The sequence below is a fragment of the Nicotiana tabacum genome, chromosome 7 (genome assembly GCF_000715075.1).
Source record: "Nicotiana tabacum cultivar K326 chromosome 7, ASM71507v2, whole genome shotgun sequence".
Classification (NCBI taxonomy): Eukaryota; Viridiplantae; Streptophyta; class Magnoliopsida; order Solanales; family Solanaceae; genus Nicotiana; species Nicotiana tabacum.
The window spans coordinates 150424461-150496549 of record NC_134086.1 but is presented as its reverse complement, the minus strand read 5'-3'; the positions used below and the strand labels follow the sequence as shown (position 1 = coordinate 150496549).

General features: G+C 38.9%; 2 protein-coding genes across 2 annotated transcripts; both read left to right on the top strand.

Moving 5' to 3' along the window:
* The first annotated feature begins 28435 nt into the window (after window positions 1-28435).
* Window positions 28436-31073, top strand: LOC107781281 (uncharacterized). The gene is made up of 3 exons (XM_016601968.2): window positions 28436-28844; window positions 28933-29126; window positions 30884-31073. The coding sequence occupies exons 1-2, from the start codon at window positions 28491-28493 to the stop codon at window positions 29113-29115; spliced, it is 537 nt and encodes a 178-aa protein (XP_016457454.1). The 5' UTR covers window positions 28436-28490; the 3' UTR covers window positions 29116-29126; window positions 30884-31073.
* Window positions 31074-51113: 20040 nt separating this feature from the next.
* LOC107805871 (uncharacterized) lies at window positions 51114-55389 on the top strand. The gene is made up of 8 exons (XM_075217855.1): window positions 51114-51322; window positions 51443-51464; window positions 53066-53122; window positions 53206-53287; window positions 53453-53548; window positions 53840-53964; window positions 54052-54070; window positions 54758-55389. The coding sequence occupies exons 1-8, from the start codon at window positions 51229-51231 to the stop codon at window positions 55124-55126; spliced, it is 864 nt and encodes a 287-aa protein (XP_075073956.1). The 5' UTR covers window positions 51114-51228; the 3' UTR covers window positions 55127-55389.
* Window positions 55390-72089: the final 16700 nt, after the last annotated feature.

The following is a 72089-nucleotide window of genomic DNA, read 5'->3' as shown; positions in this document are numbered from 1 at the left end:
TGCACTAATTGTGTGTTTTATGTCTTGTAGGAGTGATTCCGAGCTATGTAGATGTTATGAAATGAAATAAAGTGATTTGGAGCTTTGAAATCTGAGTAAAAGCTCAAGGAATTAAGTCGGGATCGTGTTAGGGGGTCAACGGATGATAGTTAGAGCGAACAAAGAATCGAGTAGGCATATTGTGCACTGTCTAGTAAAATATATATAACTTTTTTCTCAGAATTCCAGTTGGGCTCCACAATATATTTTTGGAAAGCTAGCTCAAAGGTCTACAATTTCAATGTTTTACGTTTTTCCAAATTCTAAGCAAAACAAGATAAAAAGTGCACGTCAATAGCGCAGTCGCGCTCGTCAGGCAGAATACTAGGCAATCTGTGCGGCCGCGCTAGTCAAACCCAGGAAAAGTGTTTTTTTTTGTCTAGGAGAAGGTATAAGTGTTTGGTCCCGGCCCTACTTGGTATATATACATGGAAAAATGGTATTTTGAGGAGGTTGGACATACTTTTGACATAGATTCGACCTAAAGAGGTAGAGACACAATAGGAGTAAGGCGGGAAGTTCTTCTACGAGTTTTTCCTTCCTCTTCCTATTTTTCATTGTTGGTTATGACTTTTAATATTGTAATTTTACATACTATTATGAATAGCTAATTTGTTATCTAGGGCTTTGATGGAACCTTTTGTAGGATAAATTCTTGTTATATTTTTATATAATTGAGCCGTAATATTTTCTCTATTTGTTCAACTATATTATTCTTTTGGTTGATTGAAGGGCCCTCAATTAGCTATGCCTATTTAGTATGTATTACTCGGGAGAGTGCATATTTAGGTAGTTGTTCAACAACATCACTCCCGACGTATGTGAGGAATCAATAACCAAGGGTTTAAAGGTGGGATTAGGGATAACGAAACCTTGGGTGTGATCTAAGTAAGCTGTAATTAAAGCCAGCTAGCGTAACTCGGGAGAGTATGTCTAGTAAATTGTCGTAATTACTCGGGAGAGAATTATAACACGCAGAGCGTTCATGATCGGTAGAGAATACTTAGGCGAAATTATAGAAGACATAGCGGGGAGGATTCCGATAATTAGGGAAATTATAACTTTAGACCTCCTTAATCTTTTATCCAACCTGCAGTATCTTTAGTGTTAATTTATTATTTTAATTTATTAGTTAGTTAGTTAGTTAGTTAAACACAACAATCTTAATATCTATAAGTTAGAAATTGTTCAATCTTGTCTTCTTGGTAATAATGAACAGCTGTTGTAGGATTGCGTATAGATGTTTATAACATGCAGCGGAAGACAATAACAATCCTAGGCAGATCTTTTTATGTTTAAAATTTATTTACATGTCAATAGATCGGATCTAAGACGTACCTGGTGAAGAAAGTCTCGTTTCAAATTCTTCGATAGTGCGAAGACTCTCTACGTATCCACACTGAGACCGATCCTTGCTATCAACTCTTTGATCAATGAAACCCGCGAACAAAATGAACGAAAAATATTGTGTTGAAATTTTTCTCAAAAATCTCAACTCAATGTTAGAAGAACAAGAAACACTTTTCTTGTAATTGTATTTTCTCTCTTGGCTTTGTATTGTACTCTCATTTTCACAAAGTGTTTTTCTTCTCAAGAATTTATAATGGCAAATTTTCTCAATCACCCTTTATATAGCATCACCTACAAACCCTTTTCCTATTTGGTTGAGGTAATGATTTACTTAGGGTAAAAATTTATTCTAAAAATAAACTTTATGGAATATTGCGTGAAAAATTCGTAATCCCATTCTCAATGGGTTTTTCCGTGGCCGCCGATCATAGACTTTCCATGACGTCCAATTCCAAGCATTGGAATTTTCCTATTAAAACATGAAACCGAAGTTTAGTTGTCAGGCGTGGACTTTTATTTTATGTCCCAATGAAACCATAGAAATCCCTTTATGGGATTTCATGTCCAATTCAAACTTGGATTGTAAGAATAAACTAATATTAAATATATAACTTTTATATATAAATATCAATTACTAGTACTAGATATATATATTTCAATCAAGAGATACAATTTAATTTTTTATTCCAAATAGAAAACTTCAATTTATTTACAATATTAATTATATCCTCTATGCTAGCAAAGAATATAACAATATTTCATTTCGACTAATAACTAAATATATTTGACTAATTAAATTTCTTAATTTAATTATCAAATAATAAATTAATTAATCCTTTAGCAAAGATCAAAACACTCGTTAGTGTGCGAACCCATAGGTAAAATACTAAACCGGTAGTAAATTGATCACATTAATATACTAATCAAGGGTGGAGTCTAGCAACACTTCTTAATGACCGGATAACATGAAGTATACAATTTACTCTCAAGAACCAGTTGAAGAATTGTGACGACCCAAAGGGGTCATCACCGGATTCCTTCCTTTTCCATGCTTCCTAGGCTTTGAAAGCCTTGCTTTTAGTTGCCTCGATTGCGTGCGCAGTCCGGGCGCGTAGCCGAAAAGCTTTTATGTTGAAATATGAGAATTATGTGAAAAATTTGATGAATTTTGATATTAATATTGTTAAAGTTGACTTCGGTCAACATTTTAGGTAAACGGACCCGGACCCGTGATGTGATGGTCCCGGAGGGTCCGTAGGAAAATATGGGACTCGGGCGTATTCCCGGAATCGAAATCCGAGGTCCCGAGCCCGAGTAAAGAATTTTTGAAAGAAATTATTTTTCTGAAAGTGATATGAAAACTTGAAATGAAAATGAGTTAGAAAATATAGGTATCGGGTCCGTATTTTGGTTCCGGTGCCCGGTACAGGTCTTAAATATGCTCTAAGCGCTTTCTGTGAAGTTTGGTCGAAATCAGACGTCGTTTGACGTGTTTCGAACCTAAATATCTAAAGTTAGAAGTTTGAGAAGTTTGAATTGGAAACGATGATTTTGAGGCTTGATTCATTGATTACGATATTATTTTGGCAATTTGATCGCACAAGTAAGTCCGTAAGGTATTTTAGAGATCATATGTATGTTTGGTTTGGAGCCCCGAGGGCTCGGGAAAGTTTTGAGTGGGGCCCGGGAGGTCTTAGACTTAAAAAAATAGCAGGTTCAGGTGTTGCAGGCCCCAGTGCGGCCACGGCCATTTCCGCGTGGTCCGCGCTGGCAGCCATGCGGTTGCAGTGCTTTTCTGTGCGGTCCGCGTGGTGGGGTTCAGAGGGTCGGTAGCCAGGTCGACCAGCGCAGCCGCGCACCAAATCAATGCGGTCCGCGCTGGATGGGTTCAGAGAGCCCACTTCTTCCCTCCCTCGGCGTGGCCGTGGTACGTTTCTGTGCGGTCCGCGCTAGCCCCCCAACAAAGTATATAAACTCGGGATTTTCGGTCATTTTTCCACTTTTCAAAAACCCAAAACCTAAGAGGCGATTTTCCAAACAACTTTTCTTCTCCAAAACGATTGGTAAGTGATTTCTAACTTAATTTCTTTATTCCTTGACATCTTTTAACATGATTTCAACTTGAATCAAAGATTTTCATAAATGGGAATTGGGGGTTTTGGTTAGAACTTAGGTTTTTCTTAAATTTGGGGAGTTGGACCTCAAATTGAGGTCCTATTTCAACACTAAGCATATATTTGGATTCATGGGGGAATGGGTAACCGAGTTTTGGTCCGAACCTCGAGTTTCGACCATGTGGGTCCGGGGGCATTTTCGACCTTTTTTTGGAAAAAACCTTGTAAAAACTATTTTTATGCGTTAGGGTTAGTTCCAATAGTATTTATTAATGCATTCAAGTAATTTGTGACTAGATTCGAGCGGTTGGGGGGGGGGTGAATTCGAGGGGTAAAGCTATTCTAGAAGAGTGAGTTGAGTTTAGAGCATTCGAGGTAAGTGACTTGTCTAACCTTGTGTGAGGGACCTTTTCCCCTTAGGATGTGCTATATTTGATAATTGAAATGCCCTGTACGTAAGGTGATGAGCGCGTACTTGAGCTAATTGTTGGAAATGCGGTTTTTCCTTAAGTATTTCAATTGAGTTCTTTTTTTCCTGTTTTATTCTACTTGTGAATTTAGCATGTTGCTAGTCTAGAAAGGCATGTTTAGTTGACTTAATTGCCTATTTGCTTAAATTGCCTGAATTGCATTACGTGAAGCATGTTAGGCTAGAAGTAAATGTTTACTTGGTACGGAATTAGCGTTTAATTTAATATTCTTGTGTTGCTGCTCTGTGTTTTAAATTGGGACTACGGGACGATATACCGGGAGATTCCCCCTGCACATTTACTTTGGGATTACAGGTTAGATTCCCGGGAGATCCCCCCTACACATTTACTTTGGGACTACGGGCTAGATTACTGGGAGATCCCTTCGCATATATATTGAGGATACCAAGAGATCCTCGAGATACTAAGAGATCCCTGGCATATATATTGAGGATACCGAGAGATCCTCGGGATACCAAGAGATCCCTAGCACGTAAATTGAGGATACCGAGAGATCCTCGGGATACCAAGAGATCCCTGGCATATATTGAGGATACTAAGAGATCCTCGGGATACCAAGAGATCCTCGGGATACCAAGAGATCCCTAGCATATGTTGAGGATACTAAGAGATCCTCGGGATACTTAGAAATCCCCGGTTACTTCCCTTATGATTTGCTTTCACCTCTGTTTCCGTTATTGTACTCTTATTATCCTGTATAGATTCTTATTGTAGATTCTCAATTGCACTGCTTATCTTATCCTGTCATCTTTATATTTTATTTAACCTCAGTAGGGCCCTGACCTTCCTCGTCACTACCCAACCGAGGTTAGGCTTGGCACTTACTGAGTACCGTTGTGGTGTACTCACACCTCTTCTGCGCATGTTTTCATGTGCAGATCCAGGTACCTCTACTCAGGCGCACTATCAGTGATGCAGGAGGACTACGGAGACTTCGAGGTAGATCTGCTGCGTCCGCAGACCGACGAGTCTCCCTCTTTATTCCATCTTTAGTACTTAGTTCTCTTTCCTTCCGTTTGTTAGATATTCTGGAGTTTGGAGCCTCACTATACATATTCTGTAGCCTGTGTTTCCCGTGAGTTTCCGGGTTTTGGGATTGTTTTAGTCTTGGGATATTGAGTTGTATATGCCGAGCGACATTCAGTATAATTTCCTTTTTCCTTTTTAGATAATTAAATATGGTATTCTATTTTTCCGCAATTATTATGTTTCCGCAAGTGTTAGGCTTACCTGGTCACGGAGACTAGGTGCCGTCATGACATGTTCACGGTTGGTGAACTAGGGTCGTGACAAGTTGGTATCAGAGCTCTAGGTTCATAGGAGTCACGGAACACAGGCCGGTTTATTAGAGTCTCGCTGATCGGTACGGAGATGTCTGTACTTATCTACGAGAGGCTATGTAACTGTTTAGGAAAAATTCTTCACTTCATTGATTTCCTTGTCGTGCGATATTTTTGACTTCAATTCTAAACTTCTGTCTTCTATTCTCTCACAGATGGTGAGGACACGTGTTACTCGGGACGATCAGGCACCCACACCCTCTCCTGCAACCGTCAGAGGCAGGGGTCGGGGCAGAGGCCGTGGATGCGCACGGGGTATAGCCAGAGCACTTGCGCGAGCTGCCGCTGAGGTACCGCCAGCAGATCCAGCCAGAGTTCAGGCACCTAACACGCCTACAACCACTACTACTCCAGCCCTTTAGGAGACATTGGCACAGTTTATGAGTATGTACACCACGCTGGCTCAGGCAGGGTTGCTTCCCCTTATTGTAGCCACATCCCAGGCCGGGGGAGGGGCACAGAATCCTACCGCCTGCACTCCTGAGCAGCGAGTGCAGGTTGAGTAGGTCCCAGAGATCATTCCTGTACAGACTGCAGTTCCAGTTCAGCCGAGGATAGGGCAGCTGCTTCTGAGGATGAGCAGCGGAGACTCGAGAGGTTCAAGAAGTATGATCCTTAGGTTTTCAGTGGACTAGCGACAGATGATGCCTTGGGATTTCTGGAGGATTAACACCATATTCTTCATACTATGGGTATTACCGGATCGAGCAGGATTTCTTTCACTGCTTTCTAACTTTGGGAAGCCTCCTATGAGTAGTGGTGCACCTATGAGTTAGACAGTCTAGACGAGGCTGCTTCACTGACTTGGACCCAGTTCTCAGACATGTTTTTGAGAGAGTTCGTCCCTCAGAGCCTCAGGGACGCATGGCGTGTAAAGTTTGAGCATTTGCGCCAGGGTGCTATGACTATTTAGAGTATGCTATCTGTTACACCAGATTTGCTAGGCATGCACCAGCCTTGGTTGCTACTGTCCGCGAGAGGGTTCACCGGTTTATTGAGGGGATTATTCCTTCCATCAGATCTAGCATGGCTCGTGAGTTGGAGATGGATATTTCTTATCAGCAGGTAGTGAGCATTGCTAGGAGGGTTGAGGGTATGCATGCTAGGGAGAGAGAGGAGAGGGAGGCCAAGAGGTCTCGTGAGTCGGGCCATTTTTCTGGTGCCCGTACCCCAGCTGCAGGTCGTCATGGTAGGGGCTATATGAGTCGCCCCGTTCATTTAGCTCTTCCAGCAGCCACCAATGCTCCAGCTCCTCCCAGATCTCAGGAGCCATATTATGCACCTCCAGTTTCTAGCGCGCCTCCTGCGCGGGGTGCTTTTAGAGGTCAGTCTAGCAGACCTATCCCTAGCCAGTCACAGCCACCACATCCTCCCAGAGCTTGTTTTGAGTGTGGTGACACATTCCACGTGGTGAGGGATTGCCCTAGACTTGGGAGGGGTGCACCTCCACAGACTTCTCAGCCACAGCGTGCCCCGTAGAGTTCTCAGGCTATGGTTACAACTCCAGTTGCTACCCCACCTGCTCATCCAGCTAGAGCTGGAGGTCGGGGAGGTAGAGGTCGCCCTAGAGGAGGAGGCCAGGCCAGATACTATACCCTTCCTACCCGTACCGAGGCTGTTGCCTCCGATTCCGTCATCACAGGTATTATACTGGTTTGACACAGAGATGCATCGGTTCTATTCCATCCATGTTCCACTTATTCTTATGTGTCTTCTTATTTTGCTCCGCATTTGGGTGTAGCCCGAGATTCGTTGAGTTCTCCTGTTTATGTATCTACTCTTGTGGGAGATTCTATTGTTGTGGACCGCGTTTATCGGTCGTGTTTGGTCACTATTCGTGGTTTTAAGACCAAAGCAGACCTATTGTTGCTCAACATGGTTGATTTTGATATTATTCTGGGCATGGACTGGTTGTCGCCCCATTATGCTACTCTTGATTGTCACGCCAAGATCGTGACGCTGGCTATGCCAGGTATTCCGCGTGTTGAGTGGAGTGGTACTTTAGATCACACCCCCAGTAGAGTTATCTCTTTTCCTAAAGCTCAGCATATGGTTGAAAAGGGGTGTGCCGCATACTTAGCTTATGTGAGAGACGTCAGTATTGATACTCCTTCAGTTGATTCAGTTCCAGTAGTACGAGATTTTCCTGATGTGTTTCCAGCTGATCTTCCAGGCATGCCGCCTGATAGAGATATTGATTTTGGCATTGATCTGTTGCGGGCACTCAGCCCATTTCTATTCCCCCATATCATATGGCTCCTCCTAATTTGAAGGATCAGTTGCAAGAATTGCTTGATAAGAGTTTTATTCGGCCCAATGTATCGCCTTGGGGTGCTCATGTCTTGTTTGTAAAAAAAAGGATGGTTCTATGCGTATGTGTATTGATTATCGTCAGTTGAACAAAGTTACAGTTAAGAACCGTTATCCTTTGCCTTGTATTGATGATCTATTTGACCAGCTTCAGGGCGCACAGGTGTTTTCTAAGATTGATTTACGCTCAGGTTACTATCAGTTGAAGATTCGAGAACCAGATATCCCGAAGACTGCTTTCAGGACTCGGTATGGCCATTACGAGTTCCTTGTTATGTCATTTGGGCTGAACAATGCCCCAGCAGCCTTTATGCATTTGATGCACAGTGTGTTCCGGTTATATCTTGACTCGTTCGTCGTTGTCTTTATTGATGATATTCTGGTGTATTCCCGGAGTCGGAAAGATCATGAGCAACACCTGGGAACTGTGCTTCAGACTCTGAGAGAGAAGAACTTATATGTTAAGTTCTCGAAATACGAGTTTTGGTTAGATTCAGTGGCATTCTTAGGCCACGTGATATCGAGTGAAGGTATTTAGGTGGATCCGAAGAAGATAGAGGCCATGCAGAGTTGGCCCAGACCATCCTCAGCTACCAAGATCCGCAGTTTCCTTGGTTTGGCTGGCTACTACCGTTGTTTTGTGGAGGGGTTTTCATCGATTGCATCCCCTATGACCAGGTTGACCCAGAAGGGTGCTCCATTTCAGTGGATGGAAGAGTGTGAGGTGAGCTTTCAGAAGCTCAAGACAGCCTTGACCACAACCCCAATTTTGTTACTGCCTACAGGTTCGGGGTCTTATACAGTCTATTGTGATGCCTCGGGGGTTGGCCTTGGAGCGGTGTTGATGCAGGATGGTAGGGTGATTGCCTACGCGTCCAGGCAGTGGAAAATACATGAGAAGAACTAGCATGTTCACGACCTTGAGTTAGTCACCATTGTTCACGCCCTAAAGATTTGGCGCCATTACTTATACGGTGTGCCTTGTGAGATTTATACTGACCACCGGAGCTTGTAGTACTTGTTCAAGCAAAAGGATCTAAATTTGCGCCAGAGGATGTGGTTAGAGTTGCTAAAGGACTATGACATCACTATCTTGTATCACCCGGGCAAGGCTAATATGGTGGCCGATGCTTTAAGTTGTCGGGCAGAGAGTTTGGGGAGTTTGGCATATCTACTAGCATCAGAGAGGCCTATGGCAATGGATGTTCAGGCCTTAGCCAGCCAGTTTGTGAGATTGGACCTTTCAAAGCCCAGTCGAGTCCTAGCTTGTGTGGTTTCTCGATCTTCCTTGTTTGACTGTATCAGGGAGCGGCAGTATGATGACCCTCATTTGCTTGTCCTCAAGGACAAGGTTCAGCACGGTGATGCCAGAGATATGACTATTGGTGATGATGGGGTATTGAGGAAGCAGGGTCGGGTCTGTGTACCCAATGTTGATGGTATTCAGGAGTTGATATTGGAGGAGGCTCATAGTTCGCGGTATTCTATTCACCCAGGTGCCGCGAAGATGTATCAGGATTTGAGGCAGTACTATTGGTGGAGGCGGATGAAGAAGGATATAGTTGAATTTGTAGCTCAGTGCCTCAACTGTCAGCAGGTGAAGTGTGAGCACCAGAAATCAGGTGGGTTACTTCAGCAGATAGAGATTCCGGAGTGGAAGTGGGAGCGGATCACCATGGATTTTGTAGTTGGGCTCCCACGGACTTTGAGAAAGTTCGATGCTATTTGGGTGATTGTGGATCGGCTGACCAAGTCTGCTCACTTTATTCCTGTGTGTACTACTTATTCCTCAGAGCGGTTGGTAGAGATCTATATCCGGGAGATTGTTCGTCTGCATGGTATCCCGATTTCCATCATTTCAGATAGAGGTACTCAGTTTACATCACGGTTTTGGAGGGCCGTTCAACACGAGTTAGGTACTCGGGTAGAGTTGAGTACAACATTTCACCCTCAGATGGATGGACAGTCCGAGCGCACTATTCAGATTCTTGAGGATATGCTCCGCGCGTGTGTGATTGAGTTTGAAGGGTCTTGGGATTAGTTCTTGCCATTGGCAGAGTTTGCTTACAACAACAGCTATCAGTCTAGTATTCAGATGGCACCGTATGAGGCTTTATATGGGAGACGGTGTAGATCTCCGGTGGGTTGGTTTGAGCCAGGCGAGGCTAGATTATTGGGCACGGACTTAGTTCAGGGTGCCTTGGAAAAGGTTAAGGTGATTCAAGACAGACTCCGTACAGCCCAGTCCAGACAGAAGAGTTACACAGACCGAAAAGTTCGTGATATTTCCTATATGGTAGGTGAGCGGGTTATGCTTTAGATTTCGCCTATGAAGGGCTTCATGAGATTTGGGAAGAAAGGGAAGTTGAGTCCGAGGTTTATTGGCCCTTTTGAGATATGGAGGCGAGTTGGGGAGGTTGCTTATGAGCTTGCCTTACCCTACCTCCCAGCTTGGCAGGAGTGCATCCAGTATTTCATGTTTCGATGCTCCGGAGGTATCACGGTGACCCGTCGCACGTGTTGGATTTCAGTTCAGTCCGGCTAGACAAGGATCTATCCTATGTTGAGGAGCTAGTGGCAATATTGGACAGGCAAGTTAGAAAGCTGAGGTCAAAGAACATTTCTTAGGTAAAAGTTCGGTGGCGTGGCCAGCCGGTCGAGGAGGCGACCTGGGATTCCGAGTCTAATATGTGGAGCCGTTATCCTTATCTATTTCCCGACTCAGGTACTTCTTTCTTTTGTCCGTTCGAGGACGAACGATTGTTTTAGAGGTGGAGGATGTGACGACCCAAAGGGGTCATCACCGGATTCCTTCCTTTTCCATGCTTCCTAGGCTTTGAAAGCCTTGCTTTTAGTTGCCTCGATTACGTGCGCAGTCCGGGCGCGTAGCCGGAAAGCTTTTATGTTGAAATATGTGAATTATGTGAAAAATTTGATGAATTTTGATATTAATATTGTTAAAGTTGACTTCGGTCAACATTTTGGGTAAATGGACCCGGACCCGTGATGTGACGATCCCGGAGGGTTCGTAGGAAAATATGGGACTCGGGCGTATTCCCGGAATCGAAATCCGATGTCCCGATCCCGAGTAAAGAATTTTTGAAAGAAATTATTTTTCTGAAAATGATATGAAAACTTGAAATGAAAATGAGTTAGAAAATATAGGTATCGGGCCAGTATTTTGGTTCTGCTGCCTGGTACAGGTCTTAAATATGCGCTAAGCGCTTTCTATGAAGTTTGGTCGAAATCAGACGTCATTTGGCATGTTTCGTACCTAAATATCTAAAGTTAGAAGTTTGAGAAGTTTGAATTGGAAACGATGATTTTGAGGCTTGATTCATTGATTAAGATATTATTTTGGCGATTTGATCGCACAAGTAAGTCCGTAAGGTGTTTTCGAGATCATATGTATGTTTGGTTTGGAGCTCCGGGGGCTCGGACGAGTTTTGAGTGGGTCCCGGGAGGTCTTAGACTTAAAAAAATAGAAGGTTCAGGTGTTGCAGGCCCCAGTGCGGCCGCGGCCATTTCCGCGCGGTCCGCGCTGGCAGTCACACGGCCGCAGTGCTTTTTTGTGCGGTCCGTGTGGTGGGGTTCAGAGGGTCGGTAGCCAGGTCGACCAGCGTGGTCGTGCACCAAATCAGTGCGGTCCGTGCTGGGTGGGTTCAGAGAGCCCACTTCTTCCCTCCCTCGGCGTGGCCGTGGTACGTTTCTGTGCGGTCCGCGCTAGCCCCCCAACAAAGTATATAAACTCGGGATTTTCGGTCATTTTTCCACTTTTCAAAAACCCAAAACCTAAGAGGCGATTTTCCAAACAACTTTTCTTCTCCAAAACGATTGGTAAGTGATTTCTAACTTAATTTCTTTATTCCTTGACATCTTTTAACATGATTTCAACTTGAATCAAGGATTTTCATAAATGGGAATTGGGGGTTTTGGTTAGAACTTAGGTTTTTCTTAAATTTGGGGAGTTGGACCTCAAATTGAGGTCCGATTTCAACACTAAGCATATATTTGGATTCATGGGGGGATGGGTTACCGGGTTTTGGTCCGAACCTCGAGTTTCGATCATGTGGGCCAGGGGACATTTTCGACCTTTTTTGGGAAAAACATTGTAACTATTTTTATGCATTGAGGTTAGTTCCAATAGTATTTATTAATGCATTCAAGTAATTTGTGACTAGATTCGAGCGGTTGGGTGGTGAATTCGAGGGGTAAAGCTATTCTAGAAGCGTGAGTTGAGTTTGGAGCATTCGAGGTAAGTGGCTTGTCTAACCTTGTGTGGGGGACCTTTCCCCTTAGGATGTGCTATATTTGATAATTGAAATGCCCTGTACGTGAGGTGACGAGCGCGTACTTGAGCTAATTGTTGAAAATCCGGTTTTTCCTTAAGTATTTCAATTGAGTTCTTTTTCTTGTTTTATTCTACTTATGAATTTAGCATGTTGCTAGTCTAGAAAGGCATGTTTAGTTGACTTAATTGCCTATTTGCTTAAATTGCCTGAATTGCATTACGTGAAGCATGTTAGGCTAGAAGTAAATGTTTACTTGGTACGGAATTAGCGTTTAATTTAATATTCTTGTGTTGTTGCTCTGTGTTTTAAATTGGGACTATGGGACGATATCCTGGGAGATTCCCCCTGCACATTTACTTTGGGACTACGGGTTAGATTCCCGGGAGATCCCCCCGGCACATTTACTTTGGGACTACGGGATAGATTCCCGGGAGATCCCCTCGCATATATATTGAGGATACCAAGAGATCCTCGGGATACCAAGAGATCCCTAGCACGTAAATTGAGGATACCGAGAGATCTTCGGGATACCAAAAGATCCCTGGCATATATTGAGGATACCAAGAGATCCTCGAGATACCAAGAGATCCCTAGCACATGTTGAGGATACTAAGAGATCCTCGGGATACTTAGAAATCCCCGGTTACTTCCCTTATGGTTTGCTTTTACCTCTGTTTCCGTTATTGTACTCGTATTATCCTGTATAGATTCTTATTGTAGATTCTCAATTGCACTGTTTATCTTATCCTGTCATCTTTATATTTTATTTAACCTCAGTAGGACCCTAACCTTCCTCGTCACTACCCAACCGAGGTTAGGCTTGGCACTTACTGAGTACCGTTGTGGTGTACTCACGCCTCTTCTGCGCATGTTTTCATATGCAGATCCAGGTACCTCTACTCAGGTGCACTATCAGTGAGGCAGGAGGACTACGGAGACTTCGAGGTAGATCTGCTACGTCCGCAGACCAACGAGTCTCCCTCTTTATTCCATCTTTAGTACTTAGTTCTCTTTCCTTCCGTTTGTTAGATATTCTGGAGTTTGGAGCCTCACTATACATATTCTGTAGCCTGTGTTTCCCGTGAGTTTCCGGGTATTGGGATTGTTTTAGTCTTGGGATATTGAGTTGTATATGCCGAGCAGCATTCAGTACAATTTTCTTTTTCTTTTTTTATTTATTTATTTAGATATGTATTCTATTTTTTTGCAATTATTATGTTTCCGCAAGTGTTAGGCTTACCTGGTCATAGAGACTAGGTGCCATCATGACATATTCACGGTTGGTGAACTAGGGTCGTGACAAGAATAATGTAGTAATTCCTTCTGTCCTTATAGCTCTGGATCACCCTAGGATATGGTTCAACTGTCAAATCCTAATAGGCGACCAACTATATGTTTATGTCAAATATAATCGACCATTGAATGACCTAAGAAACTCTTTTCTTCTTTAATTCAATTGCTCTGACCAAGGTCTTAATTTGGTCGTTTATAATTCATGACAACATGGAGCTTAAACTCATTATCAAGAGTTGACAGATTCCATCTTGATCAATCACTAATTCTACAAGCATTTAATCGTACCCAATATCCTTTCAACTATCGCCCTAGGGCCATAGGAGTTTGATATCAAAGCACAATAAATAACTTGTCAATTACTATGACAATCTCAGGTCAAAGGAAACTCTTAAATCACATTCTTCAAGAGAATATCCTATTGACAGTTTATGGTAATTCTAACCATTAGGAATTATCCAATGAGTCGGTTCAATGATCATATCTCTATATGCATCATCTATCTATGTGATTTAGTTAATGAGATCAACTAATCTTTTTCCAATAAAGACGATCACATAAATATTGATCTAACCGGATTATTAATGTCCAAATTAATAATCCTATGATCAAGAACAAATTTAGATTAAATTATAAGAAACTTCACTCTCGTTATCATGATCTCCATCACAATATCAAGTCTCAAAATTTAATCAAGGACCTTATCAAATTAATCAAACAATTAGTAATAATGATAAAAGAATATCAAATGTCATATATTTTAATATCAAATAACGTTCACAAAACTATGTTCAAATCATCAAATATGAGATTGGATCTAGGGCATATCTACTATATCCCTAACAATCTCCCACTTGCACTAGAGTCAATCGCTCTTGTACTTCATTCCCAATTTCTACTTGTGCTTGTCAAACTCTTTTGCACCAAGAGCTTTAGTGAATGGGTCTAGAGCATTTTTCTTTCTATAAACCTTTTGAATCTAGACGTCTCCACGTTTAGTGATCTCTCTTATCAAGTTACACATTCGCAGAATGTGTTTGGATTTTTGGTGTGATCTTGGTTCTTTTGCTTGAGCAATGGCTCCAGTGTTGTCATACAACAGTGGAATTGTAACTTCTATTGAAGGAACCACACCAAGTTTAGTTAAGAACACAGCTTTCTTAGCAGCTTCACTAGCTACTATATATTCTGTTTCAGTCACTGAATCAACTACTGTAGCTTGTTTGGAACTTTTCCAACTCACTATACCACCATTTAAGGTAAATACATAACCAGAAATAGATTTGCTATCATCTTTATCTGAAGAGAAACTTGTATCACTTTAACCTTCAAGTTTCAACTCAGAATATCCATAAATGAGGAATTGGTCTTTAGTCCTTCTAATGTTCCTCACCGGGATTTGCATGATATCGGCTAGTCACTCTAAGTGCATAAGCCATATCAGGGCGTGTACATGTCATAATATACATGATAGCTCCCACTGCACTAGCGTATGGGATCCTACTCATGCGTTCTCTCTCTTCAGGTGTTTTAGGACAATCCTCCATGCTGAGAGTAATTCCAGTGCCTCTTGGTAGATATGCTCTTTTGGAATTATCCATATTATACCTCTTTAAGATGATATCAATGTACAAAAATTGGGCAAGTCCAAGCTGCTTCCTAGATCTATCTCTATAGATCTTTATTCCTAATATATCAGTTGTTTCTCCTAAGTCTTTCATGGAGAATTGTTCAGATAGCCAAATTTTGGTACTTTGCAATACCGGTATATCATTCCCTATGAGCAATATATCATCAAAATACAACACTACGAATATAATTGTGCTCCCACTAACCTTTTTGTACACACAAGGTTCTTCTTCGCATCTAACAAAATTGAACTTTTCAATTGTCTTGTTAAGGCGAATATTCCAACTTCGAGAAGCTTGCTTTAGTCCATAAATGGATCTTTGTAGCTTGCAAATTTTATTATGATCAGACGAAGATGTGAAACCTTCAGGTTGTGTCATGTACACATCCTCTTCTAGCTCACCATCAAGGAAAATTATTTTCACACATATTTACCATATTTCATTGTCAGAACCTTATGTCGCCTCTCCATAGGTCACAGGGTCATCATCATTATGATCAACCTCATTTGATACATCATCTTTTACTATTAGATTTAATTAAGTTGGTACATGATGTTCTCGTGTAGACCTTCTAAGAGGTGCTTGTACAACTTGTTTACCTTGTGTTGGATTTGGTTGTTGTTCATTTTGGTTTGGAACTGGTTCATTAACCTGTTCTTGAACTACGTTTAGTTCTTGAACTTCAACCATTGAAGATGGCAACTTCCTTGTCAACTTCAAAACATCCAATAAAGGTTCTTCAACTTGGGTCTCATGATCTTTACATTATGTTGATTCATTAGTATCTTGAACTTCATCAAGTTCTATTTCTCCATTATAATTTCTTTCTAAAAGAATTTCCCTTTCCAAAAAGGTTGCTCCTCTAGCCACAAACACTTTATGGTCAGAAGGGTGATAGAAATAATATCTCACTGTTTCCTTGGGATACCCAATGAACCTACACTTATCAGATCTTGAGTCAAGTTTATCAGACTGTAGTCTCTTAACATAAGTCGGACAACCCCAAACTTTAATATATTTAAGGTTAGGCTTACACCCTTTCCATATCTCATATGGTGTTGTAGAGGCTGACTTAGTGGGAACTTTATTAAGTAAGTATGTTGCTGATTCCAAAGCATATCCCCATAAATTTATTGGAAGATCAGTGAAGCCCATCATAGATCTCACCATATCTAATAAGGTTCGATTTCTCATTTCAGACACACCATTGTGTTGTGGTATTTCTGGAGGTGTCCACTGTGAGAGAATCCCATTCTCTTTGAGATATCTGGTAAAATCTTCACTAAGATATTCTCCACCTCTATCAGACCTTAGTACTTTGATATTTTTACCAGTTTGCTTCTCAACTTCACTACAGAACCTTTTGAACATTTCAAAAGACTCAGACTTGTGTTTTATAAGATACACAAATCCATATCTTGACATGTCATCAGTGAAGGTGATGAAGTAAGAATATCCACCTCTAGCTTGAATTTTTATGGGCCCACAAACATCTGTATGAATTAGTCCCAATAATACAGAAGCTCTTTCTCCACTTCCAGTAAATGGAGATTTGGTCATTTTTCCTCTGAGATAAGATTCACAAGTTGGATATGATTCAAAATCATACTTGTCAAGGTACCCTTCCTTGTACAACTTGTTAAATCTTTTCTCTCCAATATGACCAAGACTACAATGCCAAAGGTATGTATAATTTACAAGATCATCTCTTTTCCTCTTAAGACTTGAAACATGCATAATCGAATTAGCATTCACATTAGGTAAGACATAAACATCATGTTGGAGATAGCCATTCACATATAAATTATCACCATAATTATAGAGCAAATACCATTCCCTATAATAATGCGAAAACCATGTTTGTCTAACATAGAAGCTGAAATTATGTTCGAAACAAATTTAGGAACGTAATAACAATCATCCAACATAAGTACTTTTCCCGTAGGCATTATTAAAGAAATTGATCCTACAGCTATGGCCGCAACTTTTGCACCATTTCCAACTTGTAGATTAACTTCTCATTTCTTTAGTTTCCAACTTATCTTGAACCCTTACAACATATTGCAGATGTTATAACCACTGCCAGTATCTAATACCCACAGTGAAGAATTAGTAGTAAGTAGCTAAAGAAACCTTGAAAATATTTTTCATTAATGTCTCACCTTGTTACTTGTCCTTTAGAGTTGCAAGATACTCCTTGCAGTTTCTCTTCCAATGCCCTTTCTTCTTACAGTGAAAACATTCAGCATCATATACTGACTGCAAGATCAAATCTTCAGAAATCTCTTCACCAAGCTTGTACCCCATTTTCTCATGTTCTTCGGTAAGAACAATCATATGATTGACAAGGGGTCCTGTAAGCACGTGATTTTTGCCCTATATGAGAATTACTCCCAAAAAATTCAAAAATAAAATAATTTTTCTTGGTGTGCAATTTTTGTGATATTTTGTGTAACTATTTGTATGTTTGTCTATGCATGTTTATTTGTTAAATTATTAAAAATACAAAAATATGTCGCATTTTGCATGTAGGATTTAATTATACAATTGTTAGTAATTAAATTTGTTTTACAAAAATTAAAAAATTACAAAAATAGGCATCGTTTGCATTTTTAGCATTTAATGTCCAAATATAAAATTTTATGCTTAATTATTACTTAATTATGCGTTAATTGTTATTGGGAGTTAATTGGCGCTTTTATAACTTAATTTAGTTCTTAATAATAGTTTAAGTATTTTTATAATTTAGTTTTAGAAAAATAAAAGAAGAAAAGAGAGCGAAAATATAAAGAAAGTCAGAACTGGGCCTCTTCTTCGATTTCAAGCAACAGGCCCAAAAATGGCCCAATCTTCCCAAACGACCCAGTCCATTTCGAACTGGGTCGACCCAGTCCATTTCGAACTGGGTCGACCCAGTCCAAATACCCAACACCCTTCTTCATTTTCAAAACACAAAACAAAACAAAAAATAACAAAAAAAAAACCTAAAAACTAATTAAACCAATCCGCCACCCCTCTCCCTTTTCCATCTTCTTCTCCAAACCTCACACAACCTCCCCGTCAATGGCTACTTTCCCTTTCATGGCTGCCCGGCAACCATCCTCCAAATGACCACTCCAAGCGCCGGAAAACCAGACCCTTCCACCGTCCGCCATTGACGAGCAACGTTGTTGCTGCGTTTTGCTCATCGACCAGCTCAACCTTACATCCAAACACGCCTGTCACCGCTGCTTCCTCGTCATTACTGCCCCGTCCAGCTCGAGCTTTTTTCAGCTGCGTTGATGCTGCCGCATCCAGCTCCCCGCACGTTCACTGTTTCTGCTTCATCTTCCTCGTCATGTTGCGTCGTTTGCTTTACTGCTGCTACATCCTTTCTCCTCGCCGTGCTGCTGGTCGTTGCTGCTGGCTGCTCATGTTTCCGCCATGGACGAGCAAGCATCGATGCTGCGTTAGCCAGCTGCGTATGCTTCAGCTTTCTGCTTCATACTCCTTCATCTTCTTCGTGCTTCGTCGTTGTTTTGAACCGGTTAGTTGGTTTTGAGTCTATTTCGTTTTTATATTTTTCGAAGTAAAAGTCGATAAATGTTCGATCCTTGCTTTGTTCATGTCTGTCGTTTGAATTAATTTTTAGTTTGTTCATGTGTTTTGATTGAATTAATTTTCAGATTTCAAATGGAAAGTTAATTAGTGGTTTTTCATGTTTATTTCATGTTTGTTTTATTGTTTAGGTAAGATTTTGTTAGTTTGATGTTTGTTAGATTCAAATTGAAATTTAATTGATTATTTCTTCAATTTGTTTCATGTTGTTATATATTTTCCAGAAATTATTAATGTTGTTTGAGTCATTTAATCCGTCATGTTTGTTGTTTTAAAAAATGGATTCATTCATGTTCATACTTTGTTTGGTTGATCTTGAATCCGAAATTTGTATAGTTTGATTTCTTGTTTATCATTTATGATTATTTCTTGAATTTGTCTCATAATCTTGTTTAAGTTTAATATAGGAATTGTTGGTTGTAATGTTGTTAGAGTTGATTTTAAGTTCAATATTATTGAATTTAGAAATCTAAATATACTTGTTTGTTGTTATTATTGTTGAATCTGAAAATAGGTTGTTTGTTGCTAAAAATATTGTTCAATCAAATTTTAGTTGTTCTTTGTTGTTCAATCATGTTCATGTGATTTGTTGTTGAAATGTTGAAGAAATCATGTTCATGAGATTTGTTGTTTGAATTTATGTAGAAATTGGTCATATTGGCTATATTTTGGTTGAGTTTGATTAATTGATTTGTTATAGCTGATGGGGGTAGTTTGATAATTTGCAGTACGTTCAGGGGTAGTTTGGTAATTTCAGTAAGGTCGGAGGGGTAGTTTAGGAATTGTATATTTTTGTAATTTTTTATGTGAAGCATGGGGGACAAAATGTAATGGGGTGGGTTGTGATATAGTTGTTTAATATAAAGGGGGACAAGACAAAATTTAGTGGGGAGGAATCTTGTATTTGTTTAGTGAAGCATGGGGGACAAAAGATAATGGGGTGGTGATGATATATTTATTTAATGTAATGGAGATGAGTGAGAAGATAATGGGTTTGGTAGAGAAAATGGATTGATTTTAATTGATTAAAGGCTTGGGATTATATATAGGAAGTCTTACACACAGAGAGAAGAAGGAAATAAGAGAATAAAAAGAGACAGAGAACAGAAAAACACAAAGGGAGAGAAAAAAGAGCTGAATATTTAAGAGAGAGAAAAATTCCGAAAAATATTCAAACTTTCAAAAAATCTTCTGCTTTCTTTCATTGTTTGAAATTAGCATTAATTGTTGTTGTGTCATCAAAGCTGAAAGCTTTTATTTTTTGGGATTACTGCTCTACTGGTTTGCAAACTCTTTTCCTGGGTTGTTACTGTTGCCGGGCTGTTGTTGTTGTGCTGTACTGTTATTACTGCTGCTGATTCTCATCTTCATTTTCTTTTGCTTCCAATATCAGGTACACAATTGACACGCTGGTTATTGTAATCCGAATATGAAGCATGAATACGAAAAATGAAGAGTTGAAATTCTAAATTTACTTTAATTATATTCTGAATTTTATTTGTATGTATAATTTATTTAGTTTGCAAAAAATCAGAATCGTTTAGCTATTTAATACATATAGTGGAACATCCGACGATAGCTTAACGATTGAATTATCTATATATTGCCTAAAAATAAATAAATGGTGTAGTAACTCCGTCAAGTAAAATGAATAGGCCATTTAGTAGGAACTTGGTAAAAATATTGTTTAGTTAAATAATATTGGTTAATTTCAGCATGTAAATGGTCTAGGATTAAAATTAGATTGCTAAGTTTTTTTTTAATTTGACAAACTGAGAGCATGCCTAGTATAATGTAACTAGGTAATAACATGTGAATAAGACGGCCCAGGTCTAGTTTTATGTCATACACGTTGGGTCTGGGCCTGCAGTGGCAACGGACTGTCATGTTTGCATCATTTTCAGATTTTATGAATCATATTCAAAATTCATCTATAATAACTCAAGCATGTAAATAAATTAAGATATTTTCTCTTTTATTTTGTAGAGACAAATTTCAATAGAAAAATGTAGGCATTTTAGGATTGTCCTTTTAAAAATAAAAATGAGACGAGCCTCGCTTAATAAAATGCATAGATTGTGGGGCCCTCATAAAATGTTTAATTAAAATTAATTAGATTTTGGGATGAGCCGTTTAGCAAAATTCCACGGCCTTACCCAGAAATAATAATACGCTAATTGCTTTAGACGCGCATTTTAATAAGCTTACATTCTTAAACACGGGTGCGCATTTATGCGACCCAAATCCAAATTCCAAAACATTGAATAAAAATACGTTCCGGATCACGGGTGCATTTTATGTGACGCAATCCAAAGATATGTTTTTAAACGATGTTCACATTTTTAAAAAATATATATATATATATAATGATAAAAGCGGTAAAAAGATAAAATTTGCACATAAGTTCATATTTGTATAAAATCAGATAATCAAGCCGAATATAACAGTTGAGCGACCGCGCTAGAACCACAGAACTCGGGAATGCCTAACACCTTCTCCCGGGTTAACAGAATTCCTTATCCGGATTTCTGGTTCGCAGACTGTAATACAGAGTCATTCTTTTCCTCGATTCGGGATTAAAATTGGTGACTTGGGACACCCTAAATCTCCCAAGTGGCGACTCTGAAATAAATAAATAAATCCCATTTCGATTGTCCTTTAATTGGAAAAACTCCCTGTACCCCCGCGGGGGCGGAAAAATGAGGTGTGACAGGTCCAACTGGAGAGTTTTCAATGTCCAACTGTGTATCAACCATCTTCTTAAGATATTTAATGATTGCAGTTTGATCCATATTCTGATGTTTCCTCTGGAGTTCAGAACTCATAGAAGTGAGAATGATGTGTTTAGTAGCAAGGCATTCTTCCAAGTATTTATGATAAACCTTGGTGCCTTGAACATCATTCTCTGGTGGGATTATCTTTGCAGGCTTATTGATCACATTAATGAGCTTTTCATGCATGAAAATAATTCTCAAGTTTCTATACCAGTTATCAAAATTTGGTCCTACTAACTTGTTGGTCTCAAGTATTTCACGCAGTGATATAAAAGACATATTGAGAAATCTAAAATATAGAAAAGAAAAGGCAATAATATAAGAACATATTTGCATATATCATAAAGACATGGACTTTATCTAAATGATATTTCCACTAATTATTTTAAACTATTTACCCTCATTATAGTTTACGAAATCTTTATTTCTGTTAGTGGAGTAAAGGAATCCTTTAACAATATGTATGAGCCCCTTGGAAGTCAAGTCGTTTCTCACATATATTTTAAAGGTAGGTACTCTTACCAATTGTATCCCCATACAATTTCCTTAAATAGCTCTATGTCAAATAGTCCCCTGGTAGTCAGGTCGATCCTATTGGCATAGTTGAGTTCAACCATCATGATAGCAAAGAACTTATTAAATTTTATACTCCCCCGGGTGGTCCAGGCGTCTAGTGTAAAATTGAATAATTCTTTCAATCCATACATCTAATGCAATAAATAATTTTAACATATTCTCGAACTATAAGTCTCCTGGTAGTCAGGCCGCTCCTTATAAACAAGAAATAAGTAAAATTATTTACCTTGATGGATAGCTCTATAATAAAATATCTTATATTTTATTATTTAAGAACTCAAATTTTAGTAGGAGGGAATTGTTACTAAAATAATTTTAATAACATGAAGATCAAATCTTTTATAGCATGTGAATATAGTTCAAGTTGTCTACATGCTTAGTCCTAAAATAATTTACATCACATGTAATAAATAATTCAAAATTATATAATGAACAAGCACGTGACATAAAAACGAAATTTAACATCTTCTAACATGTTTATCTTATATATCACAAATATCACAAAAAAATAATCCATGCAAGAATATTATTATTAATTAACATCTCATGAACTAATAACAATTAAAATAACAGTAGAATCCAATAACCTATTATAGATTACCATCGTATCCAATACAAAATTTCAAATTCAAGTTACGAACTATCTCAATAGTTTAACTTATATGAATACATATTTTATTCACAATAAAATAATATCAATGTAATATGCATTCAAACAATTTGAATAATGCACTATACACAAATATTATGGTTTGAAATCTTCAAATATAATCTTAAAATATTTCGTAAATAAATTTTAGATACGAGAAACCATGGCTCTGATACCACTATAGGATTGCATATAGATGTTCATAACACGCAGCGAAAAATAATAACAATCCTAGACAGATCTTTTCGTGTTTAAAATTTATTTACATGTCAGTAGATCGGATCTAAGACGTACCTGGTAAAAAAAGTCTCGTTTCAAATTCTTTGATAGTGCGAAGACTCTATGTGTATCCACACCGAAACCGATCCTTGCTATCAACTCTTTGATCAACGAAACCCGCGAACAAATTGAACGAAAAATATTGTGTTGAAATTTTTCTCAAAAATCTCAACTCAATGTTAGAAGAACAAGAAACACTTTTCTTGTAATTGTATTTTCTCTCTTGGCTTTGTATTGTACTTTCACTTTCACAAAGTATTTTCTTCTCAAGAATTAATAATGGGAAATTTTCTCCATCACTCTTTATATAGCATCACCTACAAACCTTTTTCTTATTTGGTTGAGGTAATAATTTACTTATGGTAAAAGTTTATTCTAAAAATAAACTTTATGGAATATTGCGTAAAAAATTCGTAATCTCATTCTCAATGGGGTTTCCCGTGGCCGCCGATCATAAACTTTTCATGTCGTCCAATTTCAAGCATTGGAATTTTTCTATTAAAACATGAAACCAAAGTTTAGTTGTCAGGCGTGGACTTTTATTTCATGTCCTAATGAAACCATAGAAATCCCTTTATGGAATTTCATGTCCAATTCAAACTTGAATTGTAAGAATAAACTAATATTAAATATATAACTTTTATATATAAATATCAATTACTAGTACTAAATATATCTATTCCAATCAAGAGATACAATTTAATTTTCTATTCCAAATAGAAAACTTCAATTTATTCACAATATTAATTATGTCCTTTGTGCTAGCAAAGAATATAACAATATTTCATTTGGATTAATAACTAAATATATTTGACTAATTAAATTCCTTAATTTAATTATCAAATAATAAGTTAATTAATCCTTTAGCAAAGATCAGAACACTCGTTAGTGTGCGACCCCATAGGTTCAATACTAAACCGGCAGTAAATTGATCACATTAATATACTAATCAAGGGTAGCGTCTAGCAACACTCCTTAACGACCGGATAGCATGAGGTATACAATTTATTCTCAAGAACCAGTAGAAGAATAATGTAGTAATTACTTCTGTCCTTATAGCTCTGGATCACCCTAGGATATGGTTCAACTGTCAAATCCTAATAGACGACCAACTATTTGTTTATGTCAAATATAACCGACTATTGAATGACCTAAGAAACTCTTTTCTTCTTTTATTCAATTGCCCTGGCCAAGGTCTTAATTTGGTCATTTATAATTCATGACAACATGGACCTTAAACTCATTATCAAGAGTTGACAGATTCCATCTTGATCAATCACTAATTCTACAAGCATTTAATCATACCCAATATCCTTTCAACTATCGTCCTAGGGCTATAGGTGTTTGGTATCAAAGCACAATAAATAACTTATCAATTACTATGACGATCTCAGGTCAAAAGAAACTCTTACATCACATTCTTCAAGAGAATATCCTATTGACAATTTATGGTAATTCTAACCATTAGGAATTATCCAATGAGTCGGTTCAATGATCATATCTCTATATGCATCATCTATCTATGTGATTTAGTTAATGAGATCAACTAATCTTTATCCAATAAAGACGATCACATAAATATTGATCTAACCGGATTATTAATGTCCAAATTAATAATCCTATGATCAAAAACAAATTTAGATTAAATTATAAGAAACTTCACTCTCATTATCATGATCTCCATCACAATATCAAGTCTCAAAATTTAATCAAGGACCTTATCAAATTAATCAAATAATTAATAATAATGATAAAAGAATATCAAATGCCATATATTTTTATATCAAATAACGTTCACAAAATATGTTCAAATCATCAAATATGAGATTGGACCTAGGGCATATCTACTATATCCCTAACAGCTATAGCTAGACCTTAGTTCTCTATGAGATTCGACTCCGAACTTGTAAACCGGATTATATTTGCAATGACCGCTTAGTCCTTTTTATAAGGTATAGTTGGGCGTGATCAAGTCTCGGGTTCATTGATTTCTTCAGGAATCTTAGAACTAGTCAGATCTTGGGTCTCTTCAGAAGATCCCTTCATAGTATCATTTTGATCATTTGCCGATTTTCTTTTTCTAGGATTTCGATCCTTAGAGCCCAAAGGCCTACCGCACTTCGGGCGTGGACTTTAGGTTCACTAGCTATCATGCTAGTAGATGGTCCTGCCGGGACATCAATTCGTATAGGCACATTCTCTACAGGGATATGTGACTTAGTTATCCTTTTCAAATCAGTAAACGCGTCTGACATTTGATTTGTTATATTCTGTAAATGGATGATCTTCTGGACCTCCTGATTACATATAGAAGTACTTGGATCAAAATGAGATAATGATGAAACTTTCCACACAATTTTATCTTTTGATTTCCTTTTTCTCCCTCCCTAATTGTGGAAAATTTATTTTATCAAATCGACAATCTGCAAATCGAGCAGTAAATAAATCTCATGTTAATGGTTCAAGATAGTGAATAATAGAGGGTAATTCAAACCCAACATATATTCCTAACCTTATTTGGGGGCCCATCTTGCTGAGTTGTAGTAGTAGTACTGGCACATATACAACACATCCAAAAATACGTAGATGAGCAATATTTGGTTCGTGACCAAAAACTAATTATGATGGAGAATATTTATTATAATGTGTCGGTATGAGACAGATAAGTGATGTTGCATGCAAGATAGCATGGCCTCAAACAGTAATGGGCAATTTTGTTTTCATAAGTAGTGGTCTTGTTATCAATTGCAGGCGTTTAATAAATTACTATGCAAGGCCATTTTGAGTATGAACATTAGCTACAGGATGTTCAACTTTTGTCTCAATTGATAGACAATAATTATCAAAAGCTTGAGATGAGAATTCTCCAGCATTATCAAGGCGAATAGCCTTTATAAGAGAATCTGGGAATTGTGCCCTTAATCGAATTATTTGGGCTAATAGCTTTGCAAACACCAGGTTGCGAGATGATAGTAGGCACACATGAGACCATCTTGAAGATGCATCTAGTAGGACCATAAAATATCTAAATAACTCACTTTGTGGGTGAATAGGTCCACATATATACTCATGTATACGCTCTAAAAAGGCAGAGGATTCTATGCCAACCTTCATCGGTGATAGTGATCATTTTACCTTGATAACAAGCATCACAAGAAAATTCATCATTTATAACAATTTCAGGTTCTTTAATAGATGCCCACTCGGATTTTCAATAATTTGTCTCATCATTATTGATCCAGGATGACCCAAGTGGCCATGCCAAAGCACAAAAGTATATGAATCGGTAAACTTCTGGTTTACGATAGAGTGTGCTTCAACTGTACTGATGTTTGAATAGTATAAGCCATAATATAAAGTTGGTAACTTTTCTACAATGCACTTCTGGCCAGAAATATTCTTTGTAATATAAAGATATTCCACATTCATTTCATTTATTGTTTCAACATGATACCTATTTCGGCAGATATCTATAAAACTCAATAAGTTTCTTCGGGACATGGAGGAGAATAATGCATTGTCTATAATAAGTTTTGTTCCCTTAGATAGAAATACAATAGCTCCTCAGGAGACTTCAATCAAACTTATATTACCAGAAATTGTAGAAACTATTGCTTTTTCCCTATGAAAATAAGAAAAGTATTTCTGATCGTTGAATATGGCATGAGTTGTTCCACTATCAATTACACAAATATCTTCATGATTGGTCTTTGATCCAAACATAATTTGAGGATTATCTATATTCTTCAAAATGACATAAACAAAATATATTATAGTAAACATCATAATCAAAGCATAACTTTTATTTATGTACAACAATTACATAACCATACTATCTACTACAAACAACAAAATTAAAATATTTATATTTCTACAAATTCATCACCGATTACATGACTTGTTTCTCCTTCTGGGAGTGCAAAGTAATCAGCTACATCCAAATGAATGAAGTTTAAAGTATCTTTAGAAATAAAATTTGCTTTTTTCTGCCTTCTTTAGGGAGGCTTGATAAAGCTCAACTAGGTGCTTTGGTGTACGACAGGTACGTGATCAGTGACTTTTTCCTCCACATCTATAACATGCATTTTCTGCATTTATTGCTTGCACCGCTTCATGCTTTTGTTACTTTCTTTTCCATTGCTGGTGGTTAGGAGGGTTCTTTGGTGCATTACAATTACCATGATTAGAGTTTCTTCTCCAACCACGGCCATGACCACGACTAAAGCCACGATCTCTTCCACGCCTAGCTTGGTGGAAGTTCGTCTCATTCACTTCAGGGAATGGACAAGAACCAGTAGGTCGGCTTTCGTGGTTTTTTATTAATAGCCCATTATGTTTGCTCGGCTATAAGAAGATATGAGATAAGTTCAGAATACTTTTTGAATCCCATCTCTCGTTATTGTTGCTGCAGGATCATATTCGAGGCATGAAAAGTGGTGAAGTTTTCTCCAACATATCATGATCAGTTCAGGTGGTCATATCTATCTTTCAAATTATTCCACAGTATGACTGGATCTTTAACGGTGAGATATTCTATTTTCAAGCCTTCATCAATGTGATGGCGTAGGAATATCATTGCTTTGGCACGATCTTGGTTTGATGCTTGATTTTTGTCCTTGATGGTGTCTGCCAGACCCATCGCATCAAGAAAAATTTCAGCATCAAGCACCCAAGACATGTAGCTTTTGCTCGATATATGGCTACAAATTCAAGTTTAGAAAGATTTGACATTATTTAAAAAAAGAAAGTTTGTACCTCTGATACTTTCAAAGTATTTACTCGAGATGGTAGAGTCTCGTGCTGATAACATGTTATAAAATAACGACTGTAAAATAAATAAACCAAAGACAAGTATAGAGAGAAATTGATATATTATTCAACTTTCAAACTGATGTACATAATGAACTGAAAATTTCTCTATTTATAGAAGAAAGGAAGCAGCTGCGAGGCTTTTCAGGAAGTAGCTGCAAAGCTTTTCAGAAAGCAGCTGCGAGGCTTTTCTTGAGCTGCTTGTAAGTTGTCTGCATGAGCTGCTCGCAACCTATTTTTTTAATAAGAAGTTGTTGCAAATCATTTCATTGAGTTGCTTGCAACCTGTCTGCATCAACTGCTTGAAGATAAACTTCAACGGAGTACTAAATGAATAATCTTTCTGGTGGAGTAATAAATAGACATCCACAATATAATAGTTTCATAACGAAAACTTGTATACTTGTAATTTTTTGCAAGAGCCAATTGAGCATGTTCTTAATACTACTTACATGTTTGCAAATTTAAGAGATATGTGAAGTTTAATCTTTAACTTTTGCCCTTTTTTCCAAATTTAACTCTTTTGTAATACTCTTCATTTATTAAAAAAAGAAAAATTTAATCCACAAGTATATTAATTTAAGTGACAAGCTAATAAAAAAATTATATTAGTAATATAATAAAATACTAAATAATGAATTATACAATAAAAAATAAGAACCAAAAAGGTTATTCAATGGCCATGTGATTCACTTCAATTAGTATCATAAAGACTTTTTATTTAGTATATTGTATTGTAAAGATGACAATTAAAATTTTATTAAAATAATATAATTTAATATGTTAAACAAGTTAAATCACGATTTTTCAACTTTAATCATAAAGATTTTATTATTAGGTAAACAGTAGTAGAATTAAATAAATAAAAAACTCATTGTGTTACCCGGTCCACGCACTAGATTGTATGCATATCAAGAATGAATGAAGTATTTTGGGATGAGAGAACATGGCTGCTACATCCTTATCTCTCTCCTTTCTTCCTAAGCCTAACTCATCTCTTTTCTTTTCCAAAAATGTCTCCCACATTTCACTACTTAGAAAAATCCACCCTCTCAAGATTCACAATCTACCATTAATTTCCTCCACAAACAATATCCAAAATTCTTGGAAAATTTCCGCTATTTCTGAGAATTTCTTGCTATCAGAAGCAAACCCACCAGCTGAAATCACCGAACAAATAGTATCTACAGCTGAAACTACAGAGCAAATAGTTTCTTCCACCAGTGATGATGGAGTGTCAACCATCATATCAGCTCTCCTTTTTGTTGCTTTCGTTGGCTTATCCATTCTCACTATTGGGGTAATTAATTTAACTTTCTTTTTCTTTAATAGAGCTGAAATTATGGACGTTGTTGTTAATTGTGGATTTTCTTTGTGTGTGGATACAGGTAATCTACATAGCGGTTACAGATTTCTTGCAAAAAAGGGAGAAAGAGAAGTTTGAGAAGGAAGAGTCAGCTAAGAAAAAGAAGACTAGTGGTCGCAAGGGCAAAATCGTAGCTAGATCAGCTAGAGCTGGACCTAAAGGCTTTGGTCAAAAACTTGAGGAACCTGATGATAATGACGACTAAAATTCGTTACTGTAAGCTTCGCACACTTCCTTTTTTCTTAATTGAACTTTAGGGGAACCTGTATAATTGTTGTTTGATAATTTGTGTCAAAGGAGCCTCTTTACTCCTCGGGTAGGGTAAGTCTGCGTACACACTACCCTCCCATACCCTAGTGAAATTTTACTGGGTTGTTGTCCTTGGTGTTGTCAAAGGAAATATATGCTAGCTGTTATTCTGCAAGTTATGTACTGTATTTACTTGATAGAACTGCTTGGTCTATGTTTCCGCGTGAATGTGTGTGTATTATCCAGTTGTACCAAAATTTACTTGACACTATTATTTAGAAACTGATACTGTCACTTGCAATTAGTTGTCATTTGAAATTTTCCTGTGTTCAAGTATATGTGATGTGATTTATATGATTGGGAAATGCTTTTCATTCTTAGGTTCCATACACATTAGACTTCTTCAGTTTTTTGTCTCTTAAAGTTGGCGACTTTTGAATTTACATTACCTTATCAGATAAGTATAAAATTAATAAGGAATGTCCGGGAGGTTTCAGATTATTTTACAATCCTAAAAAATGCATCAACAAATTCTGATTTTTTTGTCAGTACTATACACTTTTTAGACTACCCAATTTGAGCCTATTCACTTAAGAAATGACAGTAAGAAGATGTGGGATTACACATATCTCTGCAGAGCTCTCTGTAGCCAATCTCCTTATTCTTTATTATTTTTTTCATCTCTTCATTTTCGTTCCAAATTTTGTGACTTTTGTTTTTCTTGCTGATTTATCACGTCTTTGTTCTTTTTCTATTACCATTTTCTGCAGTAAGGTGTGAATTCTGTCAATGTGCATTATTGATGCTTATTTTGATTTCCATTTTTTCCCCTCTCATCCGTATGGGTTCTTGCTTTTGTAATAAAAGGAGAACTTCTGAAGTTCTTGACACTTGAACATATATGTCCTCATTTTCCCCCTTGCCTTGAAGTTTGTAATACAAGTTGGAAGGTCCTCTATGCACAAGCCCGAAGAAGTTAAAGATCAGAAAAGAACTGTTCCTTTCGCGTTAAGTATCAAATAAATAGACAACTAACAAGGTAGTTGAGCGTTTTGACAATTTTCCTTCTAGAACAAAAGAAGACATCTTTTGAATCTTAATGTGGATTTCGCTAGCTATTTAGAAATGTTATTCAGTTGGTAGGCGTTTTTTGTTTAGCTGTGTCTATGTCCATTCCGAAACTCATTTTGATTTAACAAAAGAAAGTTGAATGAATCATATGTTGCTAAGACTACAAATGTTGGCCCAATAGGTGTAAAGTTGTACTAAAATAATGTTAACTCTTGGAGATTTTTTTCATATCAAATTTTGTGGATTATAGCTCAAATAAATTGGATGCTTTACAAAAGGTAATTGTGTCCTGATGGATTCAAAAGTGGGAGTAGAGTTTAGCCTTGCTTGAGAAATGACGACAAATAACAAGATTTCATTTAAGGAGTTGTTCATATGAGGTGATTTATGTTATGCGTTGTTTTACTTCATTGTCTGCATTTCTTATTGTTCATATGAGGTGATTTATGCTTATAGAATTTACAATGGGACAATGCTCCTATAATCAGTTCTGACTTCTGATATACAAAATTACAATCTGGGCTAGGACTCACTTAAAAAATTGATGTTTAGTGAATGAATGTTGTGGTTCTTTTAGAGACTGATCTTTTTCTATCATATTTTGTTGAGGATTTTGCTACTTATACTTCTCTATTGGTTGTTACTTTTTACAGTACTGGAGATGTAATGGCAAATGCAGAATCGAAGCAGCAGTTAGAGAGAATGAATCAGAAGCATAGAAGAAGAGAGTAGTAGTGCTTGGAACAGGATGGGCTGGCCAGTGCGAGCTTCCTAAAGATCTTGATATTTATTCCTATGTATAACTATCATTCTTTAATTTGAGAGTAAAGAGCTCGCTTGTTACACGGGATTTAACGTATCCAACGGACGGAAAGGCCTTTCCCCTCCCTCCGTAACACCCACTAACTCAAACCTTTTTTAAAAGAACCCCAACAGCTTCATCCTCTCCAATCACAATTAGTGCAAAAAATATTTTCCTATAGGTATCGCCTTTCAATTGCGACATGCTTTTGTTTTTTTAATATATTTATCTATTTAATTTTATTAACTATAAGTCTCGTATACATGAAGTCTCAGAATGTGTTTCTCGTGATACATATAGGAAGCGGCGAAATAAATGATGGGAGTTTAACCACTAAAAAAAAAAATTAGTTGTTAGAAGCGCCTCTGGAGCTCTCGATTATTGGCATAAAATTGCCCCAGTGGCTTAGTGTTAGCCCCTAATATTGAGACGTGACGGATGTCGGGCAGAATCTATGTCAAAGGCTTGTACATTGCCCCTTGGCATAGATTTGTGCGGATGTTGGCAAGCAATGTGCGGGGCTGAGGGTGTGTCTAAGTTAGTGCATGGACTTAGACAAGTCAGCTAGGCAAAGTGTCTTGAGTGTTGGCAAGGCAGCTTGATTGTGGGCAACGGTTATGGCAAATGAAGGCGCATGACACTTGACTAAGGCATGCGTGCGGATCAGTGGAACGACTAAGTTTGTGGCAAGACGTGGTCATAAGCTTATGGGCGAGGCATGGTCCAAAAACAAGGCAAGGCAGGAAGACTAAGTATGGGCAAAAGCTGAAAAACAAGTGTGCAAGTTATGTGACTGAAGAGGTGTGTTATGCATATGATGTGGAAGTTAAAGGCATGTGCAAAGCACATATGCAGTTGAGCACATATGCAGTTGACTAAAATGTTGAAGACAAGTCCAAATTCGTTGGAAGGGTTTGAATTCATTGGTTATGCTTGTTTTTAGGCTTGTCATGTGCAAGACACATTGTATAACTGCCCCTAACTGCCCCTTTGTAAAACTGCCATAGGCAACCCCCTTTTATGTGTGTATTTCGTTTGGAATAAGGCAAGTAGCATATGTGAGCCTTTTCCAGCTGAGTCCTTTTTGTATTCTGCGAGAATAATAAAGGTCGGATGACTTTACTCGTAACTCTGTGTGTTGCTACGTTTCGCTAAGTCTGAATTATTCTAAGTGTCAGGCTATGTACGAAAAAAGTAAGGCTGAGTGGCTGAAAGTTTGGCTACTGTCGTGCAATATCAATTGTGCTAGAATTGGCCCTGTAACAACTGGTATCAAAGCTTTGGTCGTGATTTATGGCCATGGCTGGCGGATCTACTTCAGATTTACGTGATCGTGTGCAAAGACTGGAGGCGCTGATCGGTGTGACTGATGATCCTTTGGAATTGGCAGATCTAATTACTAAGATCTACCGTCTAAAGGATGGAATTGATCCTTTTCGTGAAGGTATTCAGAAAACGTGTGAGGCCACAAATGTTCAAGTTGTGGAACTGAGGAAGGAAATCGAAATTCTGAACACTGAAATTACTGTTCTTCGAAGGGTGTTGGCTGCTACAGGCCAAGGCAGTGAAGAACGTTCGAAAGTGAAGATCCCTGATCCTAAGGAATTTGGTGGAGCGCATAGTGCAAAAGAACTGGAGAACTTTCTGTGGGATATGGAGCAATACTTTGTTGCTGCCAAAGTTCTAGACAGGGAGGAAGTCACAATTACAAGCATGTACCTAACGGAAGATGCTAAATTGTGGTGGAGAATTAGCATGGCTGATGACGAAAGTGTGGGCAGACTGTGACGACACAAAGGGTCATCACCATAATTCTTCCTTGTTCCGTGCTTTCGAGGCCTTGAAAACCTCGCTTTTAGTTGCCTCGATTTGCTTGCGCAGTTCGGGCGCGTAGCAAGAAAATTTTTTATGTTAGAATATGTGAATTTTGTGAATAATTTGATGAAATTTGATATTAATATGCATAATATTTACTTCGGTCAATATTTTGGGTAAACGAACACGGACCTGTGATTCAACGGTCCCGGAGGGTCCGTAGAATAATATGGGACTTGGGCGTGTGCCCGGAATCAAATTCCGAGGTCCCAAGCCCGAGAAATGAATTTTTGAAAGAAATTATTTTTTCTGAAATTTGATATGAAAATTTGAAATGAAAAGGAGTTAGAAAATATAGGTATCGGGCTCGTATTTTGGTTTCGACGCCCGGTACAAGTCTTAAATATGTGTTAAGCACTATCTGTAAAGTCTGGTTGAAAACGGACGTCGTTTGACGTGTTTCGGACTAAAAATGGGAAATTTGAAGTTTATGAAAGTTGAAGAAAGAAAATCATGTGTTTTGAGGCTTGATCCTACGTATATGATGTTATTTTGGCGATTTGATCGCACGAGTAAGTCCGTAAGATGATTTTAAGATCATATGTATGTTTGGTTTGGAGCTCCGAGGGCTCGGGTGAGTTTTGAATGGGGCCCGGGAGGTCTTGGACTTAAGAAAATGCAGGTCAGGTGTTGCAGACACCAGTGTGGCCGCGGTCATTTCTGCACGGTCCGCGCTGGAGCCACGCGGCCGCGGTATCTTTTCTGTGCGGTCCGCGTGGCTGAGTCTGAGGGCTAGGGTTTCAGGTTAACCAGCGCGGCCGCGCACCAAAATAGTGCGGTCCGCGCTGGAGGGTTCAGACAAGCCCCAATTTTCCTCCCACTCGGCGCGGCCGCAACACATTTTGGTGCGGTCCGCGCCAGCCCCCAGCCTGAGTATATATAAAATCGGATTTTCAGTCATTTTTCCACTTTTCAAAAACCCAAAACCTAAGAGGCGATTTTCCAAATAACTTTTCTTCTCCAAAAACGATTGGTAAGTGATTTCTAATTTAATTTCTTTATTCCTTAACATCTTTTAACATAATTTCAACTTCAAATCAAAGATTTTCGTGGGTGAAATTGGGTGTTTTGGGTAGAACCTAGGTTTTCTACAAATTGAGGAGTTGGACCTCAATTTGGGGTCCGATTTCAAAACAAATCATGTATTTGGATTCATGGGGGAATGGGTAATCGGGTTTTGGTCCGAACCTCGAGTTTTTTGACCACGTGGGTCCGGGGGTATTTTTGACCTTTTTGGAAAAAACCTTGTAAAAACTATTTTTTATGCATTGGGGTCAGTTCCAATAGTATTTATTAATGCATTCAAGTAATTTGTGGATAGATTCGAGCGATTGGGCGGTGAATTCGAGAGGTAAAGCTATTCTAGAAGCGTGAGTTGAATTTGGAGCATTCGAGGTAAGTGTTTGATCTAACTTTGGCTTGAGGGAATAGGATTAGAGTGTTTAATATCTAATTGCTAAATGATCGAGTACGGTGTATAGGCATGATGACGAGTATCTATGCACCGGTGTCTAGCATGACCGTGGGTCTTTGTTTGCACTTATTTGATATTTTGGGGGACTCCTCCATGTTAATTGATGAATTCTACATGATGTGAAAAGTACGAGGGTTAGTTATGAATTGTGAATTCTTGGAGCGTTGGCTCGAACGATATAGATACTATTGATTAAGAAGGTTAAAGGAAAGGAGAGAGAGACGTGATAAATCCCTTGCCGGAATGCGTAGGTTATTGGTGTTGCTCCCTTGCCGGGAGGTTTTCATTGATATTATAGATTTACTCCCTTGCCGGAAATTTATTGAGTTGATATGTTCCCTTGCCGGGATGCCTCGTGATTGTGTGATGAACTAATATAGGAGCGGGTTGCACGCCGCAACAGTTATTATATTGGATCGGGTTGCACGCTGCAACAGTTATTATATTGGATCGGGTTGCACGCCGCAACAGTTATTATATTGGATCGGGTTGCACGCCGCAACAGTTATTATATTGGATCGGGTTGCACGCCGCAATAGTTATTATATTGGATCGGGTTGCACGCCGCAACAGTTAATATATTGGATCGGGTTGCACGCCGCAACAGTTATTATATTGGATCAGGTTGCACGCCGCAACAGTTACTATATCGGATCGGGTTGCGCGCCGCAATAGTAGTGTTAATGCATTAATATAAATACTGTATTGTTCTCTCTTATATCTAATTAGTACTGCTAGGTTGATTTATTTTCCCCGAAGCATGTTCCCCTTCCCCAATTTTACTGCTTATTACTTGTTTACTTTCCGCCATATATTATAGAACTGCACAGGTTCATTTGGAGTCTGGTCCTAGCCTTGTCACTACCTCGCCGGGGTTAGGCCAGGCACTTACCAGCACATGGGGTCGGTTGTGCTGATACTATACTTCTGTGCTCTTTGCACAAATTACGGTACCGGAGCAGCTCTAGGACAGCAGCAGTAGGGCGGGATCCAGCCTTCAGTCCAGTGAGACACTGAGGTAGCCTTGCAGGCGTTCGCAGGCCCGACGTCTCCTCTATCTTTTATTTCCATCTGTTACCTCATATATTCGAGACAAACAATTAATATTTTCTTTCAAACGGTTGTATTTAGCACTCTTAGAAGTTCGTGAGCAGTGACACCAGATTTTGGGTAGAGATCTGTCTTAAACTTCCGCATTTGAATTTCAGTTTTATAAACTTAAAGTCTTCCGTTTTTCATTAATTGTTTTTCGTATATTGTTATTGTTGAGATGTTATTAGAGAATGTTTAATATTTGGCTTGCCTAGCTCTGATAGTAGGCGCCATCACGACTCCCGACGGTGGGAAATCCGGGTCGTGACAAGTTGGTATCAGAGCACTAGGTTACATAGGTCTCACAACTCACGGACAAGCTCAGTAGAGTCTGAGGGATCGGTACGGAGACGTCTGTACTTATCCCGCAGAGGCTGCGGAGTTAGGAAAACTTCACTTTGTTCATTCTTGTCGTGCGACTCGGTTTCTTAAGTATTGATTGTCTTCCTACTCTGTTCTTTTGCAGATGACGAGAACACGTGCTTTCTCTTCTACTGCGCAGAAGCCCGAGCCCCCAGCAATAACTCCTATCAGGGGCAGAGGCCGAGGCCGTGCCAGAGGCCGTGCCAGAGGCCGTGCCAGAGGCCGAGGCCGGGGCAGAGCTCAGCCCCGAGCAGCAGTCCCAGAGGTGGAGCCTCATGTTGATTATGACGAGGAGGTTCCAGCTCCAGCAGCTCCAGTGGGCCCAGCTCAGGTCCCAGAGGGTTTCATAGCCACTCCAGTGCTTCAGGACGCTTTGGTCCGATTGGTAGGTTTTATGGAGGGCATTTCTAGAGCGGGTTTGCTTCCTGTAGCACCAGCCACGTCTCAGGCTGGGGGAGGAGTTCATACTCCCGCTATGCGTACTCCGGAGCAGGTAGCTCCTCAAGTTCAGGTTCCAGCAGTTCAGCCAACTTTGGCAGTTCAGCCAGTTGCAGCGGTCTAGCCAGGTATTGCGGCTCAGTCCAGTGATGGTGCGGCTATGTCCGCGGATGCTCTGTGGAGGCTAGATCGGTTCACCAAGATCTTCACTACCACATTTAGTGGCACTCCCTCAGAGGATGCTCAGGATTTCATATTTAGCCGTCATGAGGTTCTACAGACTATGGGCATTGTAGAGACCAACGGGGTCGACTTCGCCACTTTTTGCCTAGTGGGATCCGCCAAGACTTGGTGGAGAGATTTCTGTTTAGCCAGGCCAGCAGGGTCACCATCATTGACCTGGGATCAGTTTTCAGAGTTATTTCTGGGGAAGTTTCTCCCAGTTACTCAGTGGGATGCCCTTCGCAGGCAGTTTGAGCGTCTCCAGCAGGGTTCTATGTCAGTTACCCAGTATGAGACACAGTTTATTGATCTTGCACGCCATGCCACTATGATACTCCCCACCGAGAGAGAGAGGGTGTGGAGATTTGTTGATGGGTTGGTTCAGCCGATCCGTGTTCAGATGGCCATGAGTGCCGGAAGTGAGATTTCATTTCAGGAGACGGCAGATGGTGCCCACCGGATAGAGATGGAACTTTCTCAGGGAGGTGGTCATGGGTCAGATAAGAGGCCCCGTCATTCTGGTAGATTCAGCGATACCTCGTCTGGAGGTAGGGATTCTTATGGTAGAGGCCATCCCTCGAGGCCCTTTCAGTCAGCTCTCCAGACTTCTCATGGTATTTCAGGAGGTAGTGGTCCTCAATAGCACTATTCTGATCAGCAGCCTATTAGTGCACCACCGCTCCAGAGTTTTCGAGGAAGTCATTCAGGTCAACAAGGTCAGTCTGAGCCCCCTCGGCTGCAGCAATCAGGTGGGTGCTACGAGTGTGGTGAGTATGGTCACATCAGGAGAGCTTGCCCGAGATTTAGGGGTACACAGCCGTAGCAGCAGGGCCCTCGAGCTATGATCTAGGCACTAGTTGCTCCACAGCCTGCCCAGCCAGCTAGAGGCGGGGGTAGAGGACATAGAGGTGGTGGTAGAGGTATTAGAGGTAGAGCTCAGACCGCTAGAGGTAGGGGTCAGCCAACAGCAGATCGTCCCAGGGATATGATTCAGGGAGGTAGGGCCCATCCCCGTTGTTATGCTTTGCTAGCCAGGTCAGAGGCTGAGTCATCTGATGCTGTGATTACAGGTACTATTTTGGTCTATGATAGGGATGCTTCTGTGTTATTTGATCCCGGATCTACGTATTCATATGTGTCGTCCTATTTTGCACCCTATTTGGTTATGCCTAGTGAGGCTTTGAGTATTCCTGTATATGTGTCTACGCCAGTGGGGGATTCTATAATGGTGGATCGGGTTCATCGTTCATGTGTTGTGGTATTCAGGGGTCTTGAGACCCATGTTGACTTGTTGCTCTTGGTGTAAGCACGTGATTTTTGCCCTATATGAGAATTACTCCCAAAAAATTCAAAAATAAAATAATTTTTCTTGGTGTGCAATTTTTGTGATATTTTGTGGTATTTTTGTGTAATTATTTGTATGTTTGTCTGTGCATGTTTATTTGTTAAATTAATAAAAATAAAAAAATATGTCGCATTTTGCATGTAGGATTTAATTCTACAATTGTTAGTAATTAAGTTTGTTTTACAAAAAAATAAAAATTACAAAGGCATCGTTTGCATTTTTAGCATTTAATGTCCGAATATACAATTTTATGCTTAATTATTACTTAATTGTGCGTTAATTGTTATTGGGAGTTAATTTGCGCTTTTATAACTTAATTTAGTTCTTAATAATAGTTTAAGTATTTTTATAATTTAGTTTTAGAAAAATAAAAGAAGAAAAGAGAGCAAAAAATAAAGAAAGTCGGAATTGGGCCTCTTCTTCGATTTCAAGTCATAGGCCCAAAAAATGGCCCAATCTTCCCTACAACCCAGTCCATAACTCAACACCCCTATTATTTTACAAACAAAATAAAACAAAAAAAAAAACCTAAAACTACTAAGTCATCCGCCACCCCCCCTCATTTTCCTTCTTATTCCTCAAAACTCCAAAACACCCCATCCATGGCTGCCTCCCCCCACAAACCCCAGCCTGCAACGTCGACCACCCTCCCCCACGAACCCGTCACTGCCCGTCGTCCAGTCCGGCACCCACTCGTCGACCACCACCAAACAGAAACCACTCGTCGACCACCACCAACAAACCAGACCCAGCTGTTCCCATGGCTGCCCAGCTCCTCGTCGGACAGCTCGAACAACTGCTACCTCACCTCCGAGCTACTGTTTCATCGTCTCGAGCTGTTGCTTCATCTCCCAGTTGCTCCTGCTTCATCGTCGTCATTCAACGTCAAGCTCAAAGTCGAGCTCGACGTCCAAGGATGACCCTCGACGTCCATGGCTCGACCAGTTCTGCTCCTGTTTCATCCCTTCTGCTGCGCCGAGCTGCTGCTTCTGCTTCGCTCGATATCCTTCACGCACACAACCAGTCGCCGCTGTTTCGTCTTCTTCACTGCTGCGTACTGCCGTCGACGACCCCATGAGTCTGCTGTTTGGTTGCTCACCATCGTACTGTTGTTGACGACGCAAGGCAGTCCGGTTAAAGTCCGGCAAAGGTCGAGGGTTTTTCGTCGAGTCAAGATCCTGTACGTCGTGTGTTCGTCGTCGTTTGGTCGAGCTTTGGTCGAGGTTCGTCGAGTCAGTCCATACATATTTCGTTTCAATCCGGTTAGTAGTTTTGAATTTTATTTTCTCCATTTTCGTTTTTATATTTCTCAAAGTTAAAATCGTTAAATATTCGATTCTTGTTTTGTTCGTTGTTCATCATTGAAATCGCTTTTCTAGTTTGTTCATGTTCATGTGCTTTGTTAAAATAAATTTTCAGATTTCAAAATAGAAGTTTAATTAGTTGTTTTCATGTTTATTTCATGTTTGTATTATTGTTTAAGTGAATATTTGTTAGTTTAATATTTGTTAGATACAAATTGAAGTTTAATTAATTGTTTCTTCAATTTGTTTAATGTATTTTATGTATTTTCCGGAAATTGTTAATATTGTTAAGATCAAGTTTAAATTCATAATTGTTTCTTCTTAGGTTTTGTTTTGTCATTTGCCTAAAAGAATTTAGTTGTAATAAAGGAAGTATGTTGGTTTTAATCATTTGAATCCGTCGTTTTTATTTTTAGATTTAATTCATGTTCATATTATGTTTGTTGATCTTGAATCCGAAATTTGTATAGTTTGATTTCTTGTTTATCATTTATGATTATCTCTTGAATTTGTCTCATAATCTTGTTTAAGTTTGATATAGGAATTGTTGGTTGTAATGTTGTTATGGTTGATTTTAAGTTCAATATTATTGAATTTAGAAATCTAAATATACTTGTTTGATTGTTGTTGTTGTTTAAATCCGAAAATAGGTTTGTTGTTGCTAAAAATATTGTTCAATCAAATTTTAGTTGTTCTTGGTTGTTCAATTTGTGTTCATATGATTTGTGGTTGAAATCATGTGATTTGTTATTGAAATGTTGAAGAAATCATGTTCATGAAATTTGTTGTTTGAACATTGTTAGAAATTAATCGTATTGCCTATATTTTGGTTAAGTTTGATTAATTGATGTGTTATAGCTGATGGGTAGTTTGGTAATTTGTAGTACGTTCAGGGGTAGTTTGGTAATTTTCAGTAAGGTCGGAGGGGTAGTTTAGGAATTGTACATTTTGTAATTGTTTATATGAAGCATGGGAGACAAAATAAAATGGTGTGGTTTGTGATATAGTTGTTTAACATAAAGGGGGGACAAGACAAAATTTAGTGGGGGGAATCTTGTATTATTTTAAGTGAAGCATGGGGGACAAAATATAATGGGGTGGTGTGATATGTTTATTTAATGTAATGGGGATGAGTGTGAAGATAATGGGTTGGATAGAGAAAAAGTATTGATTTTAATTAATTAAAAGATTTATGAGATGTGTTATATATAGGAAGTCTTGAAATCAGATTTAAAAGGAAGAGAGATAGACAGAAAAATATACACAGACAGAAAAAAAACGAGAGAGAGAAACAAATCTGAAAATAAGAGAGAGAAAAGGGTTGAACATTTAAGAGATAGAAAATTCCGAAAAATATTTAAGCTCTCAAATATAAAAAAAAAAAACTAAAAAAAATATTCTGTTTTCTTTTGTTATTTGAAATCAGAACTAATTGTTGTTTCATAAAAGCTGGAAGTTTTTTTTTTTTGTGATTACTACTCCACCGGTCTGTTACTGGGTTGTTACTGTTGCTGGGCTATTGTTGCTGTGTTGTACTGATTTACTGTTGCAGCTGATTCTCATATTCATTTTCTTTTGCTTCCAATATCAGGTACACAACTGAAAAGCTGTTTATTGTAATCCGAAATATGAAGCATGAATACATATGAAGAATGAAAATTTGAAGTTTTAATTTCGTTTTTTCTTTGTTCCTTTTGTTGATTGTATTTAAGCTATTTCATGAATTACTAAATAATAACTGGAATAAGAAAATAATATCATAAGTTAGTCTGTAATAAATCAGTTCGGCAAAATAAGTTAATTCACTAGTTATGAAGGCTTCAAGATTATAGGTTGATCATGAACAAGTAGCTAAATTTAGCTAAGACACGAATTTAAATTAAACATCGTAAATTAGGCATTAAGGCATGACTTGAGCTTAAGCAAGATTAAAAGAACGTTTAAGTCTAATAAACTTTCTAATAAGTTTTAGTAATTATGATTAAATCTAGTTTCAAATGATTGTGAATAATTAATCTCAATAATATATATTTTTTTAAAAATAACAATGCTGAATTTTAATCTAGGTATATTTGTTTATTTTGAATATTAGTTGTTGAATTTTTATTTTATTTATAATTTCAAAATTAAGAGTAAAATTCTTTTTCATCAATATTTGTATTAATCAAGCAATTAGCATGTCATTTTTTTTAAAATAATAAAAAGCTAGTAATTTATTAGGATTTTCTTTCTTTATTTTAGAGACTAATTTTTATAGAAAAATGTAGTCGTTTTAAGATTTGTCCATTTAAAATAAATGAGATGAGCCTCGCTTAATGAAATGTATAGATTGCGGGGCCCTCAATAAATGTACATTTAATCGCTTAGAATTAGGGAGGAGCCGTTTTAGCAAATTTCACGGCCCTACCCAAAATAATGATACGCTAGTCGCTCTAGGCGCGTATTTAATAATGTTATTTTCTTAAATACGGGTGTGCATTTATGTAACCCAAATCTAAATCTCAACGGAGTCGAAATGTGTCGATAATCACGGGTGCATTGATTGCGACGTGATTTGAAATACGTTTTCACAATGTTGCAATTCTTCGTAAAATAATAACAATAAATAAATAAAAAATAATAATAATAAAAGCGGCTAAGGGATAAATTTGCACATAAGTTTATAATACGTATTATATCAGATAATCAAGCCAAATATAATAGTTGAGCGACCGTGCTAGAACCACGGAACTCGGGAATGCCTAACACCTTCTCCCGGGTTAACAGAATTCCTTATCCGGATTTCTGGTTCGCGGACTGTAATACAGAGTCATTCTTTTACTCGATTCGGGATTAAACTGGTGACTTGGGACACCCTAAATCTCCCAAGTGGCGACTCTGAAATAAATAAACAAATCCCGTTTCGACTGTCCTTTAATTAGAAAAAACTCCTGTATACCTGCGAGGGCGGAAAAAGGAGGTGTGACACTTGGATATGGTGGATTTCGACGTCATATTAGGTATGGATTGGTTGTCCCCGTATCATGCGATCTTGGATTGCCATGCCAAGACCGTGACCTTGGCGTTGCCAGATTTGCCCCGACTAGAGTGGAGAGGGACCCCAGGTCATACCACTCGCAGCGTTATTTCTTATGTGAAGGCTCGACGCATGGTCGAAAAAAGGGTGTCTAGCTTATCTGGCTTATGTTCGCGACTCCAACGCTGAGGTCCCGTCTATTGATTCCATCCCTATTGTTCGGGAGTTTCCCGAGGTTTTCCCTTCAGACCTGCCAGGTATGCCGCCCGACAGGGACATTGATTTCTGTATCGATTTGGCGCCGGGCGCCCATTTCCATTCCGCCGTATTGTATGGCGCCGCCCGAATTGAAAGAGTTAAAGGATCAGCTTCAGGGTTTGCTTGAGAAGGGTTTCATCAGACCCAGTATTTCGCCTTGGGGCGCACCGATGCTATTCGTGAAGAAAAAGGATGGTTCGATGAGGATGTGCATTGATTACCGGCAATTGAACAAGGTGACGATTAAGAATAAGTAACCACTGCCGAGGATTGATGATTTATTCGACCAGCTTCAGGGTGCGAAGGTGTTCTCGAAGATAGACTTGAGATCTGGCTACCATCAATTGAGGATTAGGGCATCCGATGTCCCTAAGACAGCATTCCGCACTCGGTACGGGCATTATGAGTTCTTGGTTATGTCATTTGGATTGACTAATGCCCCAGCAACATTCATAGAGTTGATGAACCGAGTGTTCAGACCTTATTTGACTTGTTCGTGATAGTCTTCATTGACGATATTCTTGTATACTCCCGCAGTCAGGAAGAGCATGAGTAGCACTTCAGAGTGGTTCTTCAGACTCTAAAGGATAGTCAGTTATACGCCAAGTTTTCGAAGTGCGAGTTCTGGTTGAGTTCCATTGCATTCCTGGGTCACGTTGTTTCAGCAAAGGGTATTCAGGTGGACCCGAAGAAGATTAAGGCAGTTAAGAACTGGCCTCGACCAGCATCAGCTATGGAGATTCGGAGTTTCCTGGGGTTAGCAGGTTACTACCGTCGGTTCGTGGAGGGGTTTTCATCCATTGCGGCCCCTATGACCAGATTGACCCAGAAGGGTGCCCAGTTCAGGTGGTCAGATGCGTGCGAGACGAGCTTCCAGAAGCTCAAGACAGCTCTGACTACGGCACCGGTATTGGTTTTGCCCACAGGGTCAGGGCCCTATACAGTCTATTGTGATGCATCGCGTATTGGACTTGGTGCAGTGTTGATGCAGGATGGCAAGGTCATTGCCTACGCTTCGAGGCAGTTGAAGATTCATGAGAAGAACTATCCAGTGCATGATTTGGAGTTGGCAGCCATTGTTCACGCCTTGAAGATCTGGAGGCATTACTTATATGGTGTGACGTGTGAGGTTTACACTGATCACAAGAGTTTTCAGTATATGTTCAAGCAGAAAGAGTTGAGTTTGAGGCAGAGGAGGTGGTTAAAGTTGCTGAAGGATTATGATGTTACTATCTTATACCACCCGGGGAAGGCCAATGTAGTGGCCGATGCCTTGAGCAGAAAGTCAGCCAGTATGGGCAGTCTTGCTTATATTCCGGTCGGTGAGAGATCGCTTGCTTTGGACGTTCAGACTTTGGCCAATCGGTTTGTGAGGTTGGACATTTCTGAGCCGGGTCGAGTATTATCTTGCACGGTCACTCGTTCTTCGTTATTGGAACGTATCCGTGATCGGCAATTCGATGATCCCCATTTGTGTGTCTTGAGAGACACAGTGCAGCGTGGAGGTGCCAAGAAAATAACCTTAGATGATGATGGTGTATTGAGATTGCAGGGGCGAGTTTGTGTGCCCAATGTTGATGGGATCCGGGAGTTGATCTTAGCGGAGGCCCACAGTTCTCGGTATTCTATTCACCGGGGCGCCGCGAAGATGTATCAGGATTTGAGGCAGCATTATTGGTGGCGCAGAATAAAGAAAGACATTGTTGCGTATGTGGCTCGTTGTTTGAACTGTCAGCAGGTTAAGTACGAGCATCAAAGACCCGGTGGTTTATTTCAGAGGATTGAGCTTCCCAAGTGGAAGTGGGAGAGGATTACTATGGACTTTGTTACTGGACTTCCGATGACTCGGAAGAAGTTTGATGCAGTTTGGGTCATTGTTGATAGGCTGACCAAGTCAACGCATTTTGTTCCTGTTGCAGCCACCTATTCGTCCGAGAGGTTAGCCGAGATTTATATCAGGGAGATTGTTCGCCTTCATGGGGTGCCACTATCTATCATTTCTGATCGGGGTACGCTGTTTACCTCGCATTTCTGGAGAGCGGTTCAGCGAGAGTTGGGCACCCAGGTTGAGCTGAGTACGACATTTCATTCCTAGACGGACGGTCAGTCCGAGACAACTATTCAGATTCTTGAGGACATGCTCCGAGCCTGTGTCATTGATTTTGGAGGCTCGTGGGACCAGTTTTTGCCTTTAATAGAGTTTGCCTACAACAACAGCTACCAGTCCAGCATTCAAATGGCTCCATATGAGGCGTTGTATGGTAGGCGGTGTCGGTCCCCAGTCGGATGGTTTGAGCCGGGAGAGGCTCGGTTATTGGGTACAGACCTAGTTCAGGAGGCCTTGGATAAGGTCCGGATTATTCAGGACAGACTTCGTACAACTCAGTGCAGACAGAAGAGTTACGCAGACCGCAAGGTCAGAGATGTTGCTTTCATGATTGGTGAGCGGGTATTGCTCCGTGTATCGCCTATGAAGGGCGTGATGAGATTTAGGAAGAAGGGAAAGCTCAGCCCTAGGTTCATCGGTCCATTTGAGATTCTTGATCGTGTGGGAGAGATGGCTTATAGACTTGTTTTGCCACCTAGCTTGTCAGCGGTGCATCCCGTGTTTCATGTATCTATGCTCCGAAAGTATCGCGGCGATCCATCGCACGTGTTAGATTTCAGCACTGTCCAATTGGACAAGGATCTGTCATATGAGGAGGAGCCGGTAGCTATTCTAGACCGGCAGGTTCGACAGTTGAGGTCGAAGGGTTTTCCTTCGATGCGTGTTCAGTGGAGAGGTCAGCCTCTTGAGGCACCGACCTGGGAGTCCGAGTTCGATATGCGGAGCCATTATTCTCATTTATTTACAGACTCAGGTACTTCTTTCTTTTGTCCGTTCGAGGACGAACGGTTATTTTAGAGGTGGAGAATGTGACGACCCAAAGGGTCATCACCATAATTCTTCCTTGTTCCGTGCTTCCGAGGCCTTGAAAACCTCGCTTTAAGTTGCCTCTATTTGCATGCGCAGTTCGGGCGCGTAGCAAGAAATTTTTTTATGTTAGAATATGTGAATTTTGCGAAACATTTGATGAAATTTGATATTAATATGCATAATATTGACTTCGGTCAATATTTTGGGTAAACGAACCCGGACCTATGATTCGACGGTCCCGGAGGGTCCGTAGAATAATATCGGACTTGGTCGTGTGCCCGGAATCAAATTCCGAGGTCCCAAGCCCGAGAAATGAATTTTTGAAAGAAATTGTTTTTTCTGAAATTTGATATGAAAATTTGAAATGAAAAGGAGTTAGAAAATATAGGTATCGGGCTCGTATTTTGGTTCCGACGCCTAGTAGAAGTCTTAAATATGTGTTAAGCACTATCTGTAAAGTTTGGTTGAAAACGGACGTCGTTTGACATGTTTCGGACTAAAAATGGGAAATTTGAAGTTTATGAAAGTTGAAGAAAGAAAATCATGTGTCTTGAGGCTTGATCCTACGTATATAATGTTATTTTGGCGATTTGATCGCACGAGTAAGTCCGTAAGATAATTTTAAGATCATATGTATGTTTGGTTTGGAGCTCCGAGGGCTCGGGTGAGTTTTGAATGGGGCCCGGGAGGTCTTGGACTTAAGAAAATGCAGGTCAGGTGTTGCAGACACCAGTGCAGCCGCTGTCATTTCTGCGCGGTCCGCGCTGGAGCCGCGTGGCCGCGGTACCTTTTCTGTGCGGTCCGCGTGGTTGAGTCTGAGGGCTAGGGTTTCAGGTTAACCAGCGCGGCCGCGCACCAAAACAGTGCGGTCCGCGCTAGAGGGGTTCAGAGAAGCCCCAATTTTCCTCCCACTCGGCGCGGCCGCAACACATTTTGGTGCGGTCCGCGCCAGCCCCCAGCCTGAGTATATATAAAAATCGGATTTTCAGTCATTTTTCCACTTTTCAAAAACCCAAAACCTAAGAGGCGATTTTCCAAACAACTTTCCTTCTCCAAAAACGATTGGTAAGTGATTTCTAATTTAATTTATTTATTCCTTAACATCTTTTAACATAATTTTAACTTCAAATCAAAGATTTTCGTGGGTGAAATTGGGTGTTTTGGGTAGAACCTAGGTTTTCTACAAATTGAGGAGTTGGACCTCAATTTGGGGTCCGATTTCAAAACAAATCATGTATTTGGATTCATGGGGGAATGGGTAACCGGATTTTGGTCCGAACTTCGAGTTTCGACCACGTGGGTCCGGGGGTATTTTTGACTTTTTTGGGAAAAACCTTGTAAAAACTATTTTTTATGCATTGGGGTTAGTTCCAATAGTATTTATTAATGCATTCAAGTAATTTGTGGCTAGATTCGAGCGGTTGGGCGGTGAATTCGAGAGGTAAAGCTATTCTAGAAGCGTGAGTTGAATTTGGAGCATTCGAGGTAAGTGTTTGATCTAAATTTGGCTTGAGGGAATAGGATTAGAGTGTTTAATATCTAATTGCTAAATGATCGAGTACGGTGTATAGGCATGATGACGAGTATCTATGCACCGGTGTCTAGCATGACCGTGGGTCTTTGTTTGCACTTATTTGATATTTTGGGGGACTCCTCCATGTTAATTGATGAATTCTACATGATGTGAAAAGTACGAGGGTTAGTTATGAATTGTGAATTCTTGGAGCGTTGGCTCGAACGATATAGATACTATTGATTAAGAAGGTTAAAGGAAAGAAGAGAGAGACGTGATAAATCCCTTGCCGGAATGCATAGGTTATTGGTGTTGCTCCCTTGCCGGGAGGTTTTCATTGATATTATAGATTTACTCCCTTGTCGGGAATTTATTGAGTTGATATGTTCCCTTGCCGGGATGCCTCGTGATTGTGTGATGAACTAATATAGGAGCGGGTTGCACGCCGCAACAGTTATTATATTGGATTGGGTTGCACGCCGCAACAATTATTATATTGGATTGGGTTGCACGCCACAACAGTTATTATATTGGATCGGGTTGCACGCCGCAACAATTATTATATTGGATCGGGTTGCACGCCGCAACAGTTATTATATTGGATCGGGTTGCACGCCGCAACAGTTAATATATTGGATCGGGTTGCACGCCGCAACAGTTATTATATTGGATCGGGTTGCATGCCGCAACAGTTACTATATCGGATCGGGTTGTGCGCTGCAACAGTAGTGTTAATGCATTAATATAAATACTGTATTGTTCTCTCTTATATCTAATTAGTACTGCTAGGTTGATTTATTTTCCCCGAAGCATGTTCCCCTTCCCCAGTTTTACTGCTTATTACTTGTTTACTTTCCGCCATATATTATATAACTGCACAGGTTCATCTGGAGTCTGGTCCTAGCCTCGTCACTACCTCGTCGGGGTTAGGCCAGGCACTTACCAGCACATGGGGTCGGTTGTGCTGATACTACACTTCTGTGCTTTTTGCATAGATTACGGTACCGGAGCAGCTCTAGGACAGCAGCAGTAGGGCGGGAGCCAGCCTTCAGTCCAGTGAGACATTGAGGTAGCCTTGCAGGCGTTCGCAGGCCCGACGTCTCCTCTATCTTTTATTTCCATCTGTTACCTCATATATTCGAGACAAACAATTTATATTTTCTTTCAAACGGTTGTATTTAGCACTCTTAGAAGTTCGTGAGTAGTGACACCAGATTTTGGGTATAGATCTGTCTTAAACTTCCGCATTTGAATTTCAGTTTTATAAACTTAAAGTCTTCCGTTTTTCATTAATTGTTTTTCGTATATTGTTATTGTTGAGATGTTATCAGAGAATGTTTAATATTTGGCTTGCCTAGCTCTGATAGTAGGTGCCATCATGACTCCCGATGGTGGAAAATTCGGGTCGTGACACAGACCCAAGATCGATACGTGGGAGAAACTCCGGAAAGAAATGAAGGACCAGTTCTTACCTAGCAATGCATCTTGGCTTGCTAGGGATCGCTTGAAACGCTTGCGGCAAACAGGATCAATTCATGACTATATTAAGGAATTTACTTCCTTATTGCTGGATATTCAGAATAAGTCGAAGGATGATAAATTGCATAACTTTATTTCTGGAATACAAGCATGGGCGCAAAACGAACTCAGGAGACAGAACGTGAAAGATCTCCCGAGTGCGATTGCACAGCGGATTCTTTGGTGGATTATCGTAGTATCTGTAGTCTTTCTGAAATTCCTTCTACTTCAAAACCTAAGAAAAAGGTGGAGAAGAAAGGGGAATGGAGGAAGGAAGTTCGAAAAGAAGTTGTGGAAAAGGGCAAGGCCGTTGACGGATCTGCTAGGAACAAATGCATCGCAAACAAAAAGAGCGATGGTTACTGGACATGCGGCAGACCTCACATTACAAAAAACTGTCCAAATCGAGAACGAGTTAATGCTTTCCTTGCTACAGAAAATAGTCGGGATGGAGAAGGTCTAGAAGTTGTTGCTGCCTTAGTGAATCCTTTGCAATTGTTGAATGTTATCTTGTTGGTTAATGCCACAAGCAACGAGACTAACCCTCATTCTTTGTTGATGCACATTGAAATGAGAATTGGAGAAAAGGGCGTGATAACAATGGTAGATATTGTTGCTACTCACCAGTTTGGTGCATAAGTACGGATTGAGTGTCAGAAAATGTCCCTCTTACATGAAGACAGTGAATGCCAAAGCACAAGCCATTGTGGGTATGGCTTACAACGTTCCTATGTCTGTTGGGAACTGGAAAGAGAAAGTTAATTTGATGGTGATTCCATTAGAGGACTTTGAGGTGATCCTCGGAATTGACTTTATGCGGAAGCATCGCTTTGTTCCAACGCTTCACTTGGACGGAGTGATGATTATGCATGAAACGGTTCATGGTTTTGTGAAGGTTATTCATCCTTACGGGAAAGAAGAAACTCAACGGAAGGCTTCATTAGTTTCTGCCATGATGGTCTAAAAAGGTTTGAAAAGGGGAGATGATACTTTCCTTGCTGCAATGGTTGAGGTGAAGCCTGATGTAAAGGTTGAAATGCCAGACTGTGTTGCTCAAATCTAAGTTAGTGAATGGACTTAGACAAGTCAACTTGATTGTGGGCAACGGCTATGAAAAATAAAGGTGCATGACACTTGGCTAAGCCATGCGTGCGGATCAGTGGGACGACTAAGTTTATGGCAAGACATGGTCATGAGCTTATGGGCGAGGCATGGTCCAAAAACAAGGCAAGGTAGGAAGACTAAGTATGGGCAAAAGCTGAAAAACAAGTGTGCAAGTCATGTGACTGAAAGGTGAGCTATGCATGTGCTGTGGAATAAAGGCATGTGCAAAGCACATGTGCAGTTGACTAAAATGCTGAAGACAAGTCCAAATTCGTGAGAAGGGTTTGAATTCAAATTCAAACAGATTGGTTATGCTTGTTTTTAGGCCTGTCATGTGGAAGACACATTGTATAACTGTCCCTTTGTAAAACTGCCATAGGCAACCCTCTTTTATGTATGTATTTCGTTTGGAATAAGGCCAGTAACATATGTGAGCCTTTTCCAATTGAGTCCTTTTTGTATTCTGCGAGAATAGTAAAGATTGGGTGATTTTATCCGTAGCTTTGTGTGTTGCTATGTTTGGCTAAGTCTGAATTATTCTAAGTGTTAGACTGTGTGCGAAAAAAGTAAGGTTGAGTGGCTGAAAGTTTGGCTACTGCCGTGCAGTGTCAATTGTGCTAGAATTGGCCCTGTAACACTTAGTCTAGTAGTAAAAGCACATCATAATAGTATGTGAATTAGACGGACATTAAGGATTCGAACCTACCGCAAATCTAATATTTGGCTGAGTTATCAGCAAACTTTGGCCCCTGAATATATCGTTTTCGAAATTTATCATGCTTGGGATTCGAGAATCTTGTTCAGTCCTTCTTAAGAATCTTGATATCTGAACTCAAAAAATTTTGTAACATATTTGTAGGCTCACTCAAAGAAGATGTAGGTATCTTGCATTTGTATATTCCTTTGATTCTCAAGCCGTTTTCTCACTTGAAATTCAGTTCCAAGTTAAAGCTTTTGCAATTGATTCTTTTATTTGATTTCTCTTTGTACTTCTCCTTTTATTTTTTTCCCTTTCTCTTGCGGATAAGGTACGTGAAGGACGATAGGCACACGTTGTGGACTTACCTATTATGGATTTCACCGTGATCTTTTCCCATTAAATATGTTATGTCATTCCCAAGAGGAAGTATATTGAAAGTATATACACCATCTGATTTAATTAAAGTGCCTTAATTTAATTATCGCACGAAGTTTAGGAAAATAAAAATTATCATTAAATCTTGTGGTTTTAAACTAATGTTAATATACCAAAATATCTTATGAATGTTGTAGTCTTGAACAAGCCACGTAGAATATTAGAATTAAGGAATTATCAAATACATGAAAAGATATTCTTTTTGGAAATAACTAAAAAAAGTAGACACTTAAAAAGTAAACATTGATTAGAAAAAAAGTAAAACATTTGAAATAAAAACTTATTAAAGAAGTACAAAGAGAAAACATTCTTTTTAAAATTGATTAAAAAGGAAGTAAAATAGATTTATAAAATAAGAATAGTTAAAGCAGTTGCATTGAATGTGGTAGGTCTACATATAATACAGCAGAAAATGCCAGCGTTCAGAGTCACCAATCAGAAAATGCCACGTTTTACAATAGACATCGGAGGAATCTGTATCGCACATGTATAGTAGGAGTACTCAATATTGTTCTCCATACACACAACATTCCTCTTCCTTCTCTTTTTTCCAATTTTGTCAAGAAAACATAAGTACTTGAAAAGTCTCTCACAGTCAGTGCGTGATTTAGTGTACGGGTAAATGGCGGATCAAATGGAGAAGATGAAGTTACGTCAGAATTATCCGAATCACTGGCACACTGATCTCATGCGAGCCACTCAGTCTGATCCTCTTTGTATAATCTCCCTTCACTTGAATTTTCCTTCTTTTTCTTTGCTCGATTTTTTGATTTCTTATATATAGCATTATAGCGTTCGACTTACACTATGATCTGTGTGTTTTATGGCTTTTGCAGTTTGCTGTTTCTCGCTTTGGTGGTGAGTGCTTCTATTATGTTTGTACTCTTTTATTTTATGGATTATGATTATGAATTATGAGGTTTGAGCTTAATTTCTATAGTTTGTTTGCTTGCTGAATAACTAGAACTGGTGTTTGTGTTAGGATTTGCCTGAATTTCTAATCTATTAGGCCTCTCTTTCTTGAAGGAATGGAAAAAGACTTCTAAAAGGATTAAATCTCCTTAATATTTGCACATCTATAAATTAATGATCTCTGCTTCTCACAAGAGCACAAAAAAATATATCCACAATGTAGTCATTAAAGAGTTTTGCTTAGGGTATATTTTTCTCTCGATAGTTTTTTTTCTCCTTTTTATATTAGTTTTTTCATATGTAGATCCATTGACCATTATAAACTATTATGCTTAGTTTAGTATATTTTTCTTTTGTCGTTTGATTTGTCGTCCACCAAGCTTTGTATTGTTAGTTTGCGCATGCACCATGTTATTTCGATCCCAACAGTTTGTTATTATGATTGCTTGTAAATTGGAAATCATCAAATTAAGATTATTTAGAGTGAATGTGGTAAATAGAATTGAAAATTGAAGTTTGTCAAGCAATCCTTTTAAAAATTATGCTTAATTTAGTTCTTTACCTTTCTTCCGTGGCATTTAGGCCATTTTTGTAGACGCGGATCTAGGATTTTACTTCAGCAGTGGACTGACTACATTCAGTAACAATGGGTTTAAAACAAATGTTTGTCAAGCAATCCTTTTATGATTACCTATTATAAACAAATGCTTCTAAATTTTATTTAAACAGATTTATATATCGAGCCGAAGGTGCCTTCAGTATACGTCGTCTATTCCCTTTGCTTTATTGTCATATAATCTTAAGCTGCTAGCCTTTCCTATTACTAGTTGGTGAATCATTTTAAGTTTTGTCTACCCCTATTGAGTGCCACTTCATTAGACAACTGGTGGTGTTTTATTCAGTACAAGAAGGTTGAAGTTCCAGTTCTTCTTCTTATTGATAATATCAAAAGTCTGAATTTTGATATCCGACTCTTACGTTTGTCTCTGTTAGATAACAGATAAAAATTAATTAATTGTCAGTACCCTTCTGATCAGAGGAGGATCGAAGACTTTAAATCAATGAATGCAGTGACAATGTGTTAGGACGTTAGTTTTCTTTCCAAATTCTACAACAACTAAGTATCAATCGCAAACTAGTTGAGTTTGGTTAGCTTTCTTTCCAAAAACTACATAGTAGTTGTTGCATAACAGTGCTTTGAAGTTTATTTTCTTCATGCAATATGTTGGGAAGATTCTTAATGAGTGACAACTAACGAGAAATGTTACCAACTCAAACTGATAATGTAATGGTCTTATCAAAATGCCTACCATCGGTATGAAAGTGGATAAAAGTCTCAGTCTGGAAGAGTCACTTAGGTTCGAGCATCTACTCCATATCCCCTGCTATCACTAATCAAAGAGAGAATATTGCTCAGAAACTTGGAGGTCCACAAGATTTTCCTTTCTTCTTGTCTGTTTTCCCCACAGAGTGGTCGTATGAATGTTTGTCTAACTGATGGTGCTACTACTCATAACTGATTCTTTCTTTAACTTTGAATGCTAAAGCGCCCCATGTGCATCATATGTCCTCCGCAAACGAGCTCTATACAATGATATGTCTAGGTAATTCTTCTGTTTTTTGTTTGATTGTACAAATTACTACATCTTGAAGTATCTTTATCATTTAAACACTCTTTCTTTTATAGATATACATGTTGTGGAGGCTATATGCCTTGTAGCGGCAGATGTGGAGAAAGCCACTGCCCTGAATTCTGTCTTTGTACGGAGGTATGGTGTTATTCTGTTTGATCGTCCAAATTCTTTATCAATTTCATGATTATATGATATATCTCTTCATTGTCAGGCAGATATTTAGATATTTTTCCTGAAAATCTCCGAGTCTGCATCTTTGTTTTCTCCTAATTTGTTTCTCAAACATGCTTTTGTTGTCAGGTTTTTCTTTGCTTTGCAAATTCTGTTGCTTCGACACGCTTTATGTTGCAAGATGAGTTCAATCTGCAGACAACAAAATGCGATAATTGCATAATAGTAATTGCAACTCTTCTCCATCTCTCCTCCCACTTCTCTATGCTTGGGACATGCCCATCAGTTTATCCGAGGATTTAAGTTATTTGCTCTAATAATGTAAATATTTTTTAAATAACATATTAGTTAGTTTCACCTATTATAGGATGTAAGCTATCATTTTTATCTAGTTCCCTACTAATACTACTTTTCATACAGATATCGAGAATTACCTCATAAATGACCTGACTCTAAAAATAATTTTTTCACTATCCATAAAACTCTTTATCTAACTTACATTGCCTCTTGTTGTAGGGATTCATGTTTTGCCTACAGCAGTTAGCATGTATATGTAGCATTATTGCTTGTCTCACAGGAAGTGAAGAAATTCAAGATGCTGCTCAGCTTCTGAACTGTCTGTCAGACGTTGTTTACTGCACGTAAGATGCTTGTTTTTATGTATCAAAAACATTTTTTGTGCCAAAGTTCTATTTTCATCTTCATTTACTTTTCTCTTCTATCGGCAGGGTTTGCAGCTGTATGCAGGTATGCTTTAACTTGAACACATTCTTCATCTGGAAAATCATTTAGTACGAACATAGTTCCATTGAAATAGTCAAATTATCTTACCTTCTTAAAAACAGAGTTCCACTGATATAGTCAATTAGCATCCAAGCCAAAATAAGAGGTTATTTTTTGTCTACTTTCTTAACGGCAGGGACATATTTGGACGGATAGTCTAGGGATAAACGTGGATAATTTATTAAAGTAGAGGGACAAATCTGACCTTTTTCCCTTAAACAATGAAATTTCCCTGTATTTGCGAGAAAACATTGGAGGTAACTCCATTCTTGCTGCAAATTATTATGAACAACCTCTATTCAGACTCCACCTAAAGGATTCATAATCTATTATCTATATCCATTCAGCTCACTCACTCAAACGTGATTCATCATATAATTATACTAAAACCTCTATCAAACTTAGGACCAGCTATGCTTTACAAAACTCACATAGGTAGAGTTTATCATACAACTAATCAAAATTTTCTTTTTTCAGTAAATATCTGATCTTGACTATTGATGGAATTAATTATGCTTGTATAACTTTAGTCATAACATTAGTTACTTGTCTGTGAAGTATTCTAAGTTGAGATCATTTTCCTTTCTTTTTTGGCACTAGTATATGTTGGTTTGCACTCACTTTAATCTTGGCCATCATAATTCTATTCAGACACAGCACAAGGTTGAAATGGACAAAAGAGATGGAAAATTTGGACCACGGCCAATGGCAGTGCCACCTGCTCAACAAATGTCTCGGTTAGATCAGCCTGTTCCCCCTTCAGTGGGATATCCACCTGCTTATCCACCAACACAGCAACCCCATGGTTATCCGCCACCACAACAGCAGCCTCAGGGTTACCCGCCACCACAGCAGCAGCCTCAGGGTTACCCGCCACCACAGCAGCAGCCTCAGGGTTACCCGCCACCACAGCAGCAGCCTCAGGGTTACCCGCCACCACAGCAGCAGCCTCAGGGTTACCCACCAGCCAATTATCCTCCACCTGGTGCTGGATATCCCACGTCTGATTATCTTCAGTGAATTGGAACCTTTTTTTCCCTTTTCCTGTCAGTAAAGTCCATATATATGCTTGAATTTTTTTTATTTTTTTTTGTAGACCATTATTCGTTGCTTACCTTGTAAATCATGTGAGGTCAGAGAATATGTGTTGCGTTATACTGCCTAAGGCGTTCTGAGTCATTTTATCGTGGTCCTGTAGATACTCGTATACTGGTAGGTTGTAGAATAATGAACATTGCATGTAATGTCTATACGGAAGTAAAAGTGTCATTTTAAAGAGTGTCCGGTTAGTGTGTTGAAGAAAGATACACTATGCTGCAAGGCTGAGTTGCTCTGATATGGATATTGGTCCACACTTCCCTAAATATAATTAGTTACTTAGTTGCGATTATTATTAGTGTAAAGCAGGAGAAAAAAGGTTTGCCATTTTCTAGAGTTACAGTGTAAAGAGTTCAAACTCCACGATCTTCAAGTTGATGACGCCCGTGTCAAATCTAATAAACATTTTCGTACGCAATGGTAGAGAGATTTATTTACCCATTTGGACATATATTTGTAGTTGAAACAGGAAACAAATAACCTCGAGGCCTTTGAGCCTCCACTAGTGGGTCAATGAATATAGGATAAGGCTGTGTATTATAGACCCTTGTGGTTTGGCCTTTTTCCGAACCCCGCACATAGCGGGAGCTTAGTGCATCAGGCTGCCCTTTTTAATCTTGAATTTTTTTTAGCAGAGTGGTGGTTCAAAGAACCCAGATAAGAGACACTGCTCAAGCAATTTAACCATCTAAGGTCTCTCATTCTCATCCACTTGATTGATGTAACTGCTAACTCCTGTAGAGACGACAAATCCTAAAATCATAACTTTGTAAATTTATTATTCTCAATGGTAATGTTCAAAGATCAATTACGAACACTTGCTTTCTTTGCTTGATGGCACTGTCTACATTGACTTTAGCGGGTCCACAAGGACGACTAGATCGGTCGACATTATTTTAACTCGTATTAACGGAGATGCTCTTCTAACTTCATTATCTAAAAGTTGGAATTCAACTTTCATTCATTTGGAACATGAATATCCACAATTGTGGACCTTAGATTTATTCCACGCAAGAAAACTTCTTACATATAATTATTTTGATATGGCGGGTATCATGGCTTATGATAATAATATTCGAGCTAGCTTACATATGTTTGACTCAAACGATGTTAAGACCTTCTTGAACAAATCAATCGAAGATGGAGGGATAAATCGTAGCTGAAAATAATGATCTCTAGAATAATAATAGGTAAAAAGAAGAGAATTGCAGAGTTTTTTTTCATTCCAAATTGGCAAGTTTTTTTTGACCCCCTTATATACTAGAGAGGAAACCTTCCCAAATTGTAAGAAACACAAAATACAAGGCATATTCTTAATGTTCCCTAATGTGTTTACACTTCTACAAGGGTCGTACGGTTTCTCCTTTCGCCTTGGGGTCGTCTTCCCTGGGACGTCGGTTCGGAGTTACCCGGTCATTTGTCGTACTCGTTATAGGTCGTGGTCGGTCAAATTTGGACTCATACAGTTAGTCCCTCCGCTTGTCGAGCTCGCGATCGGATGCATCCTCGATGAGCGGACTTCATGCATTCTCCCGGAGAAATTTGACCAATGGGAACGTTATGACGTGGCCAGTGGGAGATGGTCGTCGTGCTCAGCAAAATGTCGTGTGGTACGATTCTCCGGGAAGTGATGCCAGCCTTACGTGCGTCATTATTATGCAGGTTTTCGAGGCGGGGACTGACGGCTCGGTGCTTCGATTCTTGCGCTGTTTCGAAGCCTGTCGCCTCGATTCTGGCACCTCCCAATCCTATAAATAGGTGGGGGATTTGATTTTTTGAAAAACTTTAGCCATCCCTCTCGAAGACCTCTCTCACTCTTTCTCTCTTGCTCTCATATCCTTATGTTCTTCTTTCGTTCCTCACCTGAAGCTTCTTCTCCCTTCCTCTTTTTGTGTTGATACACTTTTAAACGATATTATGCCGAGGTCTCGTCGTTCTCGCGAAGAGGTTCCTGAAGCCACCCCGTCATCCACGGTGCCTCCTTCTGACAGCGGAGATGTGGTGGTAGAAGAGAGTGACAGCCCTCCTACGGTGGAGGAGCTACTACCGAGGCACCCCCCATCTCGGAGCGACTTCCTCAAAGATCTACCTCCTACCCCGAACCCCGTATTTTTTGAGATGGAGCAGGTCCATATTGATGCCCTTCGTATAAAGTATGGCATTCCTGCTCATATAGAAATGATTCCAGCGGGGAGAGATTATATAGACGTCCATAGACCTGGATACTGTGCTTTCTATGAGTGTCCTTTTATGATCGTCTATACCCTTCCTCTCTTCCTCTTAGCGGAAGAATTCTGCAAATTTTACCAAGTTTGCCCAGCACAACTTTCACCATACATGCTCAAGGTGTTTCTTCTATTGACTAAGTATGCAGAGTTGGCGGAGTGTAGCGTTTCTGTCCACCACCTTTTGCACCCGTTCACGTCTGGCTTCCTCAGGGGTACCATGGTGCATTTGAGGCTTCGTGGTACGAAAAGGCTGGTGGTTGGAACGGACGACCGGGCGAGCCGCAAATTCTGGCACAAGTACTTCTTTGTCAAGACCGAGCACGTCGTTTCTGACTCCGCCATGTGAGCACCTAATTTTTGACCACTCTTAGATTTTTCTCAACTCCCTCACATCGTTTAGCACATATCTTACCACCAACACAATTATCCCCTCACATACTTTACATTATCCATACACTCATTTTCCACTCACAAAAGTATTCCCTACCCCACTCTTCTTTATTCCCCACTCCTTATCCCCTTGTCCCCCATGCTTTGTCCCACTCACTTTAACCCTTTTCTCCGACTCACCCACGAGACACTCACAATACATACCTCACAATTTCCCTTACCTTCCCATTCATTTTCTTCACAACTCACTCTTACACTTTCTCTTATTATATAAAAACACACATACACGGATGGAAAAAAAAGGAGGGAAGGAGCAAGGCAGACAGGACACTCGTCCATTTCTATCTTATCTTCGTCCACCTTCTAATACAACAAAATCGCCCCCCTCCCCCCACAAATCAGCTTAAAGCCAGAAAAAGGCCAGCAAATATACCAGTCCGAAAACCATCAAAAACACCTTGAACCAGTCCCATTTTTCACATGAAACAACAACAAAAACTAACTCGTTTTGAGTCGAGATTGTTGAGGCCACTGTTCGAGTTTACCGGAAGTAGATTTTAGCTTCTGTTTTTGTTTTCGGCCCAGTTTGCCAATGTCAGATTTGTTTGTACAAAGTTATTGAAAGCTTAAGAAAGGTCTATTTTATCCACCCTAGTTTGTTTTAAATACTTTGCTTGCGTGTGTCTAGTATGGCATACGTATTTTGTGAGAATGAAATTTTCTCTTATGGCTGATTGTTTGGTTTATTTGATTGATAAGCTTTTCTTAGTTTAATAAATAAAATTGATAGAACATAATATTTAAGTGTTAGTTTCTTAATGAAGAATTTATGTTCACTTTCTTTATTAAAAACTTTGACATGGCAGAATTGGTATGGATTTAAATTATTAATATTTAGCAAAGTCTTGGAAATAATTGGATCGTATCCTACTGTTTGTATGCTTAGGTTACTCATATCTTATATTAGTATGTTGTCTAGTTTTGTCTACTTTATTAGTTAATTATTTGATTTTATTATAAGTCCTTGATTGATAGTGATAGCCAGTAGAAGAAATCAAAAGGGGCCATAGATTGTGATAAGTAAAATTAGCAAGCTGACCCATATTAAATAGTGTAGCCTTTTAAGATAAATAATTTAAGTATTAAAATTACACGCGTTAGTTTATTTTTAGACATATCTCCACAGATTCATTCCAAGCCTTACAATAATCTTAATTTAGTTTTAGAAAAATAATTCAAGTGCGCTTTAAATAATTAAATATCATGGCTATGTATATGGTCTCATGGCATAATTGTGATATGTAACAAAATAATATTCGTGAGCGTGACTTATTTCAAGATAATTTTTCATAATTTTAATCAAGCAATAAAAGCGGATATAGGTAAAAGATGAGAACCAATAAAACACAAGTTATCCAAAAATAATATAAGCCACATATTGTCAATAAAGCGACCATGCTAGAACCACGGGACTCGGGGAATGCCTTACACCTTCTTCCCGATCAACAGAATTCCTTTCTCAAACTTTGTTTTCGCAGACCAATAATAATAGAGTCAAACCTTCGTTTGAATAAGGATTCAAATAAAAGGTGACTTAGAACACCGGCAAAAATCAATTCCAAGTGGCGACTCTGTAAATAAAATAATCCTTATTTCAAATTTGTCACTTTAATTAGAAAAGCTCTTTAACCCGCAATCCATAACAACACATTATCTTTTGGAGGGGTAAAAAGGGGTGTGATAGCTCTGACAACTCTACTGGGGATCTAACCAGAATTTGAGCTTGTACATGTTGACTTTTATTTGGCTTTATTAATTTTGTATATATTGGGATTTATTTGTGCCTAATGTACTCCCTGTTCGCTTTTTACTGCTTCGATATTGTTGAACTGTACATATAAACTATTTTCTCACGCACCCTCTCTGAGTCTTCTTGAAATTAAAAATTGGACATTTGCTTGACATAGCCCGTTTTCTTTGAGATAGCCGAGGTGCTTGTCACCCGGTGAAGGATTTTAGTCACACATGTTTTAGGCGGGGAGCACCATCAGTTAAGCCGAAAAGCAATGCTACCGGTACACTAACCCTCCTCGACTCGAGTTGTCCGCTCGAGTAAGCCAGTCTAGATACCTTCTCCACCAGGATTTAAACCTAGAAGAACAAATCTCATGCCGGATATTCCTAGTAGGTTCGCTTTATGTGCATCACGTGCATTTGACTTAGCGAAACTCGGCACAAGGGTCGGGCCCGTATATGACAGGTATCATCTTTGAGACTATCATGTTCACTTATGTGCTACTTGATACATCATTCGGAAGGCTTACTTGCATTGTTGACCGGCTTAAAAAATTAGTATAATTATTAAAAAAATGTAGTGGTCTAGCGCGAGGTGTAAAGATTAATTTTCATAAAAATCAAAAGAGAAAAGTACCCAGTTTGACCAAACTATGCGGGTCTGATTCTCACCGGATGTGAGATACGTAGGCAAACCTCATCGGTTCCGGCCCCAATTTTCAAAAATTCAAAAATATTGTCCTTCACTTACTTTTTTAGAAAAGTTTTTCTTTGAGACCCCAATTTTCAAAAATCCAAAAATATTTTCCTTTAGAAATCTTTCCTTAGAAAATTCAAAAAAAAAAAGGAATTTTTTTTAAACTAAAAAAAAGTAGTTTCCTTCTTTTTAGAGTATTTCATACGAGTTTTCTTTGTTTTGAAGTATTTTTCCAAAAAATTAAAAAAAAATCTTTTCCTTCTTTAAAAGTATTTCTTTCGTAAATGTCGTAAAAAAAAGAATTGAAAAATTGAATTCCAAAAAAAATATTTACGTTTTTCTTTAGAAGTACATTTGTAATAATAATAATAATAATAATAATAATAATAATAATAATAATAATAATAATTTAGAAATCCAAAACATTTTCTTAAGAGTCCTTCTTTCGAAAGTTAAGAGACAACATCCAAAGTCCAAAAATATTTTCTTTCTTCTTTGGAAAAAGAGAAAACAAATAAAAAAATATTTTTTTTTTACTTTTGAAATTCTCAAAGTTCAAATCAAAAGAAAAGGAATTTTTAGAAGTCTTTCTTTCAAAAAAATAAAAAAAAATACAAAAAAATAAAATATTTCCTTTCTTCTTTTAAAGCATTTTTTTCGAAAAAAAGAAGAAAAATGAAAAATTGAAAAAAAAAAATATTTTTCTTTTGCCTTAAAGCTTTCATGGTCTAAGTTTTATAAAAAGTAAAAAAAAAAAAGGATTTAGCTTATTTACTCAATTCTCAATCTTCCCGAACTACACAAGATTTGATTCATGCGGCGTCATGATACGTAGGCAATCCTCATCGATTCGATCATAGCCATAAATAAATTGAGGGAAAAAATAAAAATAAAAAATAGTGAAAAAAGTGACAAAAATAACAAAGAAAAATAAAGAGCGAAAGAAAACGAATAAAAAGAAGAAAAGAAAGCAAGAATGAAAAAATCCAAAAGAGAGCGTGAAAAAAAGGGGCATATAATAGAAATGGGGCAATAAAGCCGAGATGAAACGTGCAACCATTGCAAATGCATGGTAGAATCATTTAATTGTTGGGATCATTGCATTCCAACGTGTGATTTCCTATTTGTTAAATGTCTCAAAACTAACAAGGTTATTTTTGTCACACCTCCTTTTTACCTACACCCACAAGGGCGCAGAGGGAGTTTTTCCAATTAAAGGACAATCGAAAGGGGATTTGTTTATTTAGTTCAGAGTCGCCACTTGGGAGATTTAGGTTGTCCCAAGTCACCGATTTAATCCCGAATCGAGGAAAAGAATGACTTTGTTAACAGTCCGCGAACCAGAAATCCGGATAAGGAATTCTGTTAACCTGGGAGAAGGTGTTAGGCATTCCCGAGTTCCGTGGTTCTAGCACGGTCGCTCAACTGTCATATTTGGCTTAAATATCTGATTTTATACAATTATGAACTTATGTGCAAATTTTAACTTTTAGCAGCTTTTATTATTTATTTTTTTTAAAAAAAAGACTTGCAACGTCGTGAAAACGGGTCTCGAACCACGTCACATCAATGCATCCGCAGTTTTTGACATGTTCCAACTCCGTTGAGATTTGGATTTGGGTCACATAAATGTGCACCCGAGTTTAAGAAAGTAAATTATTAAAAGTATGCGCCTAAAGAGACTAATGTGTGGTTATTTTGGGAAAAAGCCGTGAAATTCGCTAAGCGGCCGATTCCAAATTCTAAGTAATTAATACATACATTTGTGAGGGCCCCGCAATCTATATGTTTTACTAGGCGAGGCTCATCTCGTTTATTTTAAACGGACAATCCTAAAGTGGCTGCATTTTTCTATTAAATTAGTCTCTAAAATAAAGAAATAAAATCCTAATTAATTAGGAGCTTTCTAAAAAATTAAGAAAACGTAACATACTAATTGCTAGATTAAGACAAATATTAATAGAAATGAATTTTACTAAAAAAGGAAAGAAAATTCGAAATTGTAAATAAAATAAGAAATTCGAGAACTAATATTCAAAAGAAATCCAATGTAGCTAGATTGACGCTTGCAATGTTATATAAAATAATAAAAAAAAACAAAAAAAAAACTATTGGAATTAATTATTCACAACCATTTGAAACTAGATCTAACCATAATTACTAAAGCTTATTAGAAAGTTTATTAAACTTAAACATTATCTAGTCTTGTTTGGCCTTAACTAAATTTAGCTACCCATTCATGATTAACCTACTGTTGACCATATTAAAACCTTCATAGCTAGTGAATCAACCCGTTTTGCCATGCTGATTCACTAAAGACCAACTTATGTTACTTTCCTCTTATTTCAATTGTTAAATAGTAATACATGAAATAGCCTAAATACAATCAGTAAAAGAAACAAAGAAAAAACGAAATTAAAACTTCAAAGTTCCATTCTTCATATGTATTCATGCTTTCACATTTTTAGCTTACAATATCGACAAGGTTACAGCCATGTACCTGGTGTTGAATACAAGAGAAGAGGAAGATGAGAATCAGCAGCATTAGTAACAATACAGCACAGCAACAACAGTCCAACAACACAGGAATAGACCAGTAACAGAGTTTACATACCGGTGGAGTAGTAACCCAAGAAAGAAGCGTCAAGCTTCGATGAAATAATAGCAATTAATGCTGATTTCAAATAATGAAGGAAAGAAGAATTTTTTTTTTTCAGTTTTGTTCTCTCTCCCTCTCCTCTTTTTTTTAGTGGTGTCAAATGAGTCCTCTTATATCCAAAGCAAGACTCCTTTTTCTTTTTACCTCTTTCCTTTTTCCTTTAAACTATTCTTACTACCCTTTTTTAGCCTCTTTTTTTTCTTTTACCCCAATATTCTTATACTATGTATAACTTTTAACCTTTTATTATTACCTATACTATTTCTGATTTTTACTTAAGTAAAAGCAGTCAACATGGACCCCATGGTTCCCTCTTTTTGAATGGTCAAAGAAGACATCATCATTAACCCTCTCTTTTTACTTCTATCATTGTGTCTTGTCCCCCACTACCAAGTGTCTTGTCCCCCACTATAATTAAATAAATCTGCAATTGGTTAATTCCCGTATTACCCCTAAAACTACTGTTACTGCCCTGATTCAAAAATCCGTTCAAACTTCAAAAATTATCTAAGAACTAAAATCAAATTACCAGCTATAACCAATTCACATAATCAATTAACCAAAATATAGCAGCTATAACCAATTCTTAGTACAATTCAATTAACAAATTCAAACTAAACGATGAACAACAAAGAAACAACCGGAATTATTTTGAATGAATAATATTTTTAAACAACATCCTATTTTCAGATTCAACAACAATAACAAACAAACATACTCAATTTACTGAGTTTAAATTCAACTTAAGCTTAAACGGAGCAAATAAACATATTCAAATCACTAAACTAAATAACCAATTGATCCTCAAATTAAATCTAACAATATTACAGTCAAGAAGAAGGAAAACTAACATATTTCTATATTAAAATTAAATCCTTTTAAACGAATAAAAACAAACTGAAGAAATAATTAATTGAACTTCAACTTAAATCTAACAACATTATAGTTAAACTAACAATTTTTTTATTAAAAATAAAAAATAACAAATGAAACAAACTGAAGAAATAATCAAGAAACGATAAACACGAACAAAAACAAGAATCAAACATTTACTGATTTCAGATCCGAGAATATCAAAACAAAATACAGACATAAATGAAACTTAAACCCACTAACCGGATCGAAGCGACGACGAACTCGAACGGAAAGTAGTTTGGTCGTTTGGACGAGGACGAAGAAGCTGCTGGGCGGGGTTATGGGCGACGGGACAGAAGCTGGACGATGGTGGACTGCTGGTGGAGGTTCGACGGGGGATCCATGGTCGTTTGGAGCCCAAGAACTACAGGAGCTCGACGTGACTGCAGGAGCTCGACGGGGGCAGCAGCAGTTCACGTCCAGGGCTGGAGCTCGACGTGACTGGAGGAGCTTGGGCGTTCATGGCTTGGGCTGTGCGATGAAGAAGAAGAAGAGGCAGCATCCATGAGAGCTCGAGCTCGAGCTCGAAGAAGATGGCGACGATGAAGACGAAAAAGGCGAAAAACGATGGAGATGATGGTGCTCGCGACTGGAGCTCGATGGTCGCTTCCTGGAGCTGCTAGTGTGTGTGTGTGTTTGAAGAAGGCGACGGAGGAGGGCAGCTATGGAGCTGGACGCTGGGGCAGCCATTGGAGGGGGTCGTTTGGAGTTTTGGAGAAGATGAAGAGAGGGGTGGGGTGGTTTGTTAGGTTTAGGGGTTAGGGAAATGAGAAAAATGAAAAAAATGAAGAAAGGGGTTGGGTCTTTGGGTTTATGGACTTGGTCGACCCGGTTTGAAATGGACCGTGTCGTAGGGGAAGGCTGAGTATTTGGTTTAAAATTTGAAGAAAATGCTCAATCCGATTTACTTCTATTTTTGTTCTTTTCTATTTATTCAATTTCCTAATTAATAAATCTAAAAATGCTAAGATTAAATTATAAAATCCAAAATTATCTCAAAATATTAATTAACTCCTAATAACAATTATCGCACATTTAAATAGCAATTAACGATAAAATCACACAATTTGGACGTTAAATGCTAAAAATGCAACGTACATCATTTTTATGATTTTTTCATTTTGTAAAACAAACTTAATTAAATATTAAATGCAAACGCGACATATTTTTATATTTTTATTAATTTAAACCAATAAACATGCACAGACAAAAATACAAATAATTATCCAAAAATGCCACAAAAAATTCAAAAATCGCACACAAAGAAAAATTATTTTATTTTGGATTTTTGGGAGTAATTCTCGTATAGGGCAAAAATCACGTGCTCACAGCTGCCTCTCTTTGTCCGAAAATATGCAGGGTTTTCGTGCAAAGATAAAGTGAGCGGATACGAGCGATTTTTGCCCGTTCGAGTACTCCGTCGAAGCATTCATTTAAAGATTTAACCGAACCTTTGCTTCGAATGTTTCATACATATCCCGGGCTAAAAGGGAATCAGGTTAATGTAGTTCGGGAAGTTTTGGTAGCTGGGACTACCGTGGGACTGCAATTTTGCTGTTACTGTTGTTGCATGCTGTTACTACTGCTTACCGATCTCCTTATTACACCGTGCTAAAAGAAAAATCAAGAAGCTAGGCTAGACTACGTATTACAAGATCCTATCTATCATCTATTGGCTCTTGCTGCCTTGCTTTCTTGTCGGCTTGTGTTTCTTCCGGTGCTTCTTTCTTCCGAAAACTGATGGGGATGACACTGGCCCTTTTACTTTTTCTGCACGCAAGTTTCATTATTTTGTTCTGTCCGCTGGGGATACGGCTTCCTTCATTATATTGGGGATTTTTTGTTGTAACCTTCTGCCTTCCAGTGGGTTACTAATTTCAAGACCTGAAATGTAAAGACTGAAAAGTATTCCCTTGTTATACAGGTGGGCGCATAATGGTAAAGACATGAAAAGTATTCCCTTGTTATACAGGTGGGCGCCTAATGGTAAAGACATAAAAAGTATTCCCTTGTTATACAGGTGTACGCCTAATTGGTAAAGACATGAAATGTATTCCCTTGTTATACAGGTGGGCGCCTAATGGTAAAGACATGAAATGTATTCCCTTGTTATACAGGTGGGCGCCTAGTGCTAAGACATGAAATGTATTCCCTTGTTATACATGTGGGCGCCTAATGGTAAGGACATGAAATGTATTCCCATGTTATACAGGTGGGCGCCTAATTGGTAAAGACATGAAAAATATTCCCTTGTTATACAGGTGGACGCCTAATGTAATGACATGAAAAGTATTCCCTTGTTATACAGGTGGGCGCCTAATGGTAAAGACATGAAAAGTATTCCCTTGTTATACAGGTGGGCGCCTAATGGTAAAGACATGAAAAGTATTCCCTTGTTATACAGGTGGGCGCCTAATGTAAAGACATGAAAAATATTTCCTTGTTATACAGGTGGGCGCCTAATAGTAAGACATGAAAAGTATTCCCTTGTTATACAGGTGGGCGCCTAATGGTAAGACATGAAAAGTATTCCCTTGTTATATAGGTGGGCGCCTAATGGTAAAGACAAAAATGTATTCCCTTGTTATACAGGTGGGCGCCTGACCTCAACAACAACTTTGAAAATGAGTCGCCTTTCCTCTCTTCAAGTGGGCTCCTGACCTCAACAACAACTTTGAAAATAAATTGTCATTGGCAATGTTCATACAAGCAGGACCACTCAGGTCGAAATAAATTAAACGTCCTTTTGAGAAAGGATTAAATTCAATATCCTATTCGAGGGCGGATAGACCCGAAATATCCTATTTGAGGGCGGATGAACCCGAAATATCCTGTTCGAGGGCGGATGAACCCGAAATATCCTGTTCGAGGGCGGATGAACCCGAAATATCCTGTTCGAGGGCGGATGAACCCAAAATATCCTGTTCGAGAGCGCATGAACCCAAAATATCCTATTTGAGGGCGGATGAACCCAAAATATCCTGTTCGAGGGCGGATGAACCCGAAATATCCTATTCGAGGGCGAATGAACCCAAAAGATCCTGTTCGAGGACGGATGAACCCGAAATATCCTATTCGAGGGCGGATGAACCCGAAATATCCTATTCGAGGGCGGATGAACCCGAAATATCCTATTCGAGGGCGGATGAACCCGAAATATCCTATTCAAGGGCGGATGAACCCAAAATATCCTATTTGAGGGCGGATAAACCCAAAATATCCTATTCGAGGGCGGATGAACCCCACATATCCTATTTGAGGGCGGATGAACCCAAAAAATCATATTCGAGGGCGGATGAACCCAAAATATCTTATTCGTGGGCGGATGACCCAAAATATCCTATTCGAGGGCGGATGAACCCAAAATATCCTATTCGATGGCGGATGAACCCAAAATATCCTATTCGATGGCGGATGAACCCAAAATATCCTATTCGAGGGCGGATGAACCCAAAATATCCTATTCGAGGGCGGATGAACCCAAAATATCCTATTCGAGGGCGGATGAACCCAAAATATCCTATTCGAGGGCGGATGAACCCAAAATATCCTGTTCGAGGGCGGATGAACCCAAAATATCCTGTTCGAGGGCGGATGAACCCAAAATATCCTGTTCGAGGGCGGATGAACCCAAAATATCCTGTTCGAGGGCGGATGAACCCAAAATATCCTATTCGAGGGCGGATGAACCCAAATATCCTATTCGAGGGCGGATGAACCCAAAATATCCTATTCGAGGGCGGATGAACCCAAAATATCCTATTCGAGGGCGGATGAACCCAAAATATCCTATTCGAGGGCGGATGAACCCAAAATATCCTATTCGAGGGCGGATGAACCCAAAATATCCTATTCGAGGGCGGATGACCCAAAATATCCTATTCGAGGGCGGATGAACCCAAAATATCCTATTCGAGGGCGGATGAACCCAAAATATCCTATTCGAGGGCGGATGAACCCAAAATATCCTATTCGAGGGCGGATGAACCCAAAATATCCTATTCGAGGGCGGATGAACCCAAAATATCCTATTCGAGGGAGGATGAACCCAAAATATCCTATTCGAGGGCGGACGAACCCATCATATCCTATTCGAGGGCGGATGAACCCATCATATCCTATTCGAGGGCGGATGAACCCAAAATATCCTATTCGAGGGCGGATGAACCCAAAATATCCTATTCGAGGGCGGATGAACCCAAAATATCCTATTCGATGGCGGATGAACCCAAAATATCCTATTCGAAGGCGGATGAACCCAAAATATCCTGTTCGAGGGCGGATGAACCCAAAATATCCTGTTCGAGGGCGGATGAACCCAAAATATCCTGTTCGAGGGCGGATGAACCCAAAATATCCTGTTCGAGGGCGGATGAACCCAAAATATCCTATTCGAGGGCGGATGAACCCAAAATATCCTATTCGAGGGCGGATGAACCCAAAATATCCTATTCGAGGGCGGATGAACCCAAAATATCCTATTCGAGGGCGGATGAACCCAAAATATCCTATTCGAGGGTGGATGAACCCAAAATATCCTATTCGAGGGCGGATGAACCCAAAATATCCTATTCGAGGGCGGATGAACCCAAAATATCCTATTCGAGGGCGGATGAACCCAAAATATCCTATTCGAGGGCGGATGAACCCAAAATATCCTATTCAAGGGGGATGAACCCAAAATATCCTATCCGAGGGCGGATGACCCCATTTTCAAAATTTGAAATTTAAATACTTAAAATGTATTCCTCTATTATACAGGCGGGCTCCCGATTTCAAAACTTGAAATTATCTTACCTCTGACTGTTTTTCTTGAATTGATTTCCTTGTTCCTCCTTTCCCTGCTTCAAATCAAAGACAATTCCGTTAGTTTAAAATGCGGTGGTTGGTTGTGGTACTCCTGTTGGGGATGGTCTTTCCCTTTCTCCTGTCCTTGCTCTGCGTTCCATCACGCTATCAAAACTTGTTGGGGATGGTATTATTTGTTGGAGATGACATTGCTGGGGAATTACTTTTCTACTTCCTTCAAAAATTTCATTTTCTCTCAACATCACTGGGGATAAAAGTGTTATCATCTGGGGATAACATTGTTGAGGATAATTCTGCTGGAGGGGAATTTTATTCCTTCAAAATCGGTGCTTCATTATGTCTGCTGGGGATACCACTTCCTTCATTAAAATTTGTTATTCTGGGGATAACACTGGTTCCAAGACCATTTTCCTTAAGTCTTGTCTTATCTTCCTTCTTCCCCAAGTGGATATCTGATTTCCAGAAAATTTTCAAAATGAAAGGAAAATTTTCTGCCCCAATTTGATGATCTTCCTTGTGGCACGCATTTCCGCCATCAATAACATTCCTTTTCCCTGCTTCAAATCAAAGAATATTTTGTTAGTTTAAAACATGGTGAGCGGTCGTGCCACTCCTGCTGGGGGTGGTTTTCTCTTTCTTCTTTCCCCGCTTTGTGTTCCATTATACTACCAAAACTTGCTGGGGATGATATTAATTGCTGATACTGGCCCATCCTTTTGTCAATCTTATCTTACTGGGGATACCCTTCTTGACATTGGCTTTCCGCTTGTTTCTTCCTGACTTATACCACTTGGATGTATTAGTCAGATCTCGTCTTGCATAATTGGAAAGCTGATGGCAAATTTTGAAGTCATTTCTCACTTGTTTTGACCAAACAGACTCTACCGGGGAATTTTCTATAAAGGGAAATAGATAAAAGGAACAGAATAAAAGACAAAGTAAAGATGACTCTCTAACAAAAGAAACTATAAGATAAAACCTATCAAACGCGGATACCGACTCTAATGGTCATGACATGCACATATAGCCTATCCTCCGTCGTCAAATTGCCTTTCACCATTTTTGTTTGGTGATTTTCATCTGATTCTCAATCTTTGCTCGACTTGTAGTGCCCGAAGGGTTTTCACTATCAAGCCTCTCTCATTTTGGTTTCTCTCTCAGTTTCATCGCCTTATGGTGTCTGTGAAGGTTTTCACCGATAAGACTCTCTCATTTTATTTTTATTTTTCAGCTGGGGATTAGAGTGTTACCGATAAGATTCTCTCTACTGAAGACTCCTTTGGATATCCATTCCTTCAACTCATGATCCTCATTCCGCCGGGGATCAGTATCTTTTCTGCATGGGGATCAGAGTCTTTTCTGCTGGGGATCAGAGTGCTATGTTTACTGGTAAGACTCTCTCATTTGTCTGACTTGGCATCTTTTGAAGATTGATCAGAAGGTCTTTCTTTGGACCGTAATGTGGGATTTTGGCTAGGCCAGAAAGAAAGGGTATTAAAGCTAAAAAAATGCATCAATTTTGGGTTCAAAATTACAACCTTCGAAACTAGATTTATTTACAACAAACGCAACATTTGCCCCAGATTCTTGCTTAGGGATTTTTTTTTACACTATGACTGAGCTGCGAAGCGCCTACGTATCCTCTTTGAGGAATCAGGTCAAACGTAATTCCCAATTCCTTTGTTTTCTTCTGACTTTCTTTTGTTTTTGTTATCTTTCTTTTCTTTTTCTTTTCCGTTTCTCATTTTTTTCTGTTGTTTTATTTTTTTTTCTTCTCTTTTTCTTATCTTTTCTGTTTGTGTTTCTACTCTTTGCTACTGATTCCGAAAGAGGGGTATGAAAGAAAATAAATAAGGCTCAAAGGGTTAACGAAGGATAAAGTATTTGGATAGCAGGACAAAATGCCTCCGTCATTCCAATCTTCAAAACATGTCAAGTGCAAACAACACAATTAAACGTTCGCCACATATTTCTATTGTGCCAGACTGGATAATCATATCCGCACATTTGCCTTTTCATTTGTCATTTTAAATCATTGCTGGGCAACACTCTCATTTCATTACCACAAACGACCCCCCACATCAATTTGGCTAGCTTGCCTTTACGGTTTCTTTATGTTGTACTTGCCCCAATTTCACATGGATCGGGCCTCCAATAATCTCAAACCGTTCTTATTTCCTTTAAATGTTCCGATCACCTCTCAATGGCTTTGATTAGCCTTTAAGAGTAGGCCTAACTGTGAGCACATGTCATGTCACTAAAGTCGTTGAACAAAAGACAAAACAAAAGGATAAAAAGAACTAGACAAAGAAGACGTCCGAAAATAATAATAGACCGAAATTCCCACTAAACAAACAGTGAAACTGTTTAAACAACAAACCAACAGTTATAACCCTAAAACAAACCTAGATAATACCCCATTAAATGCTAGAAAAATAAAAAGGATAAGAGGGTTCGACCACAAGACAATATCCGGATTACAACCCTGAAAATAAACCGGACAAAAGAAATGACAGCAAAATGGACCACCAAAGCTTCTCCCCAGCTGACTTAGGAATGCAGCGTCTTTCCAATTATCAAACCTGGCATCTTAGCCACTGATCTTCGCATAAATATTGCCAAGACCATTATCAACCTCAGTCAACGAGTTCCCAATAGGATTCGAGTGCTCCCTGTCTTCAGGCCTCATCCCCACAAAGTGTGCATCATGATGTGCAGGTAAAGGATTCTGCGTGATATTCTGGGTGTCTTTGTCTTGGATTACAATCAAGTTTCCTGGATCTTGTGTTTCCGGCTTACCACAAACCAACCACCTCAACTTTCTTTGCGATTCAAAACAAAACAGGTTAGAATGGACTGAAAACATCTTTGCGATTCAAAACATCTTTTTCCCCTTTTCTTCTTTTTTTTCATTATTTTTTCATTTTTTTTGTTGTGGTCGAATCTTATGGAGATTGCCTACATATCATGACCCCGCATGAATTAGACCTTGCGTAGTTCGGACCAATAAAAGGTAAACGACAATAAAATAAAAATGGTTTTTTTTTTTGGAATTTTCCATAAAACAAACTGGGTTTCATAGGTTTAAAGATGACCTACAAACATTGGAAATCAAACAACCCATATATTCTAAAAAAAGAATTACAAACTCAAAAATAGACAGCTAGCTTCCTTTCCCTGTTTGCCAATTTCAACCAAATGGCTATTTTTGCAAACATGGCCCCTCCACAATTTTTCATGAATTTTGAGGCTGAGGAGGATCTATTTTATGACATTTTTACAAACTTGTTCGTTCTTTTACGAAAATAGTCTTTCGACAACTGAAAGATATTCTAAGGCTATCTCGGCAAGAACGGTTTAAGACATAGTCGAAGCTGGCTCGGCTTATTTTGA

Excerpts from the sequence above, each read along its gene's own strand:
- LOC107805871 (XM_075217855.1), top strand. The coding sequence starts at position 51,229 with ATGGCGGATCAAATGGAGAAGATGAAGTTACGTCAGAATTATCCGAAT. Across the intron at positions 51,465-53,065 it reads TGCTGTTTCTCGCTTTGGTG|CGCCCCATGTGCATCATATG; the intron begins GTGAGTGCTTCT and ends TGAATGCTAAAG. Across the intron at positions 53,123-53,205 it reads CTATACAATGATATGTCTAG|ATATACATGTTGTGGAGGCT; the intron begins GTAATTCTTCTG and ends TTTCTTTTATAG.
- LOC107781281 (XM_016601968.2), top strand. The coding sequence starts at position 28,491 with ATGGCTGCTACATCCTTATCTCTCTCCTTTCTTCCTAAGCCTAACTCA. Across the intron at positions 28,845-28,932 it reads TATCCATTCTCACTATTGGG|GTAATCTACATAGCGGTTAC; the intron begins GTAATTAATTTA and ends GTGTGGATACAG.